At 41.4% G+C, this 50760-nt stretch overlaps 1 protein-coding gene across 1 annotated transcript; it reads left to right on the top strand.

Annotated features, from left to right (window-relative positions):
- Positions 1–18168: 18168 nt before the first annotated feature.
- LOC118379827 (annexin A5-like) lies at positions 18169–40998 on the top strand. Its single transcript, XM_035766832.2, has 12 exons — positions 18169–18182; positions 21081–21168; positions 22752–22846; positions 23955–24068; positions 30618–30708; positions 36273–36352; positions 36678–36728; positions 37328–37421; positions 37532–37627; positions 37861–37919; positions 38059–38181; positions 40477–40998. The coding sequence occupies exons 1-12, from the start codon at positions 18180–18182 to the stop codon at positions 40534–40536; spliced, it is 954 nt and encodes a 317-aa protein (XP_035622725.1). The 5' UTR covers positions 18169–18179; the 3' UTR covers positions 40537–40998.
- The last annotated feature ends 9762 nt before the right edge of the window (positions 40999–50760 follow it).

The raw sequence follows: 50760 nt of genomic DNA, 5'->3' as shown, positions 1-50760 counted from the left end.
TCCACAGAAGTGTGTTTGACTGTGCCTCACAGCTTGTTGACTGACGAGCTACACACTGTGGAGCTTGTAACCTGATATAAATGGCTTATTCTTCAGTCTGTTGAACAATGGATCGTAGAAACCAGAGAAGTGCTTCAGACTGCTTAGTTGTGTCTAACAGAGACGGTGACTCAGCAATCTTTGTTTCATCATCAGTGTATGTGTTTTATCTTATTTCTATGTATGTATTGTACATAATGTATGCACCATTATATCAGTATATTTTTTCTGAAGAGTGCATACAGTGTAAGATAGCCTACAATGTAGAATTTCTGAGAATATACTCTGATATTAAACGGATAGTTCACCCAAATTACACATTGATTTCCTTACCCTGTAAGCAATCTAAGGTATGACAGCAGTCCATTCTTTGGTTTTATTTCCCTGGCACTGTTTCCTAAAGCTAATGTTTTAGCATTTGTGGCACGAAACCCATTCATGTCGTGATACAGTTATTAGCATTTTTCACACATCATGTTCAAATCATCTAAAAGTGACTGTTGAGATTCACAAAATAATGTAGATACTTTTGGATGATTTGGACATGATGCCCGAAAATGCTAATATTGGTACAAGGACTGGTACAGTCTCTACCACCATTACTTATTTATATCTTCATGCAATTTGTACTGCACAAAAACATACCACACATATTAACCTACTACTATTCATCTTTTAAATGCATTTTTACAGTCACTTTCAAAAATCAACAAGAGAAAACATGCCAGATCCAATCTGCATTTTGATATATGCTGATTAAAGCAATACATTCAGGATGGCAATTTGCACTCCTCTCATCTCAATGGTGATTTGGTTGGAGAGTATTGAGGAAATGTCTGCAATGAAATATCTGAGCTTGAAGTGAGCTTGGCCATCTGTTTAGGTAGATCTACCCCACAGCCATGTCAAACCAATTACTGAATGAGACCCTCTAAGAAAAGGGTAATATATTTAATGTTGTACTGCCTTGGGCATGGATATATGTAACTAAGGGTCTAACGGTTAGACTCTAACCCAATGGTCTATATAAACCCTGGATTGCTGACGCTATGTATTGGCCATTGAGAGGCTTTGAAGCCATCGGTCGGCCATATTGGCTATCCCTAGTAGGAGCAGTCCTCTATAGGAATGAATGGAATTCAACAGTATTTCATTTAAATGTTTCAAGGACAAAATGACATGTATTTAAGTATTTTTGTTGTAGTGGGGAAAGCAGCACTCTAAAAAAAATACTTTAAGGAAAATGTTTTTATATATTTTGAAATTTGTATGTTTAGCTCACATAATATAATTTAAAAGTATGCATTAAAGTGTCTGTAATAAAATAAACGTGTCAGAAACAAACGTTTTTACCCCTTCCAAAATGTCTTTGGCTTCAATACAGAGCCCCGTGTCATTCATCCAGGGTTTATACACATCATTGGTCTACGTCTTCCAACCCATGCTGTTTTAATGCTCTGTGTTTTGCCTCTATAGGAAGCTGTGTGTGTGCATACGTCTGCAGGTATGTTTGTGTATGACACTACATTTTTAATCCATGAACATTTTGATTCTATTAGATTGTTCACCGTTACGTCGGTCCTTCGGAATGTGCTTGATTGACAATGTAAGCATTCCTGTGTTTCCCCAGAACATGTCATTCAGTAGCTCTTGAGTTCATCCATGTACATGCCCATGGGGGTGCCAGGTGTGTGTGTTTACTATGTTGTAATGAATGGGAAGATTTCTTTTTTCAATGAAAGACTACAGCTAATCAATGATGTCCTCAGCTCAAGGGTTAATGAAGTTCACAACAACAAAATGCATCCTTGACTTAGCTCTGTTGTATTCCCATTTGTGTCATTGTATATTTGTATTTAAATACACTGTCACAAATGGCCCAAGGCTCCATTGAATGATCAACATTGTACCTCAGCAAAAATATTCACATGGCATCAATATACAAAACATTATTCTCTGAATAAAACAATTACAATGGCAGGAAGTTGTAGATAAATAATGACAAAATCTTCTTGTTTTCACCAACAAAGCTTTATTTAATATGGGCAAGGATGAGTTATTTTGTGCTGCACTGCATATTTGTTTCACTGAGATTTAGCAACAACCTTGACAAGAAACATATGTTTTATATTCCTTTGCCCATCACATACACAAACCAAGTGGGATTACTTTAACTATCATGTGCCTAAACTAACCACAGAGGCCCAAACCTCTAGACATCAAACATCGTAACAGTCAAGGAATTTGAACAGTTCAAATTCCTTGGTAACAGTGGGTCCATCCACTTCACTAACTAAAGCCACACAAAACTGTAGATAAGGACTCAAACTGGGCATAGGGACACATATGGCTATGATGAGAATTCAGTATGTGACCTGTTGGGTATTATGTTCTGTACAATCATGATTCATCAATGTCACGGCTGATGGTGTGTGAGCCAACACTGGAGGTGTCACACAGCATCTTTCTATTTTTTCTGGGTGGAAGCGTTCAGTGGTTGACTCATGTCGTCTGTCACCACTTGGTCATCTGCAGGGCTTAATAAACCAAAATACACCTCTCTTCTCTCTCCATGGTTTTAACCTTTGTTATAGTAACGATAATAGATTCTGCACCAGTCAACACATATCTGAGGGGGTGATTGACATAAACACTCCAACAATTAATTAATTTGATATTGAAGTTGATGGATGGATGAGCAACTGAATGAACAAATTAGTCAATATGGTCCGAAGGAAGCAACACTGAATGACAATACATTTCACATGCTGTTGTGCAAATGGAATAGACAACAGCTGGAAATTATAGGCAGTTAGCAAGACACCCCCAATAAAGGAGTGGTTCTGCAGGTGATGACCACAGACTACTTCTCAGTTCCTATGCTTCCTGGCTGAAGTTTTGGTCACTTTGAATGCTGGCGGTGCTTTCACTCTAGTGGTAGCATGAGACGGAGTCTACAACCCACACAAGTGGCTCAAGTAGTGCAGCTCATCCAGGATGGAACATCAATGCAAGCTGTGGCAAGAAGGTTTGTTGTGTCTGTCAGCGTAGTGTCCAGAGCATGGAGGCGCTACCAGGAGACAGGCCAGTACATCAGGAGACGTGGAGGAGGCCGTAGGAGGGCAACAACCCAGCAGCAAGACCGCTACCTCCGCCTTTGTGCAAGGAGGAGCAGGAGGAGCACTGCCAGAGCCCTGCAAAATGACCTCCAGCAGGCCACAGATGTGCATGTGTCTGCTCAAACGGTCAGAAACAGACTCCATGAGGGTGGTATGAGGGCCCAACGTCCACGGGTGTGGGTTGTGCTTACAGCCCAACACCGTGCAGGATGTTTGGCATTTGCCAGAGAACACCAAGATTGGCAATTTCGCCACTGGCACCCTGTGCTCTTCACAGATGAAAGCAGGTTCACACTGAGCACATGTGACAGACGTAACAGAGTCTGGAGACGCCATGGAGAATGTTCTGCTGCCTGCAACATCCACCAGCATGACCGGTTTGGCGGTGGGTCAGTCATGGTGTGTGGTGGCATTTCTTTGGGGGGCCGCACAGCCCTCCATGTGCCCGCCAGAGGTAGCCTTACTGCCATTAGGTACCGAGATGAGATCCTCAGACCCCTTGTGAGACCATATGCTGGTGCGGTTGGCCCTGGGTTCCTCCTAATGCAAGACAATGCCAGACCTCATGTTGCTGGAGTATGTCAGCAGTTCCTGCAAGAGGAAGGCATTGATGCTATGGACTGGCCCGCCCGTTCCCCAGACCTGAATCCAATTGAGCACATCTGGGACATCATGTCTCGCCTTATCCACCAACGCCACGTTGCACCACAGACTGTCCAGGAGTTGGCGGATGCTTTAGTCCGGGTCTGGGAGGAGATCCTTCGGGAGACCATCCGCCACCTCATCAGGAGCATGCCCAGGCTTTGTAGGGAGGTCATACAGGCACATGGAGGCCACACACACACTACTGAGCCTCATTTTGACTTGTTTTAAGGACATTACATCAAAGTTGGATCAGCTTGTAGTGTGGTTTTCCACTTTAATGTTGAGTGTGACTCCAAATCCAGACCTCTATGGGTTGATAAATTTGATTTCCATTGATCATTTTTGTGTGAGTATTTAATAAGAATATTTCATTCATTCAGATCTAGGATGTGTTATTTTAGTGTTCCCTCTATTTTTTTGAGCAGTGTATATCAATGAGTTAATAAAGTCGCATACAGACATGGTCTCTTTTTTGTTTTCTTGAGTAAGGCAGCTCCAAAATGCAGGTGCTTCAGCCTAGCTCAGTTCTTTCTGTGGTGTTTGGGCAAGCCAGCATAAAATAGGAGCAATGCGCCGTGTTTGGCTCAGTGTTGTGTCACTCATGGGGACACTACGTCACCGCCAAGTGTAAGTCTTTTGTAAGGGTAGACATAAAAAATGCAAGCCCTTTGGGTCCTGCCATAGAGTTACATTAGTAGTCCCCTTCCACGAAGGCTTTAGGTCATTGGCCACAGATAAAAATCATGTTATATGTACAGTAGCTTTGATTGTACTGATCATGTCAACATCTTATTTTCAAAATCTTAGATAGCAGTCATCATCATGAATCAAGTCGACAATCTACTGGCAAATCCTTTTTAATCCTTGTCATATGAAGAGAAATAATGAAGAGAAATTATATCGGTGCTCATCGGCCATTAAGATTACACAACAAGTTGGAAATGACAAATTCAACAATGAATGGTTTGGAAGGAATCGGTGACAGTGGCTAACTGCAAGAATAAATGAGCTTCGACTGGGAAAATAAGTTTTGAATGGTCATCCAACACAGTATTATATATCCGGCCTCTTTCTCTTTCTTGATTACGTAATTTGCCCACAAAAGGACCACCGCGCCACCTTCCTGTTCAAATGAGCACATTTTTTTTAGTCCAACAAATGTCTTATATGCTGCTGCACGAATTATGTAATATGCCAAGGAGATATGTATACTGTAGCTAAGAAAGTTATAGTAAGTGCATGTTGTGCAGTAAGATCTTAGTAGCCCATGTGCCTTACCCTAATCATTTGGTCTATTTTCACATCTTAATTTTGCCAAATATCGGTAGTGCACATGTAACGTTAGCTTATAACATGTTTTTGAGAAATGTAATCATCTAATATTGTAAGAGGTTTCAATGGCTGCTTATATGCCCCCTTTATTTATCCTACGGATCTGACTTGGTGTACAGGGAGAACACTGTAAGAACAGCCCATGTTCTGAATTCTGTCGCTGTAGATTTCAGAAGTGCTGAACAAATAGTTAAATTGACTACGTCCGACCTAGCTCAGTCATTAATATCTTAATCAAAATTATGGATGACCTCTTATGCGCTTGTTGTCCCCTTATGCCATAGTTTGTACATCTCAATTGTCAGTGGAGACCACATTTGTTTAAGCAAGTCAGCCATATCAGCTATGTTTTTTAAAATGGCAATAAATGAGGCTGAATTAACTGTTTCGCTGCCAGACAAGGCTCTGCTGATAGCCAGGTGTAACAGCGGTAAGGTTTTGTGACTGCTGTTGCGACATCTTTATAGTGCAATTAATGTATCGTGTTGTGTAGTGGCTTTGCTGGCATGCAACACACATATATATTATTTTGGCCCCACCAAGATTTACATGCTAAAATCGCCACTGATGACATGAAATATGTTTCACATGTAATGGACATATAGAACTGGTATTGTGATATATATAGGTTGTTTTCTCTTCATTTAAAAAAATGGTTCTAACAATTGAATCCAATAAACTGAGCAGGCTGGGCTGACCAACACTTATAGCCTTGCTAGGACTTTCTAAATATGAGCATGCATTTATAAGATTGTGCTGTTGTTATTTCTATTACTATTATCTATTATTGTTACTTCTTATTTTTTACGACTGTTTTGCATGTTATTTGCTTAGTTCTCTTAAAAAGCACCCTCATAGATATTTAGGTTATCATGGGACTGCCCATATTTCCCTCTGGCCAACGCCAATTTGCGGCCAAGGATTGGCCTTAGGACGCAAAGGTGCGTCATGAGTCAGGGAGATGGTCTGACGGCCTTAGTGACAACAGACCTAGACATGGGGGGATTAGTTAGACTAGACTTTAACTTTCGAAAGCAGCTCGAACTATAGCCATTGAATTATGATTATGGCTAAACTCCGCCTATTTCTACAATTTAAACCTAACCTCACGGTTAACCTTATGCCTAACTCAAAAAGCACATTTTTGTTTTCCAATTTTTTTGTACTTTGTGGCTGTGGTAACTAGAGACAACCCAAATAAACATTCAAGATCAAAATCCCCAAAATACTGTTGTTTCTATGTAAATTGCACATGTTTAGTATTAGTGGACTGAATACATCTCTTTTCTTATCTTTACTTCCTAAAGTGTTTCCATTCCCTTAAGGAAGTCACTTCAACCCAACCAAATCTCATGATCTGATTTGAGAAGTGCTCCCACAGTCCTCTCAATATCTCAAAGAGCTGTCAATATCCATGGAAATGTATACTGCTCCATTTCATCAGCCACCTCCCCAGAGTATAGTATTATGGGACCAAATAAGCAGCGGGTGGAAACCGAGACAGACACCTCAATATATGAATTGTATTTATTGTCCCTCTATCAGCACTCGGAAAGTGAGCTGTCCAATGGAATGTATATCATTCTGTCCCAACTGAGGTTGAGATTGTAAATAATAATCCTTCCATATCGACTAGCTGTTGATTCTGAAAAACGACTGCTATGGAGGGGTAAACTCTGTCTGAACTCCAACAGGTGGCAGGAGTATACACACCGCTGCACTGGTAGGCCTACAGTACCCTATCATGTTTCCACTTGCAACAGGAGAACATAGGTACCAAATCATAACTAATAACCTAAAAAAGAATAAGCAATGCTTCATAATTGTATTATTTAATAATGCTTTACAAATAATTAAATATGTATTAATAGTCTGTAGGAGACATTATCTGTAACTACTTTATAAATGTTAAAGTAATTCAAGCTAAAGTCATTAGTTCGTTTCAGAAGTCTTTGGTGGTTTAAGATTCTCAATATATGTTGGTATATTTGCTTCTTTAGCTTTGACTCGACTTCAAAACCCCTTTATTGAAACTAAGAGCTGTATACTGTATCTTGAAAGTGGTCACTTAATGAAGGTTTGCAGGACAGGAATGTGATATGGGAGAGATAGGATACATTTTTACCTTTATTTAACCAGGCAAGTCAGTTAAGAACAAATTCTTATTTTCTTATTGAAACTACCTGTTAACTGCCTGTTCAGGGGTAGAACGACAAATTTGTACCTTGTTAGCGCGGGGATTTGAACTTGCAACCTTCCGGTTACTAGTCCAACGCTCTAACCACTAGGCTACCCTGCCGCCCCAAACATGCTTTGTAACAAAGAGGCAAAATCATCTGGCCAAGTGCATAAAGTTCCCTCAGCGCTCACAATAAGCAACCTCTGAGAAAAGTCCCTCTGCTTCTATTCGATGTGAAAATTATGAATCAGACACCTTATCGATAGCAGCAGCTCATGGTCCTCATTGAATTAGAAGGCTTTTTTGACTCAATTGAGGAACGTAGTCAGTCTTGCTCGAGTAGTGTATGCAAGTATGCTGGCAAGAGCATCCTGTCTGGTGCAGAGATCAACAAGGCCTATGGTGTTATCGATACCGTGTCTCGCCACCTTGGCCTGGATGAGGGCAAGGTTCTTGGCAGTCTGGCAAAGTACACTTCCAAGCAAGGGCTTTGGGATGGAGGTTCAATATGGCAGTTGTGCCAACACATCTCACCAGCCACCTGGTGGAAGGGACTTAATGGATCTGAGGCTCTTTCCCCTGTTGCCTCCATCATCCTCCAAATACCACCAACATCAGCGCTCTGAGGTGGCAAATGCTCCTTGTTTTGGAACACACACACGCCAAAGCACACAACCGGCTGACCAATACAAGGGTTGGTGGCCATCCTGGCAAATTTGGGGTTGGTGGCCATCCGGGGTTTTTGAGCCTGAAAACGAGCCACCCTCAAAAAGGTTGGAAAGTGACAGTCAAGATGAGGCCTCAGAGTCTGATGTTCAAGAGGTGGACATTGAGGAGGTCCATGGAGAAGACATGGAAGCCTGAGAGGAAGACAACCAAAGCTTTAGTTTCTAGACTCATTTTGTTGAAAATATGTTGAAAATATTTTGGAGAGATGCGATGGATCATTGGGGATCATTCAATATTCCCTTTCTTTTGATGTTCAGTGAAATCATCCCATGTGAAGAGTCAACTCATTTAATTTAAGTTCAATTCATAACTAAATAGTTTTTTTTTTTTTCTATTGGAATGATTTAATCATTTGCAATTATGTCTACTTATGATAAGGTAAAATGTTTATGTTTTTGTCTCAATATGATATGGTAAATATATCCAATGTAAAAAAAAACATCTACATTTAAATGGTATTAATATTCATGTGCATATATTAACGTTAATTCCCATATATTCCAGTTCATTCCCATATATTCATGTTAATTCCCACAGAAAGTCTCCACCTCTGAATATTCCCCAAAATGTGCAACCCTCGTCCTGACACACACAAACGCAAGCTTTGGAGATCAATCAACCTATTTAAATACCTCTCACACGCTACAGTAACCTGTGGATTGTGAGAGAACCTTCAGAAATCAGCAGAACGTTAATATCCTATTTGTTGACACTTTGTTGATACTTGGCTTAATTAAAGTGAGACACCTTCGGTCATTCATAACACATCCATAAAGACTATATATCGCATGACGCTGTACTTCATTTAAAGTCAGACCCCTTTGGTATTTTATATCCCATACATAAATGCATTGTATCATATGACACTGTACTTATTATAAAGTCAGACACCTTTGATCATTCATAACACATACATAAAGGCTTAATGATGTAAACACAAATGTATTAACACTCAGGGAATTATCACCAACAACTAACACAAATAGACATTAAAGACATGTTTAAACCACATATTTCCTTTTATTTGTCCATTTTTAAAACAATACAAATACATTAAGTTTAAAAAAGTCCACTAATGCAATTACATTGAATATTACACAGGGTTGTGAATAGTGTAGCTTGTCCCTGAGCTGCTGGACAAATGATTCCTGCCTCTCTTCCTGCTGAAGGTACCTCATGTTGATTCCAACCTTAAAAGTAGCAACATTGAAAGTTAGCATGCCTGTTAGGAAATGCCTTTGTCACACCATCTGGATAAGGGCATTTCTGTGGTGCTCCAGAAACTCTAAATGGAAAGATGGGAAACTCCATTCAATTCATATTATATTGCTCTTTAATTTACAAATCTATTGACGTGAATATGATACATGGCTGTATCTAGGGGGATTTGTATTTAGCTGAGCCTACTAACTTTAACTAGCTACAGTAAAATTCAGCTAGCTAGCAGTTGCTTTGAAGTCACTGAAATTATTTGAAATAACGATTGAGATAGCTATAGTATGTAATCTAACTCAACACTTAACTACTACAAACTAATTTAAATTTCAATAAATAAAGGTTAGCTTACTTGTTTTTCTCTGTCAAGTGGCAGTGTCACGCCCTGAGAGATTTATTTATTTATTTCTCTATTTGGTTAGGTCAGGGTGTGATGTGGGGTGGGCATTCTATATTTTGTTTTCTAAGTTTCTTTATTTCTATGTTTTGGCCGTTCTTAATCAGGGACAGCTGTCTATTGTTGTCTCTGATTAGGAATCATACTTAGGTAGCCCCTTTTCCCACCTTCAGTGTGGGTAGTTAACTTTGTTTGTGGCTTCACGGTTGTTTCTTGCGCTTGTTGTTTTGTTGGAGACATTTTAAATAAAAAGGAAAATGTATGCTCACCACGCTGCACCTTGGTCTCCTTCCAACGACGGCCATGACAGGCAGCACAGTGGGCATTTGATTTGCAAACTCATTACATTATCAGCCTCTCGTCCGTAACACTAAAAAAGTTCTTCCAAGTCACAAATAAAAGTCCCCCACATAATAGTAGAGGTGTCAATAACCATTCATGATATTAAAACAATTGTCCAAACATTAACAATGATTCATATTTGCTCATATTTAAATGACATTTGCATTTAAAACATGTTCCTGGGTCCAATAAATGCCCCCAATGCAAATCACTGTATATGGAATGCATATTGGCTTAGAGCAAGAACTATTCTGGGTGCAGCAGTAAAAGTATTGTAGGGAACACTCAGTAGCGTCTGTAGAATGTATATATTTTGTCATTTCATGGGGCTCTGAATAGTACGGATTGTTTGCTGGCCTTCACCCATTCCATTGGCAGCCGAATCACATCACATGTGCGCTTACTACTCTACAGAAAGCCTGCTAACAAAACAACAGTGCAGGTCACGCACACTGAATTAAAGGGCAACTACACTCAAACACCTAACCACTGCTGTGGTTTAAGCATTGTTATGAACACAGACAAATCAAATAATAATCATTCATAATAATTCAACTGTGGAAAAAAACTGGGGTAAACCAGAAAACATTTAGGAAATCCAAAACCTGGATAAACTAAACCAAGAAAACTTACTGCACTTTATTGTGTTTGTCAAACTGCAGCATAGCATTTTGGGGGAAGTTGAGGTCATGTCCAATATTGACTATGCACCCAAGAGGGACAGAGGTTGGGCCATCCTAGAAATGTTTTAGTCAAATATAATAAATCTAACATTTAGCAGACACTTTTATCCAAAGCGAGTTACAGCGTGAATACATTTTATGTATGGTTGGTCGAACCCGAAATCCTGGCGATGCAATGCTTTATTAAGATGCATGATTAGGTTATAAATGCTTTGTGAAGCCTCAATTTAATATGATTTATCATGCCTTTATAAAGCTCAGGTTTGTCACGTTTGACATTGGTGGTGATATCACACAGTAATGCCATATTTATGAACCCTTTATAAAGCATGACATACGGATATAGATGATTTGTAACACATTTATGTAGTGTTTATGAAGGCTTTAGCTACATGTCATTTAAGGCGGGACCCAAAGTTCCTTGTCGTCGTCGCATCCCGCAGTCTGTTGACAGATACTACGATACCATCCTATGTTACACGTGCATCTGTCCACGAAGAATTATACTTACTGAATTCCTGAGGAGTGATATTTCTCCTTCATCACCAGTGATAAAATATGTTTCTATTATATGGTGTATTAAAGCAAAATCCATCAGGAGAGACCAGACTCACCTGTACCCAGCTGTGTGTCCATGAAGAGTGACCAGTCTACCAGACAAACTCAATGCTTTTTATGCACGCTTTGACAACAACACCGACCTAGAGGATTAGGTTACCTCACTCTCTGAGGCCGACATGAAAGGGTCTTTAATCAGGACAACACCCGCAAGGCAGTGTAGCCCGACGGTATTCCAAGGTGCGTTCTCAGAGTATGCGCAGAACAGCTGGCAGGCATACTCACAGTAATTTTCATCAGTCTGTAATCCCCACATGTTTTAAGATGACCATCATCATTGCTGTCCCCAAGAACTCTAAGACTTCATACCACAATGGCTATGCTTTGCGAGGCTGATTATGGCACACATCAACTCCATCATCCCATACACCCTAGACCCACTCCAATTTGCTAACCGCCCCAACAGATTCATAGATGACGCAATCTCAACTGCTTGACACACTGCCCTCACACGCCTAGATAAAAGGAATACCTATATGAGAATGCTGTTCATTGACTACAGCTCAGGGTTCAACACCATTGTCCCCTCAAAGCTTGCTACGACGCTTAGGACTCTGGGTCTGAACACCGTCCTCTGCAACTGGATCCAGAACTTCCTGACGGGCCAACCCAAGGTGGGCAGGGTAAGCAACATCACCTCTACCTTGCTGACCCTCAACCCTGTACTCCCTGTTCAACAATGACTGCATAGCCACGAACGACTCCACCATCATCATCATCATCATCATCAAGTTTGCTGACGACACGACGGTGGTAGGTCTGATCACTGGCAATGATGAGTCAGCCTTCAGGGAGCAGGTCAGTGACCTAGCAGTGTGGTGCCAGAACAACCTCTCCCTCAACGTCAGTAAGACCAAGGATCGTGGACTATGGAGGGGGAAGATCGTGGACTATGGAGGGGGAAGTGAGCACGCCTCCATTCACATCGACAGGGCCGCAGCGGAGCAGGTCGAGAGCTTCAAGTTCCTCAGTGTCCAAATCACTAAGACTTAAAATGGTTCAAAACAGGTGCGACAGCGCCTCTTCCCCCTCAAGAGGTTGATTTTTTTTGTCATGGGCCGTCAAATCCTTAAAAACATATACAGCTGTACCATTGAGATCATTTTGACTGGCTGCATCACTGCCTGGTATGGCAATAGCACCGCCCTCGATCACATAGCGCTACAGAGTGTGGTGCGGACAGTCCAGTACATCACAGAGGCCAAGCTCCCAGCCATCCAGGGCCTCTATATCAGGCGGTGCCAGAGGACCCATAAAATCGTTAAAGACTTGATCTGTTCTTTGGTCTGATGAATCCAAATGTGAGATATTTGGTTCCAACCGCTGTCTCTTTGTGAGACACAGAGTAGGTGAAGGGATGATCTCCACATGTGTGGTTCCCACCGTGAAGCATGGAGGAGGAGGTGTGGGGGTGCTTTGCTGGTGACACTGTCAGTGATTTATTTCGAATTCAAGGCACAATTAACCAGCATGGCAACCCCAGCATTCAGCAGCGATACGCCATTCCAATCTGGTTTGTGGGACGATCATTTGTTTTTCAACTGGACGATGACCCAACACACCTCCAGGCTGTGTAAGGGCTATTTGACCAAGAAGCAGAGTGATTGAGTGCTGCATCAGATGACCTGGCCTCCACAATTATTTGGTTACTACATGATTCCATGTGTTATTTCATAGTTTTGATGTCTTCCCTATTATTCAACAATGTAGAAAATAGTCAAATAAAGAAAAACATTTCAATGAGTAGGTGTGTCCAAACCTTTGACTGGTACTGTATGTAATTTATTGTCATAAAATGTTTAATGACAACATTCACCTAGTGAATGCCACAGGACTGAAAATGAATGAATTCAACAACCATCTCTCTGTCACTAGCAAATACAGTCAACTCTACAATTCACTTGAAAAAGCAAGGCATGCTAGGAATATTCAAATTAGACTTTACACCATACAGTGTTAAAACAACGCCCAAAAACGAGTTACTGTAAAAGTACTGGTGTTAATTTCCGAACACTGAGAAGGTGTAACAGCATCAGCACCAATGACTGTATATTAATGGACAAAGCCATGGACAAAGCCATCGATCACTTGACACCATTCAACGCATATAAGGCCCTGCCCCGCCCTCCTTTCGGAAAAGCTGACCACGACTCCATTTTGTTGATCCCTGCCTACAGACAGAAACTAAAACAAGAAGCTCCCACGCTGAGGTCTGTCCAACGCTGCTCCGACCAATCTGATTCCACACTCCAAGACTGCTTCCATCACGTGGACTGGAATATGTTTCGTATTGCATCAGAAAACAACATTGACGAATACGCTGATTCGGCGTGCGAGTTCATTAGAACGTGCGTCGAAGATGTCGTTCCCATAGCAACGATTAAAACATTCCTAAACCAGAAACCGTGGATTGATGGCAGCATTCGCGTGAAACTGAAAGCGCGAACCACTGCTTTTAATCAGGGCAAGGTGACCGGAAACATGACCGAATACAAACAGTGTAGCTATTCCTTCCGCAAGGCTATCAAACAAGCTAAGCATCAGTATAGAAACAAAGTAGAATCTCAATTCAACGGCTCAGACACAAGAGGTATGTGGCAGGGTCTACAGTCAATCACGGATTACAAAAAGAAAACCAGCCCCGTCACGGACCAGGATGTCTCGCTCCCAGGCAGACTAAATAACTTTTTTGCCCACTTTGAGGACAATACAGTGCCACTGACATGGCCTGCAACCAAAACATGCGGCCTCTCCTTCACTGCAGCCGAGGTGAGTAAAACATTTAAAGGTGTTAACCCTCGCAAGGCTGCAGGCCCAGACGGCATCCCCAGCCGCGCCCTCAGAGCATGCGCAGACCAGCTGGCTGGTGTGTTTACGGACATATTCAATCAATCCCTATCCCAGTCTCCTGTTCCCACATGCTTCAAGAGGGCCACCATTGTTCCTGTTCCCAAGAAAGCTAAGGTAACTGAACTAAACGACGACCGCCCCGTAGCACTCACTTCCGTCATCATGAAGTGCTTTGAGAGACTAGTCAAGGACCATATCACCTCCACCCTACCTGACACCCTAGACCCACTCCAATTTGCTTACCGCCCAAATAGGTCCACAGACGACGCAATCTCAACCACACTGCACACTGCCCTAACCCATCTGGACAAGAGGAATACCTATGTGAGAATGCTGTTCATCGACTACAGCTCGGCATTTAACACCATAGTACCCTCCAAGCTCCGACTTCCTGACGGGCCACCCCCAGGTGGTGAGGGTAGGCAACAACATCTCCACCCCGCTGATCCTCAACACTGGGGCCCCACAAGGGTGCGTTCTGAGCCCTCTCCTGTACTCCCTGTTCACCCACGACTGTGTGGCCACGCACGCCTCGAACTCAATCATCAAGTTTGCGGACGACACAACAGTGGTAGGCTTGATTACCAACAACGACAAGACGGCCTACAGGGAGGAGGTGAGGGCCCTCGGAGTGTGGTGTCAGGAAAATAACCTCACACTCAACGTCAACAAAACTAAGGAGATGATTGTGGACTTCAGGAAACAGCGGAGGGAACACCCCCCTATCCACATCGATGGAACAGTAGTGGAGAGGGTAGTAAGTTTTACGTTCCTCTGCATACACATCACAGACAAACTGAATTGGTCCACCCACACAGACAGCATCGTGAAGAAGGCGCAGCAGCGCCTCTTCAACCTCAGGAGGCTGAAGAAATTCGGCTAGTCACCAAAAGCACTCACAAACATCTACAGATGCACAATCGAGAGCATCCTGGCGGGCTGTATCACCGCCTGGTACGGCAACTGCTCCGCCGTAAGGCTCTACAGAGGGTAGTGAGGTCTGCACACCGCATCACCGGGGGCAAACTACCTGCCCTCCAGGACACCTACACCACCCGATGTTACAGGAAGGCCATAAAGATCATCAAGGACAACAACCACCCGAGCCACTGCCTGTTCACCCCGCTATCATCCAGAAGGCGAGGTCAGTACAGGTGCATCAAAGCTGGGACCGAGAGGCTGAAAAACAGCTTCTATCTCAAGGCCATCAGACTGTTAAATAGCCACCACTAACATTGAGTGGTTGCTGCCAACACACTGACTCAACTCCAGTCACTTTAATAATGGGAATTGATGGGAAATGATGTAAAATATATCACTAGCCACTTTAAACAATGCTACCTAATATAATGTTTACATACCCTACATTATTCATCTCATATGTATATGTATATGTATATACTGTACTCTATATCATGTACTGCATCTTTATGTAATACATGTATCACTAGCCACTTTAACTATGCCACTATGCCACTATGCCACATACTCATCTCATATGTATATACTGTACTCGATACCATCTACTGTATCTTGCCTATGCCGCTCTGTACCATCACTCATTCATATATCTTTATGTACATATTCTTTATCCCCCTACACTTGTGTGTATAAGACAGTAGTTTTGGAATTGTTAGTTAGATTACTTGTTGGTTATTACTGCATTGTCGGAACTAGAAGCACAAGCATTTCGCTACACTCACATTAACATCTGCTAACCATGTGTATGTGACAAATGAAATTTGATTTGATTTGATTCATTCCTATGTCAAGACTCAATGGTGCATTTGAAGCCAAGGAAGGAAAAGTAAATAAATAAAAACTGTGGGAATGAGGTAGGTGAAAATGGGTGGGCTATTTACCAATAGATTATGTACAGCTGCAGCGATCGGTTAGCTGCTCAGATAGCTGATGTTTGAAGTTGGTGAGGGAGATAAAAGTCTCCAACTTCAGCGATTTTTGCAATTCGCAGGCAGCAGAGTACTACAGTATATTATGGGGATCCTGTTTTCTGAAAAGAATGCCTGCAGTACTAAGGTCAGCCTTGAACTTCATGGCTTCAATGAGAGGGTGCAGTCGTTCTCCCCTGGTCCGCACTAAGCACAGTATTCATTTAGTACTGAAAAGTGTAGACCTGGATAGACACTGGAACAGTGTTAAATTGATTCAAGTGTTTACTTTGAGTAAAAACATATTTCATCTTTTATGTGCTGTTTTTATTATCTTTTATCCATCTAAAGTTAATGGACTAATTGTTATTGGACACCAGTTTGTTTTATAAACAATTGTCATTAAATATTTTGTCTTTCTGTAATGAAAATGTTGAAGATCCATGTTGAGTCTACAACACCCTTGCTGCGACCATATTGTTGATACACCGTGGCATATTTTGCATAAATGTACATGTAAACAATGTTATTTCTGAGATTTTATATTTGACTCAGTTTCGGTTGTTTGTAAATACTACAGTATATTAAAGATATTCTGATTGTTGAATGATTGTCAGATATCAATTCTCTGAATGACTGTTACATTGCCACATATCAATTCTCCTGCTTTCATCAGTTACAAAGAAGTCTGTCGGTAAAGGAATAAAATTAGCTGATGAAGGCATACCAGAACATGCTAGTTTTATTAATGAATACTTTATTTTAAAAAAAATGAACCCCCATTTTGTGAGTACGATCTTGTCTCATGTCTGCAACTCCCCAAAGGGCTTGAGAGAGGCTGTAGTGACGCCGCAACACTGCGATGCACTGCCTTAGACCGCTGCGCCACTCGGGAGGCAGAATACTTACTTTTTTAACACACTTCTGTTTTCCTGAACCATGAATTTGGCCTGACTGTCATTATCTCAGTAAACACAGTGAATAATTTCACATCCCATGCAAGTACCCAGATATTTCTACAGTATCTCAAACACAAGCAGAGCAAACACAGGGAAATGCTGAAGGAAAAGATTTTCCATTAACATTGACTTATTTAACATTCCTCCAACTCTGAAATATAAACATACTATATATAACTCATGTTTGCTCAGTCAAGTACATACCGACATGTCACTTTAAAATCCTAGAAAATATTTTGAGGTGTGCAGCTCTTGATTTAGCTTCGAGTTTGCACTTTTGGGACTATTCTATATGTGCATTGTTGTATTGCTACTCTATTGTATCGGGAAAACTAAATGACAATGTATTTGATGTGTATCAGACCCAGGTCTGGTGAGGTGGTTGAGAAGTGGTTTAGTCCTTGTGAGGTACTGTAAATACAGTCTCAATCCACCTGAGGTTCTTCCAGTAAATGGAACTTAAGGTTGGAATGGGATTGTTGGGACATGGGTGAAATAAAGTCTCTGATGTCTGAAACCCCCAATTATAGCCTATTTAGGGAAATTCTAGGCTGAAATTCAAACGGGTGGTAAAAGATCTCTATTGGATCCCTCATTGTCACAACAGTCTCTCTTTCTGTCTCTCTTGTCCATGTGTTAGTGTTGTAATGTATCATCCGTATGCTACGTTGTAAAAGCACCAGAATGCATTAGGTCATGATCCCCCATTTGGTTGACTGCTGCTGAAATAGGACACTTTATTTGGACAGCCGTGTAGTACAATTAGGCCATCCCCACACACTACACTGCTGTTGTTGAGGGGTGGGATAGAGAAGTGTCAATGCCCATAACATCTTCATAGTCCATGGTATCTTTACAGCACTGTCCATTCTTAGAGGTCAGAAAACAAGACATCTTTGGTAAGATACCTTTTAGTTTTTTTCTATTCATATTGCAATGTTTTTGTGAATTATATGAGACAAGACAGAAAATCATTAGTATATTTCATATTAAAAAAAAATGTATTTGATATTCTATGCTCAATTAATTTTACTTATGAATTACCATGTTTTTCATACAAAATTTGAAGAACATCTGTTGGTGGACATTTGTGTCCATGATGATTTAACAACCTGTTATGCTTACACAATTGCTTTTTCAGATTTGACCAATTCTACTTAGTCTCATCAACAAGTTATATCTCATGGTAAGTGTTTTTGTTTGCTTACTGTTGTGTTAGTTCAAAGTATTGCAAATACATCAGTAAAATGGACCACACAAGTTCAGGTTGACTTGTGATCATTGTCCAAGTCAGGGTTGGCCAGGGTTCTTCAGTAGCTACCTAATGTACCAATGGCCACTTTTGGCCAGCGTTCTTCATTAGCTACATAATTGGCCAGGTTTCTCCAGTAGCTACATAATGTATCGATCAGTGGAGGCTGCTGAGGGGAGGACGGCTCATAATAATAACTGGAACGGAGCAAATAGAATGGCATCAAACCATGTGTTTAATGTATTTGATACCATTACCACGAGCCCGTCCTCCACAATTAAGGAACACCAACCTCTTGTGGTAACGATGGCTACTTTTGGCCAGGGTTCTCCAGTAGCTAGATAATGTACTGATGGCCACTTTTGGCCAGGGTTCCTCAGTAGCTACATGTAGGCCACTTTTGGACAGGGTTCTCCAGTAGCTAGCTACATAATGTACTGGCCAGGGTTCTTCAGTAGCTAGCTACATAATGTACTGGCCAGGGATCTTCAGTAGCTAGCTACATAATGTACTGGCCAGGGTTCTTCAGTAGCTAGCTACATAATGTACTGGCCAGGGTTCTTCAGTAGCTACATGAAGGCCACTTTTGGACAGGGTTCTTCAGTAGCTAGCTACGTAATGCACTGGCCAGGGTTCTTCAGTAGCTAGTGACAGTACTTGCAAGGGGTCTTCAGTAGCTCTTCAGTAGCTAGCTACATAATGTACTGGCCAGGGTTCTTCAGTAGCCAGTGACAGTACTGGCAAGGGGTCTTCAGTAGCTCTTCAGTAGCTAGCTACATAATGTACTGGCCAGGATTCTTCAGTAGCCAGTGACAGTACTGGCAAGGGGTCTTCAGTAGCTCTTCAGTAGCTAGCTACATAATGTACTGGCCAGGGTTCTTCAGTAGCCAGTGACAGTACTGGCAAGGAGTCTTCAGTAGCTCTTCAGTAGCTAGCTACATAATGTACTGGCAAGGGGTCTTCAGTAGCTAGCTACATAATGTACTGGCCAGGGTTCTTCATTAAAAGTGCAATATGACAGCAAACAGCTTCCCTGCTGTGGCATCAAGTATTAACTTGTTCATCCATTTCACCTCTTTGATTTGATTGTAGAAGTCTTCTTCAGCTCGTTATGAATATTTCTAACTATTTGATTAGATGATTAAAAAGACAGAGGTCCACTTACATATAATAGTGGTTAATTTGCATAGTGTTGTAATACCATAAGCATGGTAACATGGATAGGGTGGGTCTAACCCCACCCACCTAGAACAGGGTTTCATCGGGGGAGACCTAACTTGAAAACCCCTAATTAGTCAGGTAGACTATGTTAACTGATGGGGCTCTAGCTCAGAATATTAATGTCCACCCTCAGTCCAATCCCTATACATACATGTAAAAGGACTCCAAACACTGTGTCGGAAACTTGAAATAAATCAGACAGACAGACATGGTCTCTTTTGGTTGGTGTGACTCGTAATGGGTTTCAGTCGTTGAGTAAATACAGCCAAATGCAATCAATCAAGCAGTGGATTGTCCCATAGGCCTATTTGCATTGGTTGATTACTGTTTGTGCAGATTGCCTATCAAGTCAGAAGACAGTTGACACTGGTAGTAGAGTGGAGTAGCCATCACCTCTTAATCAAGGAACAGGAGGGGTCAGCTGTAAATAAAAATAGCAGATGCATTGAGTTATACATGAATCACTGATTCTTTGTATTATTACTTGAATGAAGTTAAGGGAGATCTTTTTTTAATACTTAGGACAGTAGTCAGCCAACGTGTCTCTTCTACTGGCAATTCTACAAATGTAATTTAATTAATCGTTTCTCAAACCTTTGAGGTCATTATGACCCATGTGAACTTGAGTGTAGATGCATAGATGCAGTAAAGAGGTCACTAGAATGCAGACTGTGGGGAATAGAAGAAGGATGCAGGATCGGTGCACATTCAACAAATCTGATCTAACAAAGTGGATATTCGTCAAATCCGTCATGATTGATGTATTATAACAGGCCCAGTGTGGTTACTAAAGTCCGATTTGGATACATTTGGCTCATAACATTTAGAAGTAGTCCCTTTTCAGGTTTAGAAGAAGTGACTTCAAAATGCTAACTCCCATTCATATAAGATGGTAGCATAGAGAAATCGGTTGTCTTCCCATTAGCTCTCATTTCTTCAAAATAATATGAATCCATCATCCTCCTCAAATTTGAAGTCACTAACTGCCACTAAAGTAGTATTCACCCCCCTCTATCTATTCACCCACGGACTTGTAAATCCAGTTTCTCCCTTATATCAACATCTTTAATGATTAAACATAGTAGACGAATTGAACACCTTGTGCTAATAGCCTTTCATTTGACCTGTAATGCTACAGCAAAGGACAATTGTTAACATTTGCTAACCAGCAGCATTCTCAAAATGTTTTATTTAACTAGGCAAGTCTGTTAAGAACAAATTATTATTTATAATGATGGCCTACTCCGGCCAAACCCTAACCCGGACGATGCTGGGCCAATTGTACACCACCCTATGGGACTCCCAATCACGACAGGTTGTGATGCAAGCTGGAATCGAACCAGGGTCTATGTAGCAGAATTGAACGTTCAGTTGATTCAAATGGTGTGTTTTTTTTTCGATCAGCACATACCAGTATACTCTTGGCACTTAGACAAAGGAATGCACAACAATGCCAAGATTTCACCTCTGCAACCAAACTTGCTAGCTAGATTATGATTTGATTTTGCAAAACATTTTCTCCCATGTCTGTCCCATAATGACACATTTTTAGGAAATGCAGGCAATCTATTCTGTTCCCACTGTCCATCATTTGTTATTAATTTCCCACAGGCTTCCTACAGAGGCAGTGTGAAAGACTTTGTCAACTGTAATGCCAAGCAGGATGCTGAGCTCTTACACAAGGCCATGAAAGGCATAGGTAAGTTAGATGCACTTAAAGTTATAAATATAAAAATACAGCATAAGCCTAAAAAGCAGACACTTTTTAAAGCCTTTTACAGTATAGTGAGAGTAAACATATTAGTATGTGGCCCCAAAGGCAATTGAACTCATAAACCTGGGGTTTCTATCTCCACGCTCCTTCCAACTGCGCCACAGAAATAAACTCTACCAGAGAAACTGCAGTGGAATATGTATTTATACTGTAAACATTTTTGTATTAAGCTGTATTTACAGAGTATTTATTCCTTAATTACAATTTTTTTGCTTAGAAAAATGTAATTAGCTGTGCAAAGTGTCAGGCTCCTACTATAATGACCTGTACTTAAATATATTGTACAATACTTTATTTTCCCCTACAATTCCCCAGGCATAATGCCACTGTAATGGTATGTTTTTATGGAACTTCTTACTCTCCCTTTCAACTTTGTTTCCCTCTCAAATGACCTGGAATTCATCACAGCAGTACATATAGATATATTGTAGGATCTTAATTTGAGCCAGTTTGCTACAGCAGGTTAATAATCCTGCAGCAACAGGAAATGTGAATTATTATATGGATTATAATTAATGGCCCTTTTCTTTTGGGCAAATCAAGTCTGGAAATTAGACTTTAGAACATAAAAAAAAATGTTCTGCCTTGCAGGACAAATCTCAACAAAATACTAATCAAATTAAGATCTTACATCTGTAATGACCACCATAACGACAATTTCCTCCATATGTCATTGGTTTAAACCAATTGTCCCAGTGTTGTGATTCCTTCGATGGCCTTGAACCCAAAAGACACTATGTTGTACAGAGGAAGTAAACGGGAAGATGATCGTAAAATGGAGGCATATCTGTGAATTATAGCTTGACTTATAGTTGGAGCTCAAAATCAATCTGAACTCTGATCTTTTAACCAGATAACATTATAAGCGGTGACTTGCTTTATGGCATAATTAAATCTGGATAACAAATCTATTTCAACGTTGCCCAGGAAATGCCGTGAATTGTCTCAGCCCTGATATTATTTTGCTGTATCCCAGAGGTATTGATGCCTTTTAAAAGTATTGGTATTGATTGTTTGTGTGTTGGTCCATTTGTCTCATAATTTCCCTGGTGAGAATAGGTCTATATGTTGATCTAGTGCTTATTAAAGGGACGGTTCATCCTCCAGATTAAATTACATGGTGCTAATCTAATTGAGGCATGTAGATTTCCTTGAATACCAATAGCGTGGTCCAGGCCTACATAGTTTGTCCATGTTTGTTGTTGCCTTTCAAACCACAATGACCAAACTATCTTTATGGAATATAGACTCAGCTCAACATAGGGCATGGAAATCACTGATAAATGTAGATTTTGGGGTGAATCATCCCTTTATTGTTGTATACACAAACTGAATTTCTTTACTTGGTTCACTACACCATTATAAATAAACAATGTGGTAACTAACTAGTTATTCCAAACTGGTAGGGGTGGCTTTGTTTTAACGAGTTCTGCAATTCATGATCAAGACATGTTCTCAAGTCACTGATTTAAGATTAATTACTGTAAGTTTGTCACCATGTTTGACAGGCACTTATGAGGACACCATTCTCATGCTCTTGGCATCGCGCAGCAACAATCAACGGCAGGAAATTAAGGTCGAGTATAAGAAGGCCCACGGAAAGGTGAGACAGGAAGCTTACAGGTCTGATTGAAGAATACAGGTCAAGTCACCAACCACCTCACTCATCAGCCAAAACAAGGGTCACCTAAGGGAAAACAGTATGCCATTTTTTCTACTGTTACTGAATAAGAGTAGAGCATATGCACGCCCAATTGCCTTGTGCAGAGTATCCAAGTATGAATTTGAATAAGAAGAATCCATCCACATACTGCCAAAATGCTTTACTGTTATTCTCAGATATGGGGTTTATTCGTAGGGGCAGATTGGCATGACAGTATTGCCATTGCGCAGATGTCACGTAGCTAACAGCACTGGGACTGGGAGAGGTGTGTGACTTATCCGTAATGAACAGCATCTGTCCGATACCTACAGTATAGGCCCTCATGAGAGTTCTGAAATATTATCCACCCACACAAGCCATAAGTTGCTTTACCTGCAACCCACCTACCTACCCAACCACAATCTCTCCATCCACACATATCCCTCCTCCCCCTCTTTCTCCTTGTCAGTCTCATTTTCAAATGGTTCTTTATTCATCCACCCCTCTCTCTCGCACTCTCTTTCTCTGGCCTCTGCCTGTTCAGATCGGCACTTCAAAAATACCCAAATCTATGATAAATGGCCGATAAAAATCCATTCCGATGTACACTTCTGTGAGTAATGTGTTGAATTGTCTGGTGGCTTAGCATAAGAGAAAAGCCAACAATAAATGTAGTTATCAGGGTGTCTGATAACTCTCGTTCTCTCTCCAGTATACTGTATGTATTAGGAACGACTCAACTCATGTTTTTTATTGTCAATACAAATAAATTGAACTCTCGCTCATAAACCAAGGGTTTTACACTTCTATGTGCACGCTATCAAAACACCCGTTAATCATGCAAATGCATTGATTGAGGTAAGGAATTCAGCTTAAATATTTTTTGGTTTGTTTTTTTTAAAGGTCCAAATCAAACACTTATTCAATTTTTCAAAGTTAAAGAATTGTAGACTATTATATCCTCAGGATCTTGTGAAGCATTCAAATGTATTAATTGAGTAAGAGATTTTGGCTCTATTTGTCTAAAGCAAGCACTTCTTCCATTTTCTAAGTCTTTATTTTTCCACAGGATCTTGTGAGTGCTTTAAAGTCGGAGCTGGGAGGCTTGTTCGAGACGCTCGTTGTGGCGTTGATGACGCCTCCCATTTCCTATGACGCCTCTCAACTCCATAAAGCACTCAAGGTAAAGTACACTAATGTATAGTCTATGTTTGGTTATGGCTCCAATAATAAGCCATGTATTGTGCAGCCAAACGTGAGTCTACATAGAATGAAGGTAAAGTACAGTTTAAGGTATGTAGAATTAGGAAATGTATGGTATTTTTACCATCAGGTACAGTATGTGCAGGATATTGGTCATGTGTCTAGATTATGTCAGGTGAACATTAACATGCTCCATCAGTTAATGGTCTTAAACCTAGCTGTCCTGAAATATGTTCCTCTTTCCCTGCAGAAAGCCAGTCCATTATAGGCTACACTAATGAAGTGTAATATGTGTGGCCATGTTTTTCATCTTCCATGTAGCCCTGTTAGGTTTGTCCAAGACTGATTGAGTACTATGGTACTGCTAGGCTTTGGCAGGGTCAGGGGTTAAAGGAGAACTCCACCCCAAAACAATATTTTGGTATTTCTTTCATTAGACCATTGTTGATATAGTCCCAAAATGTTTTGCATATCAGTGGTCACGTTTTCAAGATATATAACGTTCAAAATACAGAAATAAAGCTGATATGATGCATTTTACATTAAAAAATTATATCTCTATATCTTTATATCCATACGTTGCACACATATAATTGCCCATAAAACAAGCCCTAGAGGTACACTCTGGGGCTTGTTATTATGGGCAATATGTGACATGGTGAGGTTTGACCCAGGTGCAGAGAAGAGACCAGATGAGGAATCAGTGGTTAAGGATAAACATAACACTTTACTAAGACACGGTAACGGACGGATCACAGTAATACTGGGAAAACAACAAACACTAAGTCTCGAAAACTCACTCAGGAGACAAACGCACATGGCACATAATTCAAGCTTCAGCAAAGGACAACAGAAAACACATCTATTTTAACAGGGAAATCATAATGAGTAAATAGGACACACTTGAGTGTCGTTAATATCTCTAGGATGGTCTCTGCCGCCCTCTGGTGATAGGTGGAATCATGACAGTACCCCCCCTTCTAGGAGCGGCCCCAGCCGCGGAGCCAGGGCGACCACCATGTAGTTGGTTCAAGTCCCGAACAGGTACCGGATCCAGGATGTCCTGGGCAGGCACCCATGCCCGTTCCTTGGGCTGTAGCCCTCCCAGTCCACCAGGTACTGCAGGGTGAGGTCCAGTGGACGAGTTTGGCACAGTGTTGTGAGCATACTCTGCCCAGGCGAGAAACTTGCTCCAGTTGCTAGCCTTGGTGGGCGAGAAACTTGCTCCAGTTGCTAGCCTTGGTGGACGAAACAGCTCCTGGTTGGCCCTCTCCATTTGCCCATTTGACTGTGGGTGGAACCTCGAGGAGAGATTCACCGACACCCCCAACAGGGAGCAAAAGGCTTTCCAATACTGTGCAACGAACTGGGCCCACTATCCGAAACAATGTCCTGGGGAAGTCTGTGTAGTCGAAAGACGTGTAATCATGAGATCAGCTGTCTCCTTCTGGCAATTGTAGACAATGAAATGGGCTGCCTTGGAGAACCGATCATGACCACCAGGATAGTGGTAAGCCCTTGGGATGGAGGTAACCCTGTGATAAAGTCTACGGACAGGTGGGATCAGGGCCGACTGTGTATGGGCAGAGGTTGGAGCAGCCCAGCAGGTCGCTGTCGTGAGGACTTGCATTGGGCACAGGTGGAACAGGCCGCAACAAAGGATCTCACATCCTCAATCGTGTTGAGCCACCAGAATTTCTGCCTCAGGAATTCTAGTGTCCGATTAACCCCTGGATGCCCAGTTAATTTAGAGGAGTGTCCCCATTGTAGCGCTTGAGAACGGGCTGATCACGGAACATAAAGTCTGTTGGTGGGACCCCCGCCGGGCTCAGGTTCTCGGGTCTGGGCTTGTCATACCGTGCTCTTTATACTCCATAACATGGGAGCCACAATGCGGGAGCTGGGGATGATGGGCTTGGAGTCCCTCTCCTCATTAGATACATTGTGTTGGCCGGACAGGGCATCTGCGCATAGGCTAGAGTGACAGGGCATCTTGGGCGATAGGCTAGAGTGAAGTTGAACCTGTTAAAAAACAGAGTCCACCTAGCCTGGCGAGCGTTCAACCTCCTGGTTTCTTGAATGGAGACCAAGTTCTTATGGTCCATCCATATCACGAAAGGATGATATGCCCTCTCTAACCAGCATCTCCACCCCTCAAGGACCCACTTGACTGCCAAGAGCTCCCGGTTGCCTACATCGTAGTTGCGTTCTGCTGGCGAGAACCGCTTGGAAAGAAAGGCACATGGGTTAGGGCCGTGAGAGGAGCTGCAAAATGACCGCCCAGTTATAGCTGATTTTAAATCCATAATAATACATATATTATCACCTAATGTTGTGTAAGATGTTTTAATTAACTAAAGTTATTGTGAACATTACAATTGCTATTTATGGTCCATAGGCCTCATTGACCTGAGCTCATACAACTCGTTTTTGGGTTTAAAAAAAAGAAGCATGATGTATGGATTATATTGACTCAAAAACAAAAACTCAGATGAAACATATTGTGCTATTTATCACAGACTACTTTGCGTTAAAGCTTAACTCTCTCCTCACCAGTGTCATGATCAAAGATATGATCAAGAGCCTCACATACAGTATATCGTTTGGTCATTGTGCTGCCACAGAATGAATTGTGAGCAAGGCCTTAAAAAGGTTTTATATACTAGAGCTGCGAGAAAAGATCTATATATTTACATTTACATTTACATTTAAGTCATTTAGCAGACGCTCTTATCCAGAGCGACTTACAAATTGGTGCATTCACCTTATGACATCCAGTGGAACAGCCACTTTACAATAGTGCATCTAAATCTTTTAAGGGGGGGGGTGAGAAGGATTACTTTATCCTATCCTAGGTATTCCTTAAAGAGGTGGGGTTTCAGGTGTCTCCGGAAGGTGGTGATTGACTCCGCTGTCCTGGCGTCGTGGGGGAGTTTGTTCCACCATTGGGGGGCCAGAGCAGCGAACAGTTTTGACTGGGCTGAGCGGGAACTGTACTTCCTCAGTGGTAGGGAGGCGAGCAGGCCAGAGGTGGATGAACACAGTGCCCTTGTTTGGGTGTAGGGCCTGATCAGAGCCTGGAGGTACTGAGGTGCCGTTCCCCTCAAAGCTCCGTAGGCAAGCACCATGGTCTTGTAGCGGATGCGAGCTTCAACTGGAAGCCAGTGGAGAGAGCGGAGGAGCGGGGTGACGTGAGAGAACTTGGGAAGGTTGAACACCAGACAGGCTGCGGCGTTCTGGATGAGTTGTAGGGGTTTAATGGCACAGGCAGGGAGCCCAGCCAACAGCGAGTTGCAGTAATCCAGACGGGAGATGACAAGTGCCTGGATTAGGACCTGCGCCGCTTCCTGTGTGAGGCAGGGTCGTACTCTGCGGATGTTGTAGAGCATGCGACCTACAGGAACGGGCCACCGCCTTGATGTTAGTTGAGAACGACAGGGTGTTGTCCAGGATCATGCCAAGGTTCTTAGCGCTCTGGGAGGAAGACGCAATGGAGTTGTCAACCGTGATGGCGAGATCATGGAACGGGCAGTCCTTCCCCGGGAGGAAGAGCAGCTCCGTCTTGCCGAGGTTCAGCTTGAGGTGGTGATCCGTCATCCACACTGATATGTCTGCCAGACATGCAGAGATGTGATTCGCCACCTGGTCATCAGAAGGGGGAAAGGAGAAGATTAATTGTGTGTCGTCTGCATAGCAATGATAGGAGAGACCATGTGAGGTTATGACAGAGCCAAGTGACTTGGTGTATAGCGAGAATAGGAGAGGGCCTAGAACAGAGCCCTGGGGGACACCAGTGGTGAGAGCGCGTGGTGAGGAGACAGATTCTCGCCACGCCACCTGGTAGGAGCGACCTGTCAGGTAGGACGCAATCCAAGCGTGGGCCGCGCCGGAGATGCCCAACTCGGAGAGGGTGGAGAGGAGGATCTGATGGTTCACAGTATCGAAGGCAGCCGATATATATTATTGAAACAATGTTGCGATTGTCTGTGAGAATGCCAACAGGTGTGGTTCCCGTGGGGGAAAGATTCTATTGGGGAAAGGTTCCCATGGGGGTTTCCATGGATGTCAAGAAGGGGAGTGAGGTGTGTGTGTGTGCTCAAACACACATTCATGTGGGGTCTGGGAGAGGAAGTGTGTCCATCTGATGAATGGGCATGTGCCTGAACACAATTTTAGACACAAATTGTAGTCTCACCCATTCATTTCTAATTACATTTTTGACCGGGAACACCACAGGTGTACAAAAGTTAAATAAAGCACCCAAAATGTAATGAAAATCATCTAAATGTATTTTGTGTGTTCTGATGGCCTCTGTGGGCAAAGTCATGGAACCTTGTGACAATCAGATTAAATTAACTACATTTTTCAGAGAGAAAACTTGTAAATCGTTCCAATTCGACCGGGACACAGCAGGAGGGTTAACTATTGAATCAACACTAGAAATGTTACACTTAACAATCAACACTAGTTAGCACTGGCCAATTTGCTGTGTGCTATGAAAAGGACACATCTGCAGGCTTCCATACGTTTCAAGAACCTTTTAGAATTCTTAAGAACCGTCGATGCCACATCAAGAACCCCACAAGAACTCAAAGGTTCTTTATCGGGCAAGAGTTCTCCAAGGAACCTTAAGAGCTGAGGGAGAACCATTTTAGAACCTTTATTTGTTTCAGTGTAGGGCAAAAGCATGTATGTGCATGTTAGTGGCATTCTGACAGCTACATAAGGGCTGTTTTTGTAAGGTCACTATCCTTCTTTGTTCATTCTGGTTACACTGTCCTGCATCAGCTCAGTGTTTCTCACATTAGTGGTGGCTCTGATGGCTCAGTTGATAGGAGCACGGCCCTTGCTACACCAGAAACGTGGATTTGGATCCTGCATGGAGAGTGTGTAGGTGATATGGAATTCACAAAATCTCTCCACTGGTGCTGTTCCAGAAAAGACTGATAGTTTTAAAAACCCACACACTCCTAAACATTCACTACCACTCAAAAGTTTGAGGTCACTTAGAAATGTCCTTGTTTTTAAAAGAAAATCACAATTGTTGTCCATTAAAATAACATCAAATTGATCAGAAATACAGTGTAGACATTCTTAAGGTTGTAAATGACTATTGTAGCTGGAAACGGCTGATTTTTAATGGAATATTTACATAAGCATATAGAGGCCCATTATCAGCAACCATCACCCCTGTGTTCCAATGGCATGTTGTGTTAGCTAATCAAAGTTTATAATTTTAAAAGGCTAATTGATCATTATAAAAACCCTTTTTGCAATTATATTAGCACAGCTGAAAACTGTTGTGCTGATTAATGAAGAAATAAAACTGGCCTTATTTTGACTAGTTGAGTATCTGAAGCACAAACATTTGTGGGTTCGATTATGGGCTCAAAATGGTCAGAAACAAATAACTTTCTTCTGAAACTCATCAGATTATTCTTGTTCTGAGAAATGAAGGCTATTCCATGCGAGAAATTGCCAAGAAACTTAAGATCTTGTACAACACTGTGTACTACTCCCTTCACAGAACAGCGCAAACTGGCTCTAACCAGAATAGAAAGAGGAGTGGGAGACCAAGGTGCACAACTGAGCAAGAGGACAAGTACATAAGAGTGTCTAGTTTGAGAAACAGACGCCTCCCAAGTCCTCAACTGGCAGCTTCTTTAAATAGTACCCGCAAAACACCAGTCTCAACGTGAACAATGAAGAGACGTCTCCGGGATGCTGGCCTTCTAGGCAGAGTTCCTCTGTTCAGTCAATGTTATTTTGCCCATCTTAATCTTTTCATTTTATTGGCCAGTCTGAGATATGGTTTTTCTTTGCCCCTCTGCCTAGATGGCCAGCATCCCGGTTTGCCAGTTTGCGCTGTTCTGTGAAGGGAGCAGTGCACAGCATTGTACGAGATCGAATATTTTCTTGTCAATTTCTCACATGTAATAGCCGTCATTTCTCAGAACAAGAATAGACTGATGAGTTTCAGAAGAAAGTACTTTGTTTCTGGCCATTTTGAGCCTGTAATCGAACCCACAACTGCTGATGCTCCAGATACACAACTAGTCTAAAGAAGGCCAGTTTTACAGCTTCTTTAATCAGTACAATGGTTTTCAGCTTTTTAAAATGAGAAACTTGGAGTTGGAGTGATGGTTGCTGGTAATGGACCTCTGTACCCTGTGTGTAGATATTCCATTTAAAAAAATTCTCCGTTTCCAGCTACAATAGTCATTTACAACATTAACAACATCTACACTGTATTTCTGATCAATTTGATGTTCTTTTATTAATGGACAGAATGTTTTATTTTCTTTCAAAAACAAGGAAATGTGTAAGTGACCCCAAACTTTTGAAAGGTAGTGTATATAGGGTGAATAGTGCACTAATTGAGAAGGTGAAGCAGCATACATCATGTACAGGCTTGTCTTTTTGAATCATTCAGACTGTTTCATGTCCACATATACTCACTGGTTGTTACAGAATGGCCAGCCAGGTATTGAGTGGGCTTGTCTGAGGGTCTCTGATTGTTGTTCCCTAGGGGGTGGGGACGGATGACGACGTGCTGATTGAGATCCTAGCGTCTAGGACCTGCACTCAGATTAAAGACATTGTCAAAGTCTACAAGAAAGGTAAGAGGTTAAATGTGTCATGACACATTCATAACATATCCCACTGGGCAAAAACTGGTTGAATCAACATTCCATATCATTTCAACAGAAACATCTATGTGGAAAACTGTGTGGGTTTTAAAAGTCAAGGGAATTTCGTATTTTTAACCTGGGCGATATTTGTTGTTGATTTCACGTTGAATTTAAATCAAAACTAAACGTTCAACTGAAGTATGTGCCCAGTGGGATTCATTCAACCTCTACGAGAAAGAGCTTAGGTTCCTCATATAAGAGCACAAGGCGAGACCCAGATGCTGACATGGGAGGCAGATGGTTTGAGTCTTTGATATTTATTACATCCAAAAGGAGTAGGCAAGAGAATGGTCGTGGACAGACAAAAGGTCAAAACCAGTCCAGGAGGTACAGTGTGGCAGGCAGGGTCGAGGTCAGGGCAGGCAGAATGGTCACGCAGGAGGGTACAGAGTCCAGAAAACTGGCAAGGGTCAAAACCGGGAGGACTAGTTAAAGAGAATAGAAAAGGCAGGAGCACGGGAAAACACACTGGTTGACTTGGAACATACAAGACGAACTGGCACAGAGAGACAGGAAACACAGGGATAAATACACCAGGATTAACAAGCGACACCTGGAGCGGATGGAGACAATAACAAGGACAGGTGAAAGTGATCAGGGTGTGACAGTCCCCCCCCCCCCCCCCCCCCCCACCACTGCTTTCACCTTTCCAGGATCCATCTGGACATTACCCTCAGTGATGACATATCCCAGAAAGGGGACTGTAGAGCGGTGGAAGCGGTGGAACACTTCTCGGCTTTCTGGAACAATTGGTTCTCCAGGAGGTGCTGAATGATCTGCCTGACATGAAGAACATGTTCTTGGGCCTACCGGGAAAAAAACAGGATGTCGTCAAGGTAGACGAACACAAAACGGTTGAGCATGTCCCGGATCACATCATTTACCAAAGCCTGGAAGACAGTGGGGGCATTGGTGAGACCAAACAGCATGATCTGGTACTCATAATGTCTGCTGGCTGTGTTGAAGACTGTTTTCCACTCATCCCCTTCGCGTATCCGAACCAGGTGGTTGGCATTCCGAAGGTCCAGCTTGGAAAAAATGGTGGCCCCGTGGAGAGGTTGAAAAGAAGAGGAGAGGAGTGGTAGGGGGTACCAATTTCTAACCGTAATGTCATTCAGTCCCCGGTAGTCAATGCACCAAGAAAGACCCTGCGCCGGCAGGAGATGCAGATGGACGGACGGCCCCAGTAGCCAGAGACTCCTCTATGTACTCCTCCATAGCCTTGGTCTCTGGCCCAGATAGAGAACATAGCCGACCCCAAAGTGGGTTGTGGTGTGGTGTGGTGCCTGGGAGATCAATGGCACAATCATAAGGACGGGGCGGGGGAAGGGAAGTAGCACATGCCTTACTGAACATTTCAAGGAGGTCATGGTATTCAGTAGGAATGGCAGAAACATCCAAAGCCTTGCTAACGTCCTGAGGAAGACATCTCGGGCAAGCCTGTGCAGTTGAAGACAGTGGAAATGGCAAAATGGACTCCAACCCAGGATGGAGCTTGTGGTCCAGTCAATAACAGGGTTGTGTTTTTGGAGCCATGAAAATCCCAAGACAACCAGAACATGGGGAGATGCAATGAGGAGGAACTGTGTGGTCTCACTGTGGTTACCTGAAACACGTATATGAACGGGCACAGTACTATGGGTGACTCTACCTATTGAGCAGCAGTCCAGTACCCTAGCATCCATGCTGAGTGGGAATACCTTGCTCAGCAGCAATAGTAGCATCCATAAAACTTTCATCATCCCTAGAGTCAATGAGCACTCGGAAAGACTTAAATTGGTCTCCCCACAGCAAAAGCACAAAAAAAAGGTGTGTGGGTGATGGGAATTAAGCAACTCCCAGTCTGGCTCACCAGAGTACTTGTACCCACTAGAGACAAGGGTTTCCTAACAGGGCAGGTAGCTATATAATGTACTACCCCTCCACAGTACAGACAACAGTTTGAACTCAGCCTCCGTGAGCTTTCCCCAACCGATAACCTAGCTCTTCCCAATTGCATAGGCTCAGGAGTATCCAACTCACCTGTCGTTGATGATTCACGATGGAGCACGGGTGGCTTCGGATCCACTCGGGAAAAACTGCCTTCGGGAACTTACGGATTCTTTTGAAGGTGAGCGAGCCAGAGCGGATTAACGAGTGTGCCTGAGACCAGACCTCCTCTCACTCCTGCATTCCCTTTTTTTCACAGTCCATCCAATAAAATTCCACATTCCACATGTTACATCCAATCTCCATAAACTGCATACCCTCCTGCTTCTACTTTCAAATGCTGGATCGGTGCCTTGCCTAGAGCTAAAGCTAGACTCTCAGAATGCAGATTGGCTCAGTGATTAGCAAGATTGCGCAGATGGAGATGGCAGCTTTGCTTCTAGTCCTTAGGAAACTGTGCAGTATTTGTTTTTTAATGTATTATTTCTTATATTGTTATCCTAGAAAACCTTAAGTGTTATTACATACAGCTGGGAAGAACTATTGGATATCAGAGTCAACTTACCAGCACAAACAGCACTATGACCAGGAATACGACTTTCCCAAAGTGGATCCTTTGTCTACACCTCCCAGGGCATTTGAACTGATTCCAGGGGCGGGGGTGTATGTTTCATGATTAACAACTCAAAGTGTAATTGTAACAACATACAATAACTCAAATCCTTTTGTTCACCTGACCTAGAATTCCGTACAATCAAATGCCAACCGTATTATCTTCCAAGAGAACTCTTCAAATATCGTCACAGCCTTGTATATTCCTCCACAAGCGGATACCAAGACAGCCATCAAGGAACTTCACTGGACTTTATTCAAATTGGAAACCATATATCCCGAGGCTGCATTTATTGTAGCTGGGGATTTTAACAAAGCTAATTTGAGAACACGGCTACCTGAAATTCTATCAGCATACCGTTTGTAATACACGAGCGAGTAATACGCTCAACCATTGCTACTCTAACGTCCGCAATGGATACAAGGCCCTCCCTCGCCCTCCTTTTGGAAAATCTGACCGTGACTCCATCTTGTTGCTCCCCTTCTATAGGCAGAAACTAAAACAGGAAGTGCCCGTGCTTAGGTCTATCCAACACTGGTCTGACCAATCGGATTCCACGCTTCACGATTGCTTCGATCACGTGGAATGGGATATGTTCCGGGTAGCCTCAGACAATAACCATTGACGTATACGCTGACTCGGTGAGCGAGTTTATAAGGAGAGTATAGGATATGTTGTACCCACTGTGACAATTAAAACTTTCCCTAACCAGGAAACCGTGGATTGATGCTAGCATGCGTGCAAAACTGAATGCACATACCACCGCATTTAATCATGGCAAGGCGACTGGAAACATGGCCGAATACAAACAGTGTAGTTATTCTCTCCGTAAGGCAAACAAGCAAAGCGTCAGTATAGAGTCAAAGTGGAGTCGCAATACAAAGGCTCAAACATGAGACGTTTGTGGCAGGGTCTACAAACAATCCCGGATTACAAAAAGAAAACCAGCCCCGTCGCGGACATCGACGTCTTGCTTCCAGACAAATTAAACAAGTTCTTTGCGCTCTTTGAGGACAATACAGTGCCACTGACGCGGCCCGCTACCAAAGACTGTGGGCTCTCCTTCTCCATGGCCGACGTGAGTAAAACATTTAAACGTGTTAACGCTCGCAAGGCTGCCTGCCCATGCGGCATCCCTAGCCGCGTCCCCAGAACATGCGCAGACCAGCTGGCTGGTGTGATTATGGACATATTTAATCAATCCCTATCCCAGTCTGCTGTCCCCGCATGCTTCAAGATGCTTCAACCATTGTTCCTGTTCCCAAGAAAGCTAAGGTAACTGAACTAAATGACTATCGTCCTGTAGCACTCACTGTCATCATGAAGTGCTTTGAGAGACGAGTCAATGATCATATCACATTCACCCTACCTGTCACCCTAAACCCACTTCAATTTGCTTACCGCTTATGCAATCGCCATCACACTGCACACTGCCCTATCCCATCAGCTCAACATTCAACACCACAGTACCCTCCAAACTCATCATTAAGCTTGAGACCTTGGGACTCGACCCCGCCCTGTGCAACTGGGTCCTGGACTTCCTGACTGGCCGCCCCCAAGTGGTGAAGGTAGGATTCAACACCCCACAAGGGTGCGTTCTCAGCCCCCTCCTGTACTCCCTGTTCACCCACAACTGCGTGGCCATGCACGCATCCAATTCAATCATTACGTTTGCAGACTACACTACAGTGGTAGGCTTGATTACCAACAACGATGAGACAGCCTACAGGGAGGAAGTGAGGGCCCTCGGAGTGTGGTGTCAGGAAAATAACCTCTCATTCAATGTCAGCAAAACAAAAGAGATGATTGTGGACTTCTGGAAACAGCAGAGGGAGCACCCCCCTATCCACATCGACAGGGCAGCAGTGGAGAAGGTGGAAAGTTTTAAGTTCCTCGGTGTACATATCACAGACAGAAATGGTCCACGCACACAGACAGTGTGGTGAAGAAGGCGCAACAGCGCCTCTTCAACCTCAGGATGTTGAAAAAATGTGGCTTGTCACTGAAAACCTTCACTAACTTTTACAGGTGCACAATTGAGAGAATCCTGTTGGGCTGTTTCACCGCTTGGTACGGCAACTACACCACCCATAACCGCAAGACTGTCCAGAGGGTGGTGTGGTCTGCACAACACATCACCAGCGGTGATGACCAATAAAATGTGATTTTGATTTGAATGCAATATGGCCACCGGTTCCACATATTGTGGAACCTTGCTTTGAATCTGAATGTCTGTTTGTTGCACTCATTCGTATTCTAGATGTTTCTCTCGCTGGGCTATGAGAGCAGTCTGATACCTTGCTTCAAACCAATAGCATTGAAGGATGAAGGAAAGTTATATGGCCTTGGTCAGGGATAGACAGGATTACCATGCATTGTTGACCACCAATGTAACCCAATGGTAGTTCTGTGCTCACCCCTGACTAGTTTCATACATTTGTTCACTCTGAACTATGCCTCTTAATTTAGAGCTGTACAATCAAACATTCTTCCTGCAGGGCATCCCGTCAAAATGTGTTCACCTCACTGCAGATCAACCCCTAGAACTTAAAATAAACACTATATCAACTGCATCAAGTACCCAGACTATTTTCAAGAGTACGTTCCTAGTCCTGCATCTTCAGCCAATAGACACAGCAACGGTCTAGCACAACAGCCTGGTCCCAGATCTGTTTGTGCTACCTCCTATGGTTATTGTCACAACACAAACAGATTTGAACCAGGCCAATGGCTCAATAGGCCAAGGATTAGAGTCACCCTGGCCATCTGAGATGGACACCGGAGAAAGCGGATCCATCCGTTACCCTGCTAATCAAATCTCCCTGGCGTAGACGTTCAGCTAAACAGAGCATGTCCAATCTGGGTCGATTGCTGCCATTAGCAACCATTGTCAGATATAAGTGTAAACAATTTTCTGCCTTTCCCTTCTCCCTCTTCTCGTCTTTCTCAGAGTGCGGTGGGAAGCTGGAGAAAGATATCACCGGTGACACCTCGGGCAACTTCCAAAAGCTTCTAATAATGCTTCTGCAGGTAAACGAAGAGAGAAGGAGGGATAAGAGAGATACAGTATTCCCTTTCTGATAATGGGAGTGCTTTGCTGATGTCCTTATAAAGTCATGGGTGGTTCACGAAAGGTAAGGATGGAGTGAGAAGGAATGAGGAGGGAAGGGTACGTACAGTAAGAATATCATTGTCCTCTGGGTCTTGGTAACCTAACCCACCAGGTTGCCAGGTTGAGAGGGACTCAGCAAAGATTAGGTCATGAAGGGTAGACATCACTCTACTCCCATGATGCACTAACCTTTTCCCCTCTGTTCTTTTTTCTTCCCCTTTGCTCCTCTGTTCTTTTGTGTAGAGGAGTAATGATGAAGGGGTGGATGACAACAGGATTGAGAAAGACGCAATGGTAACAGAACCCAATGAGTGGGTGGATGATCGCTAAGTGCTACGCTATAGGGCAAGACATAATTACATTTTGTCTTCAGTGCTCAAATGTTAACATGCTCAGGATATGGCTCCAAACCATTACCATACAGTAGGCCTAAAGGACAAAGCCAGCTTCAAGTGTATCATAGTGCTCGCTGATAAATGATCAATATTAAAAATGGATTTAGTACATTTTCTTCCTGGAATGGAAAAAATGTTTGTTTTTTTTCATACTTGGATCAACATTGTAGGCTACAGTATATTTAATGATTATACACATGCATATATAATACAGGTCCACTGAAGGGTCCCTTGCCTTTGACATCCACTTCATTGAGCATGGCCTTATATTCAGTGAAACCAGTGACTAAACTAAAATATTTGCATTTCTTCATAGATCATTGATCAAGCTATGTTATACTGCAACTAGTGAAGGTTGTGTTAAACAGTTGATAGTATAAGACATTCTGAACACCAAAGACCGGATTTGAGGCAAACACCTGCATACCACAATTGTAATAACATTGCTCAGTGTGCTATAATAAACTGTTATCAGTGGGGTACTTGTGTGTGTTTCAGGAACTGATTGCTGCTGGCAAGGGGAAGGTTGGCACAGACGAAGAGAAATTCATCAACATCCTGGGCAATAGGAGCCATGAACACCTTCGACTAGGTGTGTGTGTGCCATTTCGTTCAATCGTTAAAACAGAATTGCATTCTGCACTTTTATTATAACATCAAATGACATAAAATTCTCATATGTATCTTGTTTTTCATTGCAAGTGTTTGACGCCTACAAGAAGGTGTCTGGCAATGATATCGAGGACAGCATTGAGGGCGCGACTACTGGAAACCTGGAGAACTTAATGCTGGCAGTTGGTAAGACTCTACAATGAGTAACAACAGTACAAGTAACAACAGTAAAAAAAAAAAATAGAAAAAAATATACAAAACTAAAATGTAACACAATTAAAGAATGACATTTCTGTATTGCATTTTGACAAGTCAAACCTAAACCACCTATCAGTCAATACATCTTGTACATATTCCATAAATGCTTTATATTGAAACATGAATTAATCATTTGGGAATGTCATCTTTCCTTTCCATAGTGAAGTGTGCTAAGAGTGTCCCAGCCTACTTTGCAGAGTCCCTCTACAGGTCTATGAGGGTATGGTCTTTGTGTTGTCACCTATCATCCCATTGAGGATTTACCAGAAAGTTTCAATTACCAACGCATGTCTCCAAAAAGGCTTTAAGAGGTTTGGATTAGGTATTTGTAATTGTGATGTCTATTGTTTCTTTGTTAGCGTGCTGGCACTGATGACCAGACTCTGATGAGAATCATGGTGTCCAGGGGTGAGACAGACATGCTGGACATCAGAGCCTGCTTTAAGAAGATGTATGGGGCCTCTCTTTACACCACCATCCAGGTACAGTGGGCTAGTCTCTCCTCTATCCAGTCTGGTACAATAGGCTAGTCTCCCTTTGAACTATTCAGGCACAATGGTCTAGTCTCTCCCCTAACTGGTTGCATATAGATTAATTTCAGGAACAGTGGACTAGTCTCTCCTCTAACCAGGTACAGTGCACTAGTCTCATCTTCACCCCCTAACAACTAACCCTAATAATCTACTTCTATACTCAGCTACCACCTATCAAATGACACTAGAGAGTAGTGGAGGCTTCTGAGGGGACTACGCTCATAATAATTGCTGAAGTGGAGTCAATGGAGTGGGATCAACCGCATTAAAGACATGGTGTCCATGTGAGCCGTCCTCCCCTCAGCAGCCTCCACTGATAGAGAGTCGTTAGATATCACCTGAGTGACAAGTCTATTATTCCAGCTGCTTCAATATTCCAATATTCCTCAATTATTCCAGCTGCTCCCTAAATATTCTAGCAAGTGGACCATTGTGACAAGCTGTTGCTCTCCTGAGTCTCCTACTAGGTTTTTAGCTCATCGGTATCTGGATAGGAAGAATAAAATACCTGGTTTCAGCCCTGTTAACATAGGAGATGACGATACCGCACTATAGGCAGAATGATGAGGGCGTACTAGAGACTGGTGTAGTGCCAAATGGATAGGACCAGTACAAACATGCAACCTCCTGTCATGCATCCTTATTTCCAACCCTGCTATCTACAGCATACATCATCCATTACTAACACTGTATTATTCATGACTCAGCATAACATGCTGTCTGACTTGGAAGTAATGAGCAGCCTTTCTCTCTGACTTGGTAGTAATGAGCAGCCTTCCTCTCTGACTTGGAAGTAATGAGCAGCCTTTCTCTCTGACTTGGTAGTAATGAGCAGCCTTCCTCTCTGACTTGGAAGTAATGAGCAGCCTTTCTCTCTAACTTGGTAGTAATGAGCAGCCTTCCTCTCTGACTTGGTAGTAATGAGCAGCCTTCCTCTCTGACTTGGTAGTAATGAGCAGCCTTCCTCTCTGACTTGGAAGTAATGAGCATCCTTTCTCTCTGACTTGGTAGTAATGAGCAGCCTTCCTCTCTGACTTGGTAGTAATGAGCAGCCTTCCTCTCTGACTTGGTAGTAATGAGCAGCCTTCCTCTCTGACTTGGAAGTAATGAGCAGCCTTCCTCTCTGACTTGGTAGTAATGAGCAGCCTTCCTCTCTGACTTGGTAGTAATGAGCAGCCTTCCTCTCTGACTTGGTAGTAATGAGCAGCCTTCCTCTCTGACTTGGTAGTAATGAGCAGCCTTCCTCTCTGACTTGGTAGTAATGAGCAGCCTTCCTCTCTGACTTGGTAGTAATGAGCAGCCTTCCTCTCTGACTTGGTAGTAATGAGCAGCCTTCCTCTCTGACTTGGTAGTAATGAGCAGCCTTCCTCTCTGACTTGGTAGTAATGAGCAGCCTTCCTCTCTGACTTGGTAGTAATGAGCAGCCTTCCTCTCTGACTTGGTAGTAATGAGCAGCCTTCCTCTCTGACTTGGTAGTAATGAGCAGCCTTCCCTCTGACTTGGTAGTAATGAGCAGCCTTCCTCTCTGACTTGGTAGTCATGAGCAGCCTTCCTCTCTGACTTGGTAGTAATGAGCAGCCTTCCTCTCTGACTTGGTAGTAATGAGCAGCCTTCCTCTCTGACTTGGTAGTAATGAGCAGCCTTCCTCTCTGACTTGGTAGTAAAGAGCAGCCTTCCTCTCTGACTTGGTAGTAATGAGCAGCCTTCCTCTCTGACTTGGTAGTAATGAGCAGCCTTCCTCTCTGACTTGGTAGTAATGAGCAGCCTTTCTCTCTGACTTGGTAGTAATGAGCAGCCTTCCTCTCTGACTTGGTAGTAATGAGCAGCCTTCCTCTCTGACTTGGTAGTAATGAGCAGCCTTCCTCTCTGACTTGGTAGTAATGAGCAGCCTTTCTCTCTGACTTGGTAGTAATGAGCAGCCTTCATCTCTGACTTGGTAGTAATGAGCAGCCTTCCTCTCTGACTTGCGTCAGGTTGACATTGTGCGGTATGACGGTCCATTTGTACAACTGATGTAGATATTTGTTTACACCGCCATTGTGATGACACTGCGCAATGGTTTTGTAAACCTTTTTTTTTTGCAGACTAACTCTCTGTTGTATCACACAAATATCTGTCAGATGTGTTGTACATCAGCTCTACATCAGCTCTACAACCTGAGTAATCCATAGGCTGATTATCTGCTTGGTCGTGCAGACAACACCTTTAATGCCAGGTTGTGTTTATTTGTTGACTTATTCCCAGGAGGACACCACTGGGGACTACGGAAAGGCCCTGCTCTATCTTTGTGGAGGAAATGACTGAGGACTTTTTGGTGATGTGGTCCTGTATGATGATGCGTGATGGCGCCACAACGAGCTACACCTGATACTCTGTCCGTCAATTATAATTCATTAACATTAGATTTGATCTTCTGTTCCACGATTGGCTTAAGTTACCACTTCATTGTACTGGCTATGTATCTTGATTGTCCACATTCAACACATACTGAACTCAACACTGTGTGCCCTCTTTTCTCCCATATTGTTCAAATATTCCTTTATTTGACTCTTATGGTCATGTGAAGCAAACGATGTTTTGTTTTGGTAAACATGTCTAATTTCAAGGAATAATGTGAGTAATATTGCTATATCCATTTGTTTTTGTTATTTTCTTTGTTACCTAAATCAACACGATATCTTATTCTATCTTGATTAATGCCTTTATGTGTCTGTGAGTTCGAAGTATAAAGTTGCTGTTCAATTATTAAAAGGTTCATGTCTACTATTATGTTTCACTCATTAATAACATATGAAGTTGTAAATTGCAATAGGAGTGGGCTGATAAAGGTATCAGTCACCTCTAAGATGAGTAAATCTACATGACATAGTAACTCATGTCATATCTAATAGGCCAAGTTTAGTCTGTAGTTTATAGGTCATCCAATCGAATGGCCGTGGAGTCTTTAGTGATGTTGATATTCTACCACTAGATGGGAGAAACAGCCAAAACAAGCAGGGAGTTCATATCTAGTGGATTTCCCTATTGACACCACAGTAGTTGTAGCATGTACTGTTGTTAGGTTGTAACATGTAGTGTAGTTATGTTGTAACATGTACTGTAGTTAGGTTGTGTAACGGCGTTCGTCTGTCGAAAGAGAGTCGGACCAAAATGCAGCGTGGTGGTTACTCATGTTCTTTAATAAAATAGAACGATACATGAAATAACTAAGTAACAAAACAACAAATGGAACGCGAAAACCTATACAGCCTATCTAGTGAAAACAAACACAGAGACAGGAACAATCACCCACAAAACACACAGTGAAACCTAGGCTACCTAAATATGGTTCCCAATCAGAGACAACGAGAATCACCTGACTCTGATTGAGAACCGCCTCAGGCAGCCAAGCCTATGCTAGACACCCCTACTCAGCCGCAATCCCAATGCCTACAAAACCCCAATACGAAACACAACAAAATAAACCCATGTCACACCCTGGCCTGACCAAATATATAACGAAAACACAAAATACTAAGACCAAGGCGTGACAGGTTGTAACATGTACTGTAGGTAGGTTGTAACATTTAGGTCTGTTGTAAAATGTACTGTACTTATATTGTAACATGCAGTTAGGTTGTAACATTTATTGTAGTTATGTTGTTGTAACATGTACTGTAGTTAGGTTGTAACATGTACTGTAGTTAGGTTGTAACATGTACTGTTGTTAGGTTGTAACATGTACTGTAGTTAGTTTCTAACATGCAGTTAGGTTGTAACATCTATTGTAGTTATGTTGTAACATGTACTGTAGTCAGGTTGTAACATGTAGGTCTGTTGTAAAGTGTACTGTACTTATATTATAACATGTAGTTAGGTTGTAACATGTACTGAGGTTGTAACATACTATAGTTAGGTTGTAACATGTACTGAGGTTGTAACATACTATAGTTAGGTTGTAACATGTACTGAGGTTGTAACGTATACACTGTAGTTAGGTTGTAACATGAAGTTAGGTTGTAATGTATACTGTAGTTAGGTTGTAACATGTACTGAGGTTGTAATGTATACTGTAGTTAGGTTGTAACATGTACTGAGGCTGTAATGTATACTGTAGTTAGGTTGTAACATGAAGTTAGGTTGTAATGTATACTGTAGTTAGGTTGTAACATGAAGTTAGGTTGTAATGTATACTGTAGTTAGGTTGTAACATGAAGTTAGGTTGTAATGTATACTGTAGTTAGGTTGTAACATATACTGTAGTGAGGTTGTAACATGTACTGTAGTTAGGTTGTAACATGTACTGTAGTTAGGTTGTAACATGTACTGTAGTTAGGTTGTAACATGTTGTTAGGTTGTAACATGTAGTTACATTGTAGCATGTATTGTAGTTAGGTTGAAATATGTAGTAAGCTTGTAACATGTAGTTACATTGTAGCATGTACTGTAGTTAGTACCATGTAGTTACGTTTTAGCATTACTGTAGTTAGGTTGTAACATGTAATTTAGTTATGTTGTAACATTTAGTTAGATTGTAACATGTACTGGGGCTGTAACATGTAGTTAGGTTGTAACACATACTGTAGTTAGGTTGTAGCAAATACTGTAGTTAGGTTGCAACACATACTGTAGTTAGGTTGCAACACATACTGTAGTTAGGTTGCAATACATACTATAGTTAGGTTGTAACATCTAATTGTTAGGTTGTAACATGTAATGTAGTTAGGTTGCAACACATACTGTAGTTAGGTTGCAACATATACTGTAGTTAGGTTGCAACACATACTGTAGTTAGGTTGCAACACATACTGTAGTTAGGTTGCAACACATACTATAGTTAGGTTGTAACATCTAATTGTTAGGTTGTAACATGTCATGTAGACAGGTTGCAACACATACTGTAGTTAGGTTGCAACACATACTGTAGTTAGGTTGCAACACATACTGTAGTTAGGTTGTAACACATACTGTAGTTAGGTTGTAACATCTAATTGTTAGGTTGTAACATGTCATGTAGACAGGTTGCAACACATACTGCCTTAGGTTGCAACACATACTGTAGTTGGTTGCGACACATACTGTACTTAGGTTGCAACACATACTGTAGTTAGGTTGCAACACATACTATAGTTAGGTTGTAACATCTAATTGTTAGGTTGCAACGTAATGTAGTTAGGTTGCAACACATACTGTAGTTAGGTTGCAACACATACTGTAGTTAGGTTGCAACACATACTATAGTTAGGTTGTAACATCTAATTGTTAGGTTGCAACGTAATGTAGTTAGGTTGCAAACATACTGTAGTTAGGTTGCAACACATACTGTAGTTAGGTTGTAACATCTAATTGTTAGGTTGCAACGTAATGTAGTTAGGTTGCAACACATACTGTAGTTAGGTTGTAACATCTAATTGTTAGGTTGCAACGTAATGTAGTTAGGTTGCAACACATACTGTAGTTAGGTTGTAACATCTAATTGTTAGGTTGCAACGTAATGTAGTTAGGTTGCAACACATACTGTAGTTAGGTTGCAACACATACTGTAGTTAGGTTGCAACACATACTGTAGTTAGGTTGCAACACATACTATAGTTAGGTTGTAACATCTAATTGTTAGGTTGCAACGTAATGTAGTTAGGTTGCAACACATACTGTAGTTAGGTTGTAACATCTAATTGTTAGGTTGCAACGTAATGTAGTTAGGTTGCAACACATACTGTAGTTAGGTTGTAACATCTAATTGTTAGGTTGCAACGTAATGTAGTTAGGTTGCAACACATACTGTAGTTAGGTTGCAACACATACTGTAGTTAGGTTGCAACACATACTGTAGTTAGGTTGCAAACATACTATAGTTAGGTTGTAACATCTAATTGTTAGGTTGCAACGTAATGTAGTTAGGTTGCAACACATACTGTAGTTAGGTTGTAACATCTAATTGTTAGGTTGCAACGTAATGTAGTTAGGTTGCAACACATACTGTAGTTAGGTTGTAACATCTAATTGTTAGGTTGCAACGTAATGTAGTTAGGTTGCAACATATACTATAGTTAGGTTGCAACACATACTGTAGTTAGGTTGTAACATCTAATTGTTAGGTTGCAACACATACTGTAGTTAGGTTGTAACATCTAATTGTTAGGTTGCAACGTAATGTAGTTAGGTTGCAACACATACTGTAGTTAGGTTGTAACATCTAATTGTTAGGTTGCAACGTAATGTAGTTAGGTTGCAACACATACTGTAGTTAGGTTGTAACATCTAATTGTTAGGTTGCAACGTAATGTAGTTAGGTTGCAACATATACTATAGTTAGGTTGCAACGTAATGTAGTTAGGTTGCAACACATACTGTAGTTAGGTTGCAACACATACTGTAGTTAGGTTGTAACATCTAATTGTTAGGTTGCAACGTAATGTAGTTAGGTTGCAACATATACTATAGTTAGGTTGCAACACATACTGTAGTTAGGTTGCAACACATACTGTAGTTAGGTTGTAACATCTAATTGTTAGGTTGCAACGTAATGTAGTTAGGTTGCAACACATACTGTAGTTAGGTTGCAACACATACTGTAGTTAGGTTGCAACACATACTGTAGTTAGGTTGCAACACATACTGTAGTTAGGTTGCAACACATACTGTAGTTAGGTTGTAACATCTAATTGTTAGGTTGCAACGTAATGTAGTTAGGTTGCAACACATACTGTAGTTAGGTTGCAACACATACTGTAGTTAGGTTGCAACACATACTGTAGTTAGGTTGCAACACATACTGTAGTTAGGTTGCAACGTAATGTAGTTAGGTTGCAACACATACTATAGTTAGGTTGTAACATCTAATTGTTAGGTTGCAACGTAATGTAGTTAGGTTGCAACATATACTGTAGTTAGGTTGCAACATATACTGTAGTTAGGTTGCAACACATACTGTAGTTAGGTTGTAACATCTAATTGTTAGGTTGCAACGTAATGTAGTTAGGTTGCAACACATACTGTAGTTAGGTTGTAACATCTAATTGTTAGGTTGCAACGTAATGTAGTTAGGTTGCAACACATACTGTAGTTAGGTTGCAACACATACTGTAGTTAGGTTGTAACATCTAATTGTTAGGTTGCAACGTAATGTAGTTAGGTTGCAACACATACTGTAGTTAGGTTGTAACATCTAATTGTTAGGTTGCAACGTAATGTAGTTAGGTTGCAACACATACTGTAGTTAGGTTGTAACATCTAATTGTTAGGTTGCAACGTAATGTAGTTAGGTTGCAACACATACTGTAGTTAGGTTGCAACACATACTGTAGTTAGGTTGCAACACATACTGTAGTTAGGTTGCAACACATACTATAGTTAGGTTGTAACATCTAATTGTTAGGTTGCAACGTAATGTAGTTAGGTTGCAACACATACTGTAGTTAGGTTGTAACATCTAATTGTTAGGTTGCAACGTAATGTAGTTAGGTTGCAACACATACTGTAGTTAGGTTGTAACATCTAATTGTTAGGTTGCAACGTAATGTAGTTAGGTTGCAACATATACTATAGTTAGGTTGCAACATATACTGTAGTTAGGTTGCAACACATACTGTAGTTAGGTTGCAACACATACTGTAGTTAGGTTGCAACACATACTATAGTTAGGTTGTAACATCTAATTGTTAGGTTGTAACATGTCATGTAGACAGGTTGCAACACATACTGTAGTTAGGTTGCAACACATACTGTAGTTAGGTTGCAACACATACTGTAGTTAGGTTGTAACACATACTGTAGTTAGGTTGTAACATCTAATTGTTAGGTTGTAACATGTCATGTAGACAGGTTGCAACACATACTGTACTTAGGTTGCAACACATACTGTAGTTAGGTTGCGACACATACTGTACTTAGGTTGCAACACATACTGTAGTTAGGTTGCAACACATACTATAGTTAGGTTGTAACATCTAATTGTTAGGTTGCAACGTAATGTAGTTAGGTTGCAACACATACTGTAGTTAGGTTGCAACACATACTGTAGTTAGGTTGCAACACATACTATAGTTAGGTTGTAACATCTAATTGTTAGGTTGCAACGTAATGTAGTTAGGTTGCAACACATACTGTAGTTAGGTTGCAACACATACTGTAGTTAGGTTGTAACATCTAATTGTTAGGTTGCAACGTAATGTAGTTAGGTTGCAACACATACTGTAGTTAGGTTGTAACATCTAATTGTTAGGTTGCAACGTAATGTAGTTAGGTTGCAACACATACTGTAGTTAGGTTGTAACATCTAATTGTTAGGTTGCAACGTAATGTAGTTAGGTTGCAACACATACTGTAGTTAGGTTGTAACATCTAATTGTTAGGTTGCAACGTAATGTAGTTAGGTTGCAACACATACTGTAGTTAGGTTGTAACATCTAATTGTTAGGTTGCAACGTAATGTAGTTAGGTTGCAACACATACTGTAGTTAGGTTGCAACACATACTGTAGTTAGGTTGCAACACATACTGTAGTTAGGTTGCAACACATACTATAGTTAGGTTGTAACATCTAATTGTTAGGTTGCAACGTAATGTAGTTAGGTTGCAACACATACTGTAGTTAGGTTGTAACATCTAATTGTTAGGTTGCAACGTAATGTAGTTAGGTTGCAACACATACTGTAGTTAGGTTGTAACATCTAATTGTTAGGTTGCAACGTAATGTAGTTAGGTTGCAACATATACTATAGTTAGGTTGCAACACATACTGTAGTTAGGTTGTAACATCTAATTGTTAGGTTGCAACACATACTGTAGTTAGGTTGTAACATCTAATTGTTAGGTTGCAACGTAATGTAGTTAGGTTGCAACACATACTGTAGTTAGGTTGTAACATCTAATTGTTAGGTTGCAACGTAATGTAGTTAGGTTGCAACACATACTGTAGTTAGGTTGTAACATCTAATTGTTAGGTTGCAACGTAATGTAGTTAGGTTGCAACATATACTATAGTTAGGTTGCAACGTAATGTAGTTAGGTTGCAACACATACTGTAGTTAGGTTGCAACACATACTGTAGTTAGGTTGTAACATCTAATTGTTAGGTTGCAACGTAATGTAGTTAGGTTGCAACATATACTATAGTTAGGTTGCAACACATACTGTAGTTAGGTTGCAACACATACTGTAGTTAGGTTGTAACATCTAATTGTTAGGTTGCAACGTAATGTAGTTAGGTTGCAACACATACTGTAGTTAGGTTGCAACACATACTGTAGTTAGGTTGCAACACATACTGTAGTTAGGTTGCAACACATACTGTAGTTAGGTTGCAACACATACTGTAGTTAGGTTGTAACATCTAATTGTTAGGTTGCAACGTAATGTAGTTAGGTTGCAACACATACTGTAGTTAGGTTGCAACACATACTGTAGTTAGGTTGCAACACATACTGTAGTTAGGTTGCAACACATACTGTAGTTAGGTTGCAACGTAATGTAGTTAGGTTGCAACACATACTATAGTTAGGTTGTAACATCTAATTGTTAGGTTGCAACGTAATGTAGTTAGGTTGCAACATATACTGTAGTTAGGTTGCAACATATACTGTAGTTAGGTTGCAACACATACTGTAGTTAGGTTGTAACATCTAATTGTTAGGTTGCAACGTAATGTAGTTAGGTTGCAACACATACTGTAGTTAGGTTGTAACATCTAATTGTTAGGTTGCAACGTAATGTAGTTAGGTTGCAACACATACTGTAGTTAGGTTGCAACACATGCTGTAGTTAGGTTGTAACATCTAATTGTTAGGTTGCAACGTAATGTAGTTAGGTTGCAACACATACTGTAGTTAGGTTGTAACATCTAATTGTTAGGTTGCAACGTAATGTAGTTAGGTTGCAACACATACTGTAGTTAGGTTGTAACATCTAATTGTTAGGTTGCAACGTAATGTAGTTAGGTTGCAACACATACTGTAGTTAGGTTGCAACACATACTGTAGTTAGGTTGCAACACATACTGTAGTTAGGTTGCAACACATACTATAGTTAGGTTGTAACATCTAATTGTTAGGTTGCAACGTAATGTAGTTAGGTTGCAACACATACTGTAGTTAGGTTGTAACATCTAATTGTTAGGTTGCAACGTAATGTAGTTAGGTTGCAACACATACTGTAGTTAGGTTGTAACATCTAATTGTTAGGTTGCAACGTAATGTAGTTAGGTTGCAACATATACTATAGTTAGGTTGCAACACATACTGTAGTTAGGTTGTAACATCTAATTGTTAGGTTGCAACACATACTGTAGTTAGGTTGTAACATCTAATTGTTAGGTTGCAACGTAATGTAGTTAGGTTGCAACACATACTGTAGTTAGGTTGTAACATCTAATTGTTAGGTTGCAACGTAATGTAGTTAGGTTGCAACACATACTGTAGTTAGGTTGTAACATCTAATTGTTAGGTTGCAACGTAATGTAGTTAGGTTGCAACATATACTATAGTTAGGTTGCAACGTAATGTAGTTAGGTTGCAACACATACTGTAGTTAGGTTGCAACACATACTGTAGTTAGGTTGTAACATCTAATTGTTAGGTTGCAACGTAATGTAGTTAGGTTGCAACATATACTATAGTTAGGTTGCAACACATACTGTAGTTAGGTTGCAACACATACTGTAGTTAGGTTGTAACATCTAATTGTTAGGTTGCAACGTAATGTAGTTAGGTTGCAACACATACTGTAGTTAGGTTGCAACACATACTGTAGTTAGGTTGCAACACATACTGTAGTTAGGTTGCAACACATACTGTAGTTAGGTTGCAACACATACTGTAGTTAGGTTGTAACATCTAATTGTTAGGTTGCAACGTAATGTAGTTAGGTTGCAACACATACTGTAGTTAGGTTGCAACACATACTGTAGTTAGGTTGCAACACATACTGTAGTTAGGTTGCAACACATACTGTAGTTAGGTTGCAACGTAATGTAGTTAGGTTGCAACACATACTATAGTTAGGTTGTAACATCTAATTGTTAGGTTGCAACGTAATGTAGTTAGGTTGCAACATATACTGTAGTTAGGTTGCAACATATACTGTAGTTAGGTTGCAACACATACTGTAGTTAGGTTGTAACATCTAATTGTTAGGTTGCAACGTAATGTAGTTAGGTTGCAACACATACTGTAGTTAGGTTGTAACATCTAATTGTTAGGTTGCAACGTAATGTAGTTAGGTTGCAACACATACTGTAGTTAGGTTGTAACATCTAATTGTTAGGTTGCAACGTAATGTAGTTAGGTTGCAACACATACTGTAGTTAGGTTGTAACATCTAATTGTTAGGTTGCAACGTAATGTAGTTAGGTTGCAACACATACTGTAGTTAGGTTGTAACATCTAATTGTTAGGTTGCAACGTAATGTAGTTAGGTTGCAACACATACTGTAGTTAGGTTGCAACACATACTGTAGTTAGGTTGCAACACATACTGTAGTTAGGTTGCAACACATACTATAGTTAGGTTGTAACATCTAATTGTTAGGTTGCAACGTAATGTAGTTAGGTTGCAACACATACTGTAGTTAGGTTGTAACATCTAATTGTTAGGTTGCAACGTAATGTAGTTAGGTTGCAACACATACTGTAGTTAGGTTGTAACATCTAATTGTTAGGTTGCAACGTAATGTAGTTAGGTTGCAACATATACTATAGTTAGGTTGCAACACATACTGTAGTTAGGTTGCAACACATACTGTAGTTAGGTTGTAACATCTAATTGTTAGGTTGCAACGTAATGTAGTTAGGTTGCAACATATACTATAGTTAGGTTGCAACACATACTGTAGTTAGGTTGCAACACATACTGTAGTTAGGTTGTAACATCTAATTGTTAGGTTGCAACGTAATGTAGTTAGGTTGCAACACATACTGTAGTTAGGTTGCAACACATACTGTAGTTAGGTTGCAACACATACTGTAGTTAGGTTGCAACACATACTGTAGTTAGGTTGCAACACATACTGTAGTTAGGTTGTAACATCTAATTGTTAGGTTGCAACGTAATGTAGTTAGGTTGCAACACATACTGTAGTTAGGTTGCAACACATACTGTAGTTAGGTTGCAACACATACTGTAGTTAGGTTGCAACACATACTGTAGTTAGGTTGCAACGTAATGTAGTTAGGTTGCAACACATACTATAGTTAGGTTGTAACATCTAATTGTTAGGTTGCAACGTAATGTAGTTAGGTTGCAACATATACTGTAGTTAGGTTGCAACATATACTGTAGTTAGGTTGCAACACATACTGTAGTTAGGTTGTAACATCTAATTGTTAGGTTGCAACGTAATGTAGTTAGGTTGCAACATATACTATAGTTAGGTTGTAATATCTAATTGTTAGGTTGTAACATGTAATGTAGTTAGGTTGCAACATGTAGTGTGGTATTTGTATTTATTAAGGGTCCAATTTGCCAGCTACTCTTCCTGGGGTCCAGCAACATTAAGGTAGTTTTATACAATTTAAAATATTACATGCCATTATATTTCATGACACTTTTCAC

Source organism: Oncorhynchus keta, chromosome 4, assembly GCF_023373465.1.
Source record: "Oncorhynchus keta strain PuntledgeMale-10-30-2019 chromosome 4, Oket_V2, whole genome shotgun sequence".
In the NCBI taxonomy this organism is placed as follows: Eukaryota; Metazoa; Chordata; class Actinopteri; order Salmoniformes; family Salmonidae; genus Oncorhynchus; species Oncorhynchus keta.
This window is presented reverse-complemented; position numbering and strand designations above follow the sequence as displayed.

What these genes read in the sequence shown, in the direction of transcription:
- LOC118379827 (XM_035766832.2), top strand. An exon ending in TTCTAATAATGCTTCTGCAG is followed by an intron (nt 36,353 to 36,677) that starts GTAAACGAAGAG and finishes TCTTTTGTGTAG; the next exon opens with AGGAGTAATGATGAAGGGGT. An exon ending in CCATGAACACCTTCGACTAG is followed by an intron (nt 37,422 to 37,531) that starts GTGTGTGTGTGC and finishes TTTCATTGCAAG; the next exon opens with TGTTTGACGCCTACAAGAAG.